Genomic DNA, 72,089 nt, shown 5'->3' on the forward strand with positions numbered 1-72,089 from the left:
GTGTTTTAAGGATAAAATACATAGTAGGGTGTTACGGTAATTTAATCCCTTTACTATGTAGATCATTCATATAGAGGATAATTGATCACATTAGGATTATAACAATGGATAACTAATGATGTGTCTATATGGTGGAACATATAGAGCATTCTATATACTGAGAGTGCAATTCTAAGTTCTATGCGTGGATTCAATGAAGAATTAATAAGTTAGTGAATTTTAGTCCTAAATTCTTGATCTACTTATTGGAAGCTCGGGTATATAGACCCATGGTCCCCGCACTAGTTGAGATAATATTGCTTGTAAGACTCATGTAATTGGTTTTGATTAATCAATTATAATTCTCAAATTAGACTATGTCTATTTGTGAATTTTTCACTAAGTAAGGGCGAAATTGTAAAGAAAGAGTTTATAGGGGCATATTTGTTAATTATGATACTTTGTATGGTTCAATTAATAAATATGATAAATGACAATATTATTTAATAATTATTTATAGTTATTAAATAGTTAGAATTGGCATTTAAATGGTTGAATTAGAAAATTGGCGTTTTTGAGAAAATCAGATGCAGAAAAGGTAAAACTGCGAAATTGCAAAAAGTGAGGCCCAAATCCACTAGTATAGGGCCAGCCACTTTTGTAGGCAATTTAAACTGATATTTTCATTATTTTAATGCCAAATAATTCAAACCTAACCCTAGTGGAATGCTATAAATAGATAGTGAAGGCTTCAGGAAAATTACACTTAAATTTTCTATTTTTCCTTCAGAGAAAAACCTGAGCCTTTCTCTCTCCCTATCTTTAGCTGCCACTTCTTCTTTTTCTTACCTCTTGAATTTCGAAATTCTTAGTGTAAGAGTAGTGCCCACACAGAGCAAGTGATACCTCGATCATAGTGAGGAAGATCGTGAAGAAAGACTTTCAGCAAGAAGGAGTTTCAGCATCAAAGATTCAGAGAAAGAGATCCAGGTTCAGATATCGATAATGCTCTGCTACAGAAAGGAATCAAGGGCTAGATATCTGAACGGAAGGAGTCACATTATTCCGCTGCACCCAATGTAAGGTTTCCTAAACTTTATATGTGTTTATTTCATCGTTTTAGAAAGTTCATATTTAGGGTGTTAATAAACATACTTGTGAGTAGATCTAAGATCCTGGTAAAATAATTTCCAACAAAAGCTTCAATTATGAAGTTGTTATTGCACAGCTTTTCAACTTCATCTTTCAGTGCTACTGCTCGTTCTTTATCCAGCAATCTTTGTTTTTGCTGAACTGGCTGGATGTTAGGATCGATATTCAGGACGTGGGAAATAATAGAAGGGTCGATTCCGACCATATCCGCATGTGACTAGGCAAAAAAATCTAGGTTTGCTCTCAGAAATTTTATCAATTCTGATTTTACTTCGAGCAATAAACCCTTTCCAATTTTTAGCTTTCTGGCCGAGATAGCTGGGCCGATCTCGATCTCTTTTAACTCTTCCACAGGTCCAACATTGCTGCTTGGGTCCCCAAGTCGAGGATCCACATCTTCATCCCCACCTTGGGAAGTTTCCTACTTGGGAATGTTTTTTCCCTTGTCTGGGCTATGGCTGGAGGATATTTCCTTCTTAGCCTTGGCCACTACAAGGTTGTAACATTCCCGAGAAGATTGTTGGTTCCCTTTAAGACACCCTACCCCATTCTTGGTTGGGAACTTCAGGCACGAGTGAAATATTGATGTGACAACTTTTAAGTCATACAGGGCTGGTCAGCCAAGCATTACGTTAAAAGCTGAAGGAACACCCAATATTAGGAACTAGGCCATGATAGTTATGCTCGTCGGAGCTTGTCAAACAGTGAGGGGTAGCCAGATTTTCCCTAGAGGTGCAACTCCTTGACCAGAGAAACCATAGACAGGATGGAGGCATGGAGTTAGATCCTTGAGTTGGAGCCCCATCTTCTCGTAAGCAGTCTTGAACAGAATGTTTGAAGAAGCTCCATTATCGATCATGGTTCTAGCAACCATTTTTTTTTGTAATCTGGCCTTCCACGACCAGCGGGTCATTGTGTGGAAATCTGATCTTGACAGCATCTTCATCGTTGAAAGTTATGGTTGGCTCTTCTGCTCGTGCAACTTTGGGCTTCCTTTCTTCCACGACCAAGATGACTTCTTCTTGCTCATACTGAGTTGTTCAGGCATATCTCTCTCGAGCTTTGCCCGTATCTCCAGCGATGTGCGAGCCTCCAATAATGACCTTGGTTTGTCTTGACATACTTCTGCAGGTGCGGGTTGTTTTTCTTGATCAGATATTCTATTTCCCGCTTCAAATTATAACATTCGTTGGTGTCGTGGGCGTAGTCTCCATGGAACTGACAAAATTTTTTCATGTCCCTTTTGTTGGCATCTTTCTTCATGGGCCCGGGCTTCTTGTACGGAATTAACGACTGAGTTGCCATATACACACTCTCATATCTTCAGTTAGAATAGTAAATGCAGTGTGTTTAGCATGGTCACGGGGAGTTTGTCCGGATTTCTCGGTGAACTTTCCTTTCTTCCCTTTTCCTTGCTTGTGGTTGTTGCTTGATCGCTTGCCACTTGAATTGTTGGAATAGTTGGGAAGTGTTGGGTTTTATGCCCTAAATAAAACTCATTTCAATATAATCCGATTTACTTATTAATATAGATCAGAAATAACATTTAATGTTGCATGGTTCACATGATTTATTTCATGATTATATGTACATAATGTATAAATTCATCTGAAACCCTTTTCACATACTTGATCCTGTTTATTGTGCTGTCAACACATTGGAAAGTAAACATGACTATGTGAATAAAGTTTCCTAGATTTATCAGACATAGGGTTTTACTAATATGATAATCTACAACAGAGTTTACTTGCATTTGGAGAAGTACTATGTTCTTTCCAGAGCATTGGTCAAAGTAAAGCTCAGGTTGGATGCATGGAGTATGCATCGGAAGGGACCGATATTGAACTTTGACTTAGATTTATTAAACTTACCATAATATCTATTCAAGTCAATATCGCCTAGTTGATCCTAGATCAAATGTTCTTAATCCTGTTATGATTAGGCTCAATCTTGAAAGGCTATTCGTGTTCTTTGATTTGTTAGTTAAGCCTACTTTTAGGTCAGGGTGATACGTACATTTTGGGAACACGGTAGTGCAATTTAGTGGGAGCGCTAGCATAAACATGGAATCTATAGCTTCTATCTCGCGAATAGTAAGCAAAGGATGATCTCCTTCGAGCTTGACCAAACGAACATAAATGATGGAGTACTCATTTCACATAAGCTGAAATATCATTTATACAGGGTCAAGTGTTTTAAGGATAAAATACATTGTAGGGTGTAACGGTAATCTAATCCCTTTACAGTGTAGATCATTCATATAGAGGATCATTGATCACATTAGGATTATAACAATGGATAACTAATGATGTGTCTATATGGTGGAACATATAGAGCATTCTATATACTGAGAGTGCAATTCTAAGTTCTATGCGTGGATTCAACGAAGAATTAATAAGTTGTGAATTTAAGTGCTAAATTCTTGATCTACTTATTAGAAGCTCGGTTATATAGACCCATGGTCCCCGCACTAGTTGAGATAATATTGCTTGTAAGACTCATATAATTTGTTTTGATTAATCAATTATAATTCTCAAATTAGACTATGTCTATTTGTGAATTTTTCACTAAGTAAGGGTGAAATTGTAAAGAAAGAGTTTTAGGGGCATATTTGTTAATTATGATACTTTGTATGGTTCAATTAATAAATATGATAAATGAAAATATTATTTAATAATTATTTATAGTTATTAAATAGTTAGAATTTGCATTTAAATGGTTGAATTAGAAAATTGGCGTTTTTGAGAAAATCAGATGCAGAAAAGATAAAACTGCAAAATTACAAAAAGTGAGGCCCAAATCCACTTGTATAGGGCCGGCCACTTTTGTAGGAAATTTAAACTGATATTTTCATTATTTTAATGCCAAATAATTCAAACCTAACCCTAGTGGAATAATATAAATAGATAGTGAAGGCTTCAAGAAAATTACACTTTTCTTCTGACACTTCTAATTCAGAAAAAACTGAGCCTTCTCTCTCCCTATCTTTGGCCGAACCCACTCTCTCTTTCTTCTTCCTTAAATTTCGAAATTACCTTAGTGTATGAGTAGTGCCCACACACAGCAAGTGATACCTCAATCATTGTGTGGAAGATCGTGAAGAAAGATCATCAACAAAGGAGTTTCAGCATCAAGGATTCAAAGAAAGAGATCCAGGTTCAGATCTTGATAATACTCTGCTACAGAAAGGATACAAGGGTTAGAGATCTGAACGGAAGGAGTCATTTAATTCCGCTGCACCCAATGTAAGGTTTTTTAAACTTTATACGTGTTTATTTCATCGTTTTAGAAAGTTCATATTTAGGGTGTTAATCAACATACTTGTGAGTAGATCTAAGATCCTGGTAAAATAATTTCCAACAGGAAGTTGGGTGGACGTTCCAGTGGAAGGAGCCTTCGTTTTTCCTGGCTTTTGTTCACCTTTTGCTCGTTGAATGGCTTCTTGGAGCTTGATGAAGCCTTCAGCTCGGTTGAGGAAATCACTCATTGAGTCAACCAGCCCGTTCTTCCTTATATCCTTCCATAGTTCACCAAGGACTTCAATGCCCCCTAGTATCATGGATAACTTTACATCTTCGGTTACCCGTGAGACTTTGGTCGCTTCCATCATGAATTTGCTGATGTATGCCCAGAGTGGCTCGCCTAGTCGTTGCTTTACTTCGATCAAATCTCCTAGATGCAATGGGAGTTGACGTGGGGAAGAGAATTGTGCATGGAATTCCGAAGAGAAGGTTTTCCACGAACTAAACTTTCCAGGAGCCAACTTGAAATACCATTGCTTTGCGGCTTCTGACAGAGTGGCGGGGAAGATTCTACAGTATACGTTCCGTAGTACTCCTTGTAAATCCATTTGCATCTCGAAGTACTTGAGATGGGAAAGAGGATCTTGTCTCCCAGTGTACATCTTCCACGTTGGCATTTTGAACTTGTGAGGTAGTGTCAGGAGATTGATCTCTGGTGAGAAGGGAGTTCCATGAGCACGATCCAACTCAAGATCATTGTTACGCTATCCAGCCATGCCATGAAACATATTCTTCAACCCGTCAAGCTGTGCCTGTACGACTTGGCTGACTTGTTCGGCATTTTGGTCGGTTTGGATTACGTCAGTGTCTTTCTCAGCGAGGATGTGAGTATGGACTCTGGGCTGCAAGATCGTTGCAATATTCTACTCGTCTGTTCCCCTTCTTCTGTTTAGATCGTCCCTTAGGTCATGGGTCGTTCCCAGCCTATCAAACACAGAAGAGCCTGGTTGTCTTAGCGGTTCATTGGCTTGGTTGGCAGGCGGAATAACTCCATTATTCTGATTGGATCCGTCAGGTATGGGTCCTCCTGATGAATTCCCGGACAAGGTCTGCCCGCCTACCTCTTGGCCCACGGGTGGAACTCGTGACCGGGGATTGGACGGCTGACCATTGGTTGTCTGGGAGGTATTCATCGTCGGGTCATCCTCAGTTTCTCCTAGGGGAATGACATTTGACGTTTGCTGACCTACAGTCTGGTAGGCTCTTCGTATCAGCACGGTCGCTTGCCGACTACGATCTTCGATCTCTGCATGGTGAGCCCTTAATGCCTCCATCTCTTTGTCTCTCCATTCAGCGAACATGCGCCCTATTCGTCAAACGTGAGATTCACTGCAGCACGTAGTTCATCTTGATCATGATGCAGAGTGTTGCTATGACTCTGCATGAGTCCGAGCGCAGCACGGAGATTTTACAATTCGGTTGCATCTCTGATGGTCGTCTGGGCATTGGTTCCAGGCGGAATAGTCGTGTTATGAATGCCCTGGCTGTGTGCGAAACTGTTATTCCCAGTCTCTTGCACACCAGGCGCAATTTCAGTAACAGGAGCTGTTTCACCATTCACCACACTTCTTGTCTGTCCAGGATTGACAGCAGACCCTTGAACTTCTTGGGTCTTGCAATGTCGGATCCAGCGTCTGTGAATTCGCTGGGTCAGACAGGCCTCTACGAGTTTGCACCATCGTGTTGAATGTCGACAAGAGCGATTTGTGATCCTTTTCTCAATGAAAGCACCAAAATATTGACTTCGCTTTTAGCCAACGACAATGAGTCTTTTTGATAAGCGATAAACGATATGTCGTAATGAATATATAATGGAGCAATTATAAGACACAGGAATTTTATAGAGATTCAGCCCCGAGCAGTTCGGTAATAGCCTAATCCTTGTTATTTGTATTGACTTAAGAACAAGGAAGAATATTCCTTTTCTTATAGCTCTTACAACAGTATCTCTGAATATATAATTCTTAGTTAATAATATAGTCTTAGCTTAGCTGCATATCGACTTTTAATCTCTCGGTCCTTTTACCCAGTGAACATTCCTCACTATTTATAGGGCTAGGAAACTTGAGGAGGAAGAGTTTCCTCTCTCGTTACAATGCGCATAAACAGAAAAATCGTGTGATCATTGCTGGATGCAAGGATTGTGGGATTGAGGCTGAGTACACTGATAGTGGGATCGTGTGTATGTCGTATCCACGTAAGTTGATCCCTGAGTTATAGGGATTGAGCTGATGACTCATAATGCGAAAGCTGAATTCGCTAAGTATTGAGTGCTCTACACGGACTGCTGGATATCTGATCCTGGATGTGCCAGCGAGGCATCCTGCTCGCTCTATTCTTCTGAGAAGATGCTCCAAGTGGACTCCACGTGTCACCATTCTCCTGATGCCACGTTAAAGTGCAAAATTTGGGATAACAAAGTGCAACCACCAGTTGCAAGCTTGGTACTTACAGGTTTACGATGATGGTGAGTGGGGACCCTATCAACATGAAAGATACTATGAGGACCCAAGTCAATGTTGGAAGTTAACTTTCACTTAAATTGTCTAAGGCAAAAGATTTGTCTACTTTATTTATCTGATTCATTCATATCTCTTTTTACAGGTTAGCCTAATGGCAAAGAGGAGTTGCACTTTGGTTAACAAGCTAGCCTATGAACTTGAACTGTTGAAGTTAGAACGCACCAATGCTGAACAGAGGAGAGAAGAGGCTATAAAAGCTTTAGCATATGCCAATGCCAAGATGGAGTCCATTATTAAGCAAAGAGTAAATGAATCTCTAGATAAAGTTGTTGTTTATAAAAAGAAGGCAACCAAGACTGAGAGAGAACATGGAGATAGATACAAAGTGAAATACACGCAGGCTCTCTCTCGAATTAGTGACTTGGAGGTAGATTTAAAGCAAGCTAAGCAGAACCTCAAACACGCAGAGCTAAGGCAACCCTTCTGTCTCAAGAGTATGACAAGAAATCTCAACTTCTAGATGACAAGATTATTTCTACCATCACTCTAGAGAGGAAGGTGAAACTTTATTCAAACTTGCAGCAGAAGGTAGGGGAAGTTGAGAAGGGTGCTCTTAAAAAGGTTGAGGAAATTGAAGTTGAATTAAGCTCTACCAAGAAAACCTTGGCTTAAGAACAATAGGCTCGTAAGGTATCTGAGAAAAAGACTTTAGAGTTAGAGGGCCAAATTCAGAAAATGACTTAGGAGAAGTAAGACCAGGAGGCTAGGACATCATGAGTGTTGAAGCAGTCTTTCGTGTATTCTCTATACGCATTTGGAAACTTAACAATTCTGTGATGGATTTTCTATATGATGAAGATTAAATACAATTGATGCCTCAAGTCCTTCAACTAGCTAAAGCCAAAGAAGCCAAGAAAGCAGCGAGGGGAATAAAGGTGGTCGATCTTGGAACTTTCCCCTGGAGGGAGAGAACTTAGAAGACCCAGCTCTTTCAGCAATTGACGCTCCTTCAATAGTCAATTCTTCAGTCCCAAAGGTCTCTACTCATGTTAAGCCAGTTGATACTCAACCACCAACTGGTCATGCCTTGACCGAATTCTATCCAACTCTTACTATTTTTTTTGTTATTAAGCTTTGGGGGATAGGGATCCCCCTTTTTGCGTATATAGAGACAATTTGTATGCCCTTACCATAGGGCTTTTAAGTATGTGATCACATTTTGGATATTTGTATACTTTACTAACTATATAGATATTTGTGGTTTCATCTATTGAATTTACTAAGTTTTAATCTTATTTCCAACTCCTTGAGGTTCTGGTTCTAAAAGCATGAACCTTTGGGCTTTCGATTAAATGCTTAGATTTGACTTTTCTTTTAAACAATTTTTTTAATTCCTTGGAACATGATTCCAATGGCCTGAACCTTTGTAATTTAACAGCATACTTTTAGAAAATTTTTGATATGTATCTTTTACTTAAGAATTTTGAAACTTAAATATTTAATTAACCTAAAGTAATTAATTACTCGAGAAAATCAAAACTTTTTAGTAAGTGTCCATTAGTTCTACGACTTTTTAAACTTAAATACTTAATTAACTTGAATATTAGTTATTTAAGAAACCTAAACAACTTAGTTAAATTAAGGTAAGTTAATTACAAGGCCTGAACTTCTAAGTTAAATTAACATGAGTTAATTATGAAACCTGAAGTACTAAGTTAAATTAACCTGAGTTAATCATGAAGCCTAAACTTCTAAATTAAATTAACTTGAGTTAATTATGAAGCCTAAAATTCTAAATTAAATTAACTTGAGTTAATTATGAAGTGCGCTAAATTAATTTTAAGTATAATAAGGCAGTGGCTTACTTCCAGTTCCTTGGAGCTCAAGTTTCAGAAGATACTTCCTACTCTTATACTTGTTGTTAATTTAGTTATTCTTATAGAAGAGGTATAACATCTAACAATATATTGTATCCTACCCCTAAGAGATTAAGAGTTTAGACTTTTCATCACTTGTTAGAAGACAAAACTTTTAAAAACTGAATATGAAATGGAAATCCCTTCTTGTTTTATTCAAATGGTTCATGCCCTGAGGAGTCCATGGAAATTAAACTTATAAAATAAAAATCAAAGAAAAGAAAAAGAAAAGTAATCTTGCCACCCTCAGTTTACTGATAGTATCGGAGTAGGTGGTCAGCATTCCATGCTCTTGGGATTTCTAATCTATCTAGCATTTTCAAGTGATAGGTTCCATCATCAATTCTATCTTGAACGTCATACAAACCTTCCTAGTTTGGTAAGCAGGTGGTCAGCATTCCATGCTCTTGGGATTTCTAATCCATCTAGCATTTTCAAGTGATAGGTTCCATCACCAATTCTATCTTGAACGTCATACAAACCTTCCTAGTTTGGTCCTAAGACCCCCAATCCTGGCTCCTGAGAGGCTGGAAATACACTTCTCCAAACTAGATCACCAATTTCAAATCTTTTGCTTTTGACTTTGGAATTGAAGTTTTTAGCGATCTTTTATTGGTACATTTTAAGTTGAACTTGTGACTAATCTCAAATTTCTTCAATTAGATCCAAAGATTCTTGAAGTAAAGCATGGTTTCGAGTAGTGTCGTGAGCTTCTCTCTTATGTGAAGGCATTATGGATTCAACTGGGATTACTGCTTCGCATCCATATTGTCATAGAGTACGGAGTGTGACCTATTGAAGTTCTTTCAATTATTCTACAAGCCCAAAGAACCCTTGGACGTTCTTCCAGAAACCATTCATAATAAGCTTGAAGCTTTTTTTTCATGGTTGTCATCAAAATCTTGTTGATAGCTTCCACTTGTCTGTTTGCTTGAGGTCATGCAATAGCTTAAAAGTTTTTGATGATTTCGTGCTTGATACAATAGTTAGTGAATTGATCACTGTCAAATTGCTTTTCGTTATCAGACACTATCTTGTGTAGAAGTCCATATCTGCACACGATGTTTTTGATTACGAAGTCCAAGGCCTTTTTGGAAGTTACTATGTTCATGGGTTCAGCTTCCACCCATTTGGTGAAGTAGTCAATAGCCACAATGGCGAATTTGACTCCTCCTTTTGGAAGTTACTATGTTCTAGTTGGAAGTGATCCCAGTAAGTCTACACCCCAAATAGAAAATAGCCAAGGACTGTTCATGAGGGTTAACTCTGTTGGTGGAGCTCCTAGGACCTTAGAATAACGTTACCATTGCTAACATTTGCGAACATATTCAGTGTAATCCTTCTTAATGTTTGGCCAAAAATAACTTTGGCAAATGATTTTCTTAGAAACACTAAGTCGAGATGTGTGATCTCTACAAAATCCTTCTTGTATCTCATGCATGACAACACTTACCTAGGTTCCAGCGCGCACAGGTTGACCTAGGGCTAGGCCCAGCGCCCAAGTTGACAATCAACCTAGGATGTTGCCTTCAATTTCTCAAAGGCCAAATCAGATGCAACCATTGAATTTAGGATTCTCAAAACAAGGTAGGAGACCTTCTCCTCAAGTTTAGAAGCCTTGGAAGTATCAAAAACAAAATCCTAGGAGCTCGGAAGTAAGTACCCAGCACCCAGGTTAACAAATGGCCTAGTGTGCTACGAATCTGATGTTGATTTTACCATCCGTCTAGTTTTTCACAATGACAATGATCTATGAAGTCAAAGGAATCAAATTCACAACTTTGAATTTCTCATTTCCAACTAACTCAGAAATAAAGAGTTTTGAGTCTCTCATTTCTGCAAAATAGCAACATCTTTAAGAACCGGTGACCCACTTTGCTAGAACATATAAATGAACATATTCAGTGCAATCCTTCTTCCTGGTTGGCCAAAAATAACCTTTGTGATGATTTTCTTAGAAAGACTGGGTCTAGATGTGTGATCTCTACAAAATCCTTCATGTATCTCATGCATGGCAACGATTATCTCGGTTCCAGCTATGCACCTTAAATACGACATCGATAATCCTCTTTAATATAGCTTTACATCCATGATCACTTATTTGGGGGCTTAATATTGGATATTCCACAAAGCAAGTCTATCTTTCGAGAGTGTGCCTGATTCTAGATTTTTCAATATTGTGGTCATCCAAGAAGTTAAGTGATCAATAACTAACACCCCCAGTGTCCCTGTGCTTGGAGTGAGTAGATGGGGGATGGGGACTAGTCCGTATTTCTCCATTTTTGGATCTATTTCCAATTTAGCTAGTATGTCGCAAAGGCATTTTTATCCTTACAGATTTGTTTCACAAACTAGTGCTTAAAATGTTGCAATAGCTCCCTGGTCTTTCCTACGTAACCAACCATATTTTTGACTTTTGTCTGGTATTCTCCAGACACTTGGTTAACAACCAGTTGCAAATCATCGTACAAGTCAATGTTCTTGGCGCCAACCTCTTTAGCCAATTGCAAGCCAACAATCATTGCTTCATGTTTATCGTTGTAGTTGGAGGCTTTGAATTCAAATTCGACTGCAATTTGAAGCTGAAGTTGTTGAGGAGAAATTAGAATGATTCTGGCTCTTGAACCCTTCTCATTTGATGCTCCATCTACATATATTTTCTAATGCTCTGGGATTGGCATTTTAGGATTGTAATTTATCCACATGCATTCCACAATGAAATTTGCTAAGGCTTGACCTTTAATTAAAATTCTTGGCTGATATTTGATATCAAACTCGCTAAGCTCCATTTCCCACTTTAGGAGTCTTCCTGATGACTTTGACTTCTGTAATACTTCACAAAGAGGATGGTTGGTCAGTACCCTGATGGTATGAGCTTGAAAGTATGGTCTTAACTTCCATGAAGCAATTAGCAAGCAAAAGGAAAGTTTTTCATTCATGGGACATCTGGACTCTGAGCCCAACAATTTTTTGCTCATGTAATATACAAGAAGTTGTACGTTTCCTTCTTCTCGCACTAATATGGCACTTATAGCATTTCTTTGGGCTTAGTTTCATTCCATACTCTCGAATAATGAAAAGATTCTTCTAAATCTTCATTATGGCTCATGGAAGTCTTTGATTTCACCAACATGTCATTGACATACACTTCCATGTTCTTCCCCAGTACATTTTTGAACATTTTATTAACCATTCACTGGTAGGTAGCTCCAGTGTTCTTCAATCCAAAGGGCATAACCTTGTAGCAATAAATGTCTTTGTTAGTTTGAAAACTTGTACGCTCTTAGTTAGCCATGTGCATTTTGATTTAATTGTAACTAGAGTATGAATCAATGAACCTTAAGAGTTCGTATCCCGAGGTCGCATCGACCATCTGATCCATGTGCGCAAGTGGAAAATAGTATTTTGGGCAAGCTTTGTTAAGGTTTGTAAAATATATACATATCCTCCATGTCCATTAGGCTTTGGGACTAAAACCAGATTGGCTAGTCATATGGGATATAGAGCTTCCTTGAGGAAGCCGATGTCGGTTAACTTTTCTACTTCCGATCTCACTGGATCTAGGGGTCTTCACTTTTGTCAAACTAGATTTGCCTTGGGATCTATGTTCAGTGCATGACAAATCACACGGGGACTGATTTCAGTCATGTCAGAATGACTCCAAGCCTATACATCATTATTTGCCTTGACTGTGGAGACAATCTTTTCTCTAACTGCTGGAGGTAGATTCTTTCCCACTTTGGTGACTTTAATGGGATATTCATCATCAATGCATACTTATTCTACCTCTTTAATAGGGTCAATTGTTCGTTCCAAACCTACCCATAGATTGTTGGGTTTTATGCCCTAAATAAAACTCTTTACAATCTGATTAGTTATCAATATAAGAAATTTGAAGTGATTGATGTTTGCATGAATTTTACATGCTAATGGTTTAATATGTTTAATATGTTTATTACATTCATACACACAAAATCAGTTAAATCCAGATCATATGTTTATTCACAATTACAGTATCGTCAACACAATGGAATGTGATTGTGATCATATGTATCAAAAGTTTTGGTCCCTGTTTCATCAGTGTTATTGGATTTACACTAATGTGATAATCAGCGATGATGTATACTTACACTTGGAGTAAGTGTTATGTTCTTTCCAGGACATTAGTAAAGTATACTAGTTTCGAATGTATGGAGTATACATTGGACTGGACCGATATTGCAACTAAGTTAAGATATTACAAACTTACCGTTATACATATCTTTCCAAGTCAATATCAGTACTTGATCTTAAGATTAAAAGAATCTAAATGCTGATATGCTTAGGCTCAACTCAGGAGTGCTATTCATGTTCTTAGATTTATTAGTTAAGCCTACTTTTGGGTCAGGGTGATACGTATATTTTGGGAACATGATAGTATGATTGAGTGGGAGTGCTGAACATAAATATGGAATCTATAGCTTCTACTGGTGTATAGAAGTCAAGTGATGATTCCCTTCGAGCTTAGCAAATAGAAGCAAATGGATGAGCTCTTGTTTAACTGACTAATTATTAGATCACTAAACACCATTTACAGGTAGCTAAGTGTTTTAAGGGGCAAAATACATTGAGGGGTGAGAACGGTAAAGAAATCCCATCTCGATGTAGATCATCTATATAGAGGATCTTTAAATCACAATAAGATTATAACAATGGTTAAATGAGATAGTATATTGATATCGTGGAACATACAATATGCTCTATATAAGTCTGAGAGTGCAATTCTAAGTTCTAAGAGTGGATTCAACGAAGAATTAATAAGTAGGAATTTACTTGGTAAATTTGGTTCACTTATTGGAAGCTCAGCATATAGATCCATGGTCCCCATTCTAGTTGAGAACATTCTGCTTGTAAGACTCATTATTTTATTCGTGATTGATCAATTATAATTCTAAAGTTAGACTATGTCTAATTTTATGAATTTTCACTATGCAGGGGTGAAATTGTAAAGAAAAGAGTTTTCTAGGTTTATTTATTTATTAATGGACTTTATATGTCTAATTAATAATTAAATTAAATGAAAATATTATTTAATAATCTATTTTAGTTATTAAATAATTAGTTTTGGCATTTCAAAGGTTAGAATTGGAAAAATTGGCGTTTTTGAGAAAATAGAGATAAAATTTGATAAAACTGCAAAATTAAGTGAGGCCCAATAACACACCATGGCCGGCCACTTAATATGCTTTTTCAAATTAATATTTTCATTATTTTAATGCCAAATAAATCCTAACCTAAACCTAGTAGTTGCCTATAAATAGAAAGTGATGGCTCAGTCAAATCACAAGTTTTCAGATCATCTTTCTGACAGAAATTTCTCTCTTCAGAAAAACTGAGCCTTCCCCACTTTCTATACCTGGCCGAAACCCTCTCTCCTCTTTTCTCCTTCATCTATTTCGACCCTAGTGAAAGAGTAAGTGCCCACACACAGCAAGCAGTAACTCAATCATAGATTGGAAGACTGTGAAGGATCAAACTTGAAGAAGAAGGACATTCGGGCTCAGATCTTGATTATACTCTGCTACAGAAAGGATTCGAGGGTTAGAGATCTGAGTGGAAGGAGACATTAATTCCGCTGCATCAATGTAAGGTTTTCTTAACTTTATATGTGTTTAATTTATCGTTTTAGAAAGTTCATATTTAGGATGTTTAAACAACATACTTGTGAGTAGATCTAAGATCCTGGTAAAATAATTTCCAACATAGATCTAGTTCATCCTCTTCGCGAATCACCCCTAGTACTGGTTGAGAAGATGTTTTGACTTCTGTTATATTTCCTTCTTGGAGCATAAGGACCGTCTTGGTTGAAATGTTATAGCAGCTTCTTACACTCTTTTGGTTTCCTCTAATCGTTCCAACACTTTTGGTGTAATGCCCTAAGAATGAAGCACGCTACGACAACCAATAATATAACCTAATCCCACTAAACTGGGATTACTAGAAAATAAGAGCATGAACATTTAAACTTTGATTAACTTACGTAATTAAATATAACTTGTAATAATTTGAACTTTACAAATCATTCCATAATATTAAACATGTTTCGAGATCTCATAAAAATTTTCACAAAATATTACAAGTTACTCTTACATGCCAACCTAGACGGCAAAATCCAAGAATACAAAATGCAGCAGCTGGTAGACCTTACCCGATTCATCTACAATTTCCTGAACATGTACGATCCATCGCCAATCCTCGCACTCATGGCTGATTACAGACAGATTTATCCTTTCTTGCACAGTAGAGCACCCATGAGCCAAGCCCAGCAAGACAGTATAAATATCGATATACATAATAAACAAATGTCACATAATTATTGATGCCACTGCAATTATTGTGACATAGATTTGCATGTTACGCTCACACGCCTATTTATTTCTATGTAGCATACACCCATGTGTTACGCTCACACGTCTATTTACAATAAGGCCTTAGAATGGTTTATCTCAGTTCTAATTATCGAGTCTAACCTAATTATGCCTGGAACACATTTCAACATTATAAGCATAGCATTATATACAAAACTTTTTAATCACTAGGGTAATAACCCTAGACTATGTAACCGCTAACTTTAGGGTAATAACCCTAATCACGGTTCCTCATTAAATCACAATTATAATATCAAACATGATTGCCACCGCGCTTAACACTACGTGCTAACTACTGTATTACTTGGTGTCCCAAGTATGTAAAGATTCCAAATCCACGGGTGCTGAACAAGTGACAGTAATCCTAGTCACAATTCTCGAGATTTCATATATAGGGTTAATCCCCAAAATTCACTTTCACATAATCATATAATTGGCATTTCAATACACATTAACATGTAGAGCTCAGAACGAGCTTTCCAACGATATACAGAATGTTATAGTGAGATTTTTCTCACCTAGAAACTCGAGACCAGATTCTTGTTTAGAGGGCACGTATACTCAATTTCCCCGAGGAAAGCTGAGATGTCAATGAAAGATTCCTCGAGATTAAACCTCGCCTGAACTAAACTCAGTGAGATGATGCGGATATGACCAAGTCTAGGCGCATTTGTACGAATCTCATTATGCAGGACCAAGGAACGGATTTAACTCGCATATACCAGGGTATATGCGAGTATCCCCTCGATCCTCCTGCAATAACACGGAGATCGACTCTCTATGATGCGAGCTGGCCCCGATGACCCAACAGCCTAGATAAACCAATATAGACTCGCATGTCTTGGTTCTATCAGCTCGTTATACGATGTCCGTAAATGCGAGGTTACAAGAACGCAAACATCTTAGACTCAACTAAGTGTTGAATGTATTCTAAGTCCACGAGCTTACGCAAGAATATGAACAACCAACTCGCACATTATCAGTCGCATACATTGTTGTATTTAGTGAATAGAAACTGTTCTTCATTTATTAATGTTTACGTTTTTTAAATTAATTATTGTAAATCAATGTACGAACGGATTGACAATGAATGCAATCCTTGTGTAAATGATAGGACACTTGCTTTGTATATAAAGGAGTGATCCACCGTGAAATGGGACATACTGAATCCTGGCAACAGTTGACTAAGCAGATCGTGATTTGATTGAATCACTATACCCCCTCGTGTTCTTTGTATTTCTAGTTTTTGTTGACTGTTCGTGTTCCCTGTTCGAGTACTCACCATTCTAGGTTGAATACTCGCACTTGTTCCTTACTTTATTATTATTGTTATTTTTTATTTTGGTGTTGTAAAATTCCATCAACAACATTTGGCGCCGTCTGTGGGAACGAGAAATACTTTATTGCTGATTTAGAAGGAGAATCATAATGGCTGGAAACCAAGCAAACAGAGGTCTTAACAACGAATCCATCAATATTGGGATTATGAAAGTCCCACTGTCAGGAGGCAGAGTGCCTCCCGTAGACGTGATCAACGACAGAGTAGGTCGGGGCACTGTGAGAGACCAGCTACGCGCTCTGGAGGCCGAGGTTGACGGACAAAACATGACTTGACGTCCTCCCCGAGTACCTACTACTCGCACAGAAAACCCCCAGGAACTAACTCTAGACGTCGTAATAATCGTACTCGCAGGGAACGTAGGGCCAATCAGGAGGAACTTGATTTGAACCAACCCACATCGAGGGACCAGTCTACGAGAAACCTTAATAAGGAGGCCCAGATGGAGGAGGATGCAGAACGACATAATACTCGCAGCACACCCCAATCGCGAGACAACGACGTTGAATCCGCCTCCTCGTCCTCTCATGGCCGCACATCTAGCAGGTACACTAGATCGAGTATGGTGGAAACACCAGAAGGAGGGCAGTATCAGGTTCACAGGGGAGATCTCCACGATCACCTTAATGCTATCTTCAGGGCGCGTTCCCAGACGCCTCGGGATGTCGAAAAGCCCCATGATCCCCGAGCGGGCGATCAGGTCATAAACAATCATATCAACCTGCCTACCGCACCAGCTGCGACTACTGGGGTTAATATCCGAGAAAACATCGCCGCAGTAGTAACGACGCCTGCGGCAACACAAGCCAATACTCCCTTAACTGGGAATATCGATCAAGGTATGCTTCTGCAAGCTTTAAAAATGCTCGAGCAGTAGAGAAAGCCCATATAAAAGCTGCATGGGACTTCTCCTTTCACTGCAGAAGTGCGACAAACTCGACTGCCCAAGGGATTCCGGTTATCCGAATCCCTAAAGTATAAAGCTACTACTAATCCCATAGATTATTTAGAAAAATTTGATACTATTATTGAAGTAGATCAGGTACCTCAACTTGCGAAGTGTCGCATTCTTGCGACAACGTTGGAAGAGAATGCCCACAATTGGTTCAACGAATTACCTGAGGCATCTATCTTAACATGGGAGACCTTTGTCGACCTGTTCCTCACACATTTTCAAGCCACGATGACCTATAGGCCACCCTATACCACTCTGGCTAATATCAAGCAAGAACCCGGTGAGTCTTTACAAGACTATTTTAAACAATTTAATGCTGAGGTAACAAAAGTAGAGAAGGCTCCCGAGTCTTCGCTATTATGTATGTTGATAACAGGTGTCCTGCCAAGAACCGATTTCTAGAAAGAACTGCAAGCTCGATGACCTGAATCGTTGGTCGAGTTCTTCGCTATGGCGGAGCCGTATAAGAGGATTGAAAATTCTCTGGTTGAGTTAGAGAAGGGCAAAGACAAAATAAGTCACCAGTGTCGCAGTCACGATTTCATAGTCCTAGAGGGAAGAATTCCAGAGGAAGGACTCTGAGAAGACGCAGTACGCAGAGACAGCGAAGTCCAAAATTAGCCAAGTCCCCTCCAAAGAAGGAGTCCTCCCCGAAGAGTAAAGGTGGTCCGCGCTTTGTAAATTATACAGAGTTTGCAGTCCCTCGGGACCATATCTACGCCATCGAAGAAAAGAACGGGGTCTTCAAAAAGCCTCCCCCAATCAGGGGAAACCGCGATAAAAGAGACCCTACGAAATTGTGTAAATACCACAAAGATATTGGTCACACTACTCTGGAATGTTGGTTTTTGCAGGACAAAATTGAAGAACTAATCAGGCGGGGAAAGTTCAACAAATACAAGAAAAATGAGGAAAGTCATCCCCAAGCGGATGACAAAGAAGAAAATCAAAATGCGAGTGGTTCGAGGGCTACTCGCAATATCCTGACTATTATTGGCAGACCCCATATCGCAGGAGATTCCAGGAAATCGCAAGAGCGATATGCGAGAGAAGCCAAAGATAAGCCACTCACCAATGTGAACAACTTGAGTGAACGGCCGGAAAAGCTATTCAAAAGGGAATGTGACGATATCACATTCATGGAAAGTGATGCGAGGTGGGTCCCCGACACACATTCTGACGCGCTGGTCATCGTCGCGAACATTGAGGGAGATAATGTCCACGGCATACTCGTGGACAATGGAAGTTTCGTGAATGTCTTGAATTTCTAGGCCTTCAAGCAAATGGGTTACATGAGAAGGATCTGCGACCTGTGGTATCAATTATTTGCGGTTTTACTGGAGACGTCATCGCATTAAAGAGAATGATAAAACTCCCAATCACTTTGGGAACCGCACCCGTGGTAGCCAAGTCAATGGCTCACTTCGCAGTAATTGACCAACACTCGGCATAGAATGCTGTGATTGGTCGACCTATCCTGAAGGAGATGAAGATCGTGACATCCATCTACCATCTCACCATGAAGTTCCCTAATCCCGCTGGAGTAGGATCTGTGCGAGGAGTCCAATCGGACTCGCGGGAATGCTACAACACAGCAGTAAAACTCGCAGAAAAGAAGTCAGTTAACGTCATTTACTTACTAGAGGCACCGCCTCCTCAATAGGAGGTATTCAGAATAGAAGAAATATCGCATAAAGACGAACCAGATTTGGATCCTAGGATCCTCGACTACCCCGCAACCGCCCAGGCCGCAGAAGACACTATCGAGGTACCTACTGATCCAATAGATAATAATAAAGTTTTGAAAATTGGTTGTAAGCTAACTTTTCAACAGTGAGAAAAGCTTATCACTTTTCTCAAGCAAAACCGGGATGTTTTCGTCTGGAAACATTCAGACATGGTCGGAATATCTCCGCAGGACATGTGTCACCAATTGAACATTGACCCCAAAGTGCGAGGTGTCCAACAAAAGCGCCGCAAAATGGACCCCGCGAGGTACCAAGCGCTGAAGGAAGAAGTAGACCGCCTTTTGGCATGCGGCTTCATAAGGGAGTCATTCTACAAAAACTGGTTAGCAAATCCCGTACTCGTGCCCAAGCCTAATGGCTCATGGCGCACATGCGTTGATTTCACTAATTTGAATAAAGCTTGTCCCAAGGACAGTTTCCCACTTCCTAGCATTGACCAACTTGTCGATGCCACTGCAGGTCATGAACTTCTATGTTTCATGGATGCATACTCGGGATATAACCAAATCCCGATGTATGAACCAAATCAGGAACATACCTCGTTCATTGCAGATCGAGGTTTGTATTGTTATAAGGAAATGCCTTTTGGTTTGATAAACGCACGTGCGACGTATCAGAGGCTGGTAAATATGATGTTTGCAGATTTGATTGGGGACACCATGGAAGTGTATGTTAATGATATGCTCGTAAAATCTAAACATGCCGAAGACCATGTCAACCCTCTCTTAAGTGTGTCTTTGGGGTCGGCTCAGGGAAATTCCTCGGGTTTATGGCAAATCAGCGAGGAATTGAGGCAAACCCTACGAAGATTAAAGCATCAGTAGAAATGCGATCTCTAACTAAGCCAAAAGAAGTCCAAAGTCTGACAGGTAAAGTCGCCGCTCTAAATCGTTTCATATCACGATCCTCTAATAAATGCAAATATTTTTCTCAAATCTTAAAAGGCAATAAGAAGTTCCAATGGATCGAAAAATGCGAAGAAGCTTTTCAAGCACTAAAAACGCATTTGGGGCAGCCCCCAATCCTGTCAAAACCAATGCTTGGAGAAGTTTTATCCATTTACCTGGCGGTGTCTGAATATGCAATTAGCTCAGTACTAATCCACGAAGACCAAGGTAGGCAATACCCGGTGTACTATGTCAGTAAATGTTTGCTAGACGCTAAGACTCGTTACCCTCAAATGGAGAAATTGGCGTTTGCCCTGGTAATAGCGTCAAGAAAATTGCGACCTTATTTCCAGGCCCATAGCATTGAAGTTTTAACGAATTACCCTTTGAGACAAGTTTTAGCAAAACCAGAAGCATCGTGAAGGTTGTTGAAATGGTCAATAGAGCTAAGCCAGTTCGACATCAAGTACAAACCAAGATCTGCGATTAAGGGACAGGCCTTGACAGATTTCATTCTCGAGTTCCCAAGTATTGAAGTGGCACTCATAGAAGAAAAAATTGATATTGATGTACCAAATGGCGAAGGATGGACTTTATACGTCGATGGAGCCTCTAACAGCAAAGGCTCCGGCGGGGGCATAATACTCATTAGCCCCAGCAATTTTAAGGTACACGCTGCCTTACGATTTGAATTTTCTGCATCTAACAATGAAGTCGAATATGAGGCTTTGATCGCAGGAATAAAGCTCGCCCTAGAGATGAAGATCGAGTACTTATAGGCTTTTAGCGACTCCCAAATCGTCGTATGTCAGATAAATGGAGAATATCTGGTCAGAGGCAGGCGTTTGGCTAAGTACCTCGCCATAACATGGGAGTTGTTGTAGAAATTCAAAAAAGTGATTGTCTCTCGAGTACCGCGTGCTCATAACTCACGAGCAGACGCTTTGGCCCGCTTGGCCTCAAGAAGAGAAGCTGAATTGCTCGATGTAAATCCTGTCGATGTATTAACTCATCCAACGGTGAGTCGAGATGAAGTAATGGAGATAGACATTGCCAGAGGAGTTACATGGATGACTCCGATATTGAATTACTTGGAAAAGGAGGTCTTGCCTGAAGACAAAATAAAAGCAAGAAAACTGCGATATCGAGCTGCTCGATATGTCATTTATGATGGAAGACTTTATCGCAGAAGCTTCAACTAACCGCTACTCAAATGCATTAATGGGGAGGAGTGCGATTATATCCTCCGTGAAGTGCACAGTGGTATTTGCAGAAACCATACTGGAGGTAATTCTCTTGCCTTAAAAATCATGCGGCAAGGTATTTCTGGTCGACGCTGCGACAAGACGCTTTCAACTTCGCCAAGAAATGTGATAAGTGTCAGCGTATAACCATGTATGTCAACCAACCTCCGAGCCACTTGCACTCCATCACAAGTCCTTGGCCCTTTGCAATGTGGGGCATCAACTTATTCGAAGAATTACCCAAAGGGAAAGGTGGAGTCAAGTATGCCGTAGTCGCGGTCAACTACTTCACCAAGTGGGCTGAGGCAAAGGCACTTGCAACTATTACAGTAGCCAAACTACGCAAGTTTGTCTATAATTCAATAATCTGTCGATTTGGCATCCCTTACAAATTTATCTCGAATAATGTAAAGAAATTCGATTGTAAGGAAATGGGACAATTGTGGAATGAATTTGGCATTAAAAAGGCGTTTTCAACAGTCACCTATCCACAGAGCAATGGGCAGACAAAGGTCGTCAATAAGATAATCAAGCATACCATCAAAGGAAAACTCGAAGAGCGTAAGGGGGTATGGCCAGTAGAACTCTCGCAAGTTTTATGGTCATATAACACAACCCCCCGATCCACGACTGGTGAATCTCCTTTCTCGCTCTCGTATGGATGCGACGCTATGATACCAGTCGAGGTTGGGGCAGGTTCCCTACGAAGAGATGTTTTCAACATTTTCCAGAATGAAGAAAAACAATTGCTCCACCTTGACCTTTTAGAAGAAAAACACAACCAGGCTCACCTGAAAAGTGCGGCTTATCAGCAGCGTACTGCGCGATATTTTAACTCTAAGGTCAAGAAAGAATTTTGCAAGTAGGGGATTTTGTTCTTCAAAAAGTCATGCCAAACACGAAAAACCCAGCGCATGGGGTTTTCGGAGAAAACTGGGAAGGACCACACCTCATCGGTGAAGAAATTGGTAACGCAACATATCAACTTGCAGAACTCGATGGAACTGCAATTCGAAGAGTCTGGAATGGCGAAAGCTTGAATTTTTATTATCAATAGTACTCGCAGTGTATCATTTGTACTAGTTATGAATTTATACTTAGTCAATTTATCTACATAAATATTCTAAATGTAGGGGGTATATAACCCACTAACTTTGTACTATTGATTAATTTGTTTCTTATAATAAGAGTTATGAACTTTCTCGCACTTTCAAAGTTTTCCTACCTTAGTATTTTTTACACCAAGCTGTAATTAAACCGCAATCGAGATGATAAACAAAAGACACCAGTACCCGTGTATTGTGAAAAGAGTATATAATAACATAAGTAAATATCCCTGAAGGGATATATGTTGTTCAAAAGGCAATAATAATAAATTTGTCTAAGTACAAAACGCGAGTCCGTGTACTGCTTAAAAAGTTTGGCAAAAGTAATATTAAAGTAAAAAGCTAAACATTGGGAGCAGTAGAGGCAGTTGGAGTAGTGGATTCATCTGCGACTTTACTGGCAGCCTCGTCAGCGACTTCTTCAGTATTTGCAACATCACCGTCGTTGGGAAAAAGATTTCCCCCACCTCCTTGGGTCTGCGTGGGTGACATAGCTCGAAAAGCCTCAGCCATCTCAGCCGCCTCTGCCCCAAGGATCGAGAAGTCGAAGTCTAGAATCTTGGAATGAGTTGTGTATATGTAGTCAGAGACCTCTTGGTTGTACTACTTCTTTCCATTCTCCTTCTCGGCCTCCAAGTCGCGAGATATCTCCTCAATCTTTGCCTGAGAGTTTTTGGCGTCAAGTTCAACTTGCTCCTTAGACTTATGGAGTTCCTCGAGCTCTTTGTCCTTGGTAGTCGCATCCTGCTTTAGCTTCTTGACGTTCTCCTAAAGCTACACATTCTGCTTTTTTAAAAGCTCGACATCCTTGGAACCAGCAACGAACACCCTCAAAAACATAGTAATGAACTGCGAAGCCAACTCTGCAGAACGAGGCATCAATCCTCAGAAGGAGTCCTCTCAACCTTTGACATGAACTCCTCGCCCATGAACTTCTCTTGAAGAGTTAGGATATCGCTAGCTCGAACAGCCAGATCGATCACAACTTTCTTCGCCTTGTCTTGCGAGAACCTCGCCAACTTCTTAGACGTATCAACAACTGGAGTAATCACGACGTACTTTTCCTTTTATGGGGAATGACAGGAGATGTCGCTGCTGTTCCAGTCTTTGGCTTGCGATTGAGAACAGGTGCTTGCTTCAAGAAAGTCATCTCTGCGAGGACAAGAAAAGATAAGTTAAAATAACAATGAATTCAAATGCATAAGTCTATATATATGCAATATGTTACCTGATGTCGGTCAAGAATTCTGCTAAGAAAGACGCTTGTCTATCCTCTCCTTTTGCTTCTCAGACGGCTCCTTGTACACTGGCTCCCGATGAAGGCTGACGTTCTCTGGAATTAACTTGTGTTCCCGCAACTTCAAGGTCATGCATAGTAGTCGTCAATCGCGATCTTGAACAGGGAGGCTTCCAAGAATTTCAGCGGCTTCTCTGCGAGTCGGGTCCAGTACGGGTCGAGCCGATCTATCTACAAAAAATAAGGAAGAGCGTGTTTGACCATACCACAAGGTAACATGAAAATTAACTAAGTGTTAAAGTGTCTGACGTACTAGGTCGACGATTAAAATCAATCTTGATTCCTGGTACTTTAAACATGTAAAACCACTTAGATTTCCAATCTCCTATATTTGAGACCATGCCTTCCACCACGTTGATTTTAGAAGTGGCCCACTTGCTGAAGCAATAGAAATCGTTGTGAAGGCCCACGTTCTTTATATTGTAAAATTAGCTAAAGTCCTCCATTGAAGGTTCCCTATGCACGTACTCCATGTACATCGCATGAAACCCTAAGGCTATGCGATAATTGTTTAGAGTCAATTGAAAAGGGGACACATCCTATCGCTTGAGAATAGCGGAGATGAATGGATGGAAAGGAATCAATACTCCACATCAAAGAATAGGAATGGAGACTACAACGTCCTCTGAGGGTATCATTGCGGGGTTAGTAAAAGGAAGGTGCGGTCTTTGGGTAGGGTGAGGACACATGGTACCGAGTCGCAATAAATTTAATCTTGAAAAGGTGGTCAAGTCGAATTTGGTAACTCTTGAAACCAAGTCCTCGCAGGAGAAAGGCTCATTCAGTTGCGTGTTGTCCATTGAATCAGTCCCGCTTCCTTCGGCATCTCCTTCCTCATCTGACTCACAGTCAGGAATCTCCCAGTTCTTGCCCATCTCCTCAGTTTCGACATCAGGAGCGTGCCTAGAATGAACAAGGTGTTCACAAGCTGACACCGTAGACTCGCTATCACAGATCTCGATTGTCCCCAGCTCAGCGAGCTCCTGAACCATCCTTTCTTTATTCGTGGAAGACAATGGGCCTGGTTCCGCAGCTCAGCAATTGGAGTCTCCATTTCTGAGATTGAGGTCGAGATGAAGCTATCCTCCTGATCTTGGTCGCCATCGAAAGCATTACCTCTGGAGTCGAGCATCTAGCTGTCCGATAAGTCGCTCATCTGAAAGATAGAAGATCTTTTCAGTGTGGTGAATATGCGAAAAACAATACAAGTGACCTCACCTGCATAAAAAAAATTTAAGATTTCCTTGGAAGGCTATTTCGGAATCTCGCAAAAATCCAATCAGCCCACCAAGGCATAAAATCGCAAGTGTGCGATTAGAAGAATATCTAAAAAAACGGCTGGGAGTTACCTAGTGACCCAAGGGGCATGCATCCTCAAGCATGACCCTGAAGTTAGTGGGGAACACCCACCGTTTTGAGCAATCTAACCAATCACAACCTGCGAGTATATCACGCATATCCAACTAGCAGTTCATATCAAGAAACAGCTAAGGAATCTCCTATATCTGAAGGGGCATGCCTTCTTCGGATAACCATTGGGCTAACGGAAACACCTCACTGTTTCGAGCAACCCTACTAGTTGAAATATACGGTTGTATGGAAAAAGGGAACGCTGGCATATGTCGCAAATGGTTGGGTGTACCGCGGTACCTTAACGAACATGCGATCGCACGCATGAGCATTGGAATACGCCGACACACCCACCATTTGAAAGACTTAACCAGTATTCCCACAACAAAATACACAGAGAATATAAAGAAAACCCTAAGTTCTAAACAACGAGTAAAAGTGATAAAGTCTCCAGAATTCCTAAAGGAAGTACATACGCGAGTATTCGAGATGCTCATCCAAATACTCGCGAGTATTCAAAAGATAAGCAATCAAAAAAGTGCGAATATTCAAAATATTGTTCCTAAAATTTGCGGTTATGCCAATTACAGGTCTGTTTTCTTCTGGGGATTACCTAGTTCCAACAAAGGAGTAAAACTCTATGTGTATCCCCTACAACAAAACATGCATTTTTAACCTCTCCAAATTTCAAAAACATTCAGAAATGCAAGGCTTTTCTCGAACCCAGAAACCAAATTCAAAAGAAAATTCGAAAAACTAACCTTGAGATTCGATGCTCCTCTCTGTGAATAGCCTCGATTGTTTTGAGAAGCTTTCAAATGGGGCAGAACAAAAATTTGTTTGAAAATCGGTTTTTTTGCCTTTGAGAGCTTTGGGTGAATGGAGAAAGTAAAAAATAGAGGGAAAGCAAAAAAAATCATTTCGTATCATGAGGCTTAATTACTGATAACCCTCATAAATTGGGATATGACAAAGTTTTTGTTGGGTTTTATGCCCTAAATAAAACTCATTTCAATATAATCAGATTTACTTATTAATATAGATCAGAAATAACATTTAATGTTGCATGGTTCACATGATTTATTTCATGATTATATGTACATAATGTATAAATTCATCTGAAACCCTTTTCACATACTTGATCCTGTTTATTGTGCCGTCAACACATTGGAAAGTAAACATGACTATGTGAATAAAATTTCCTAGATTTATCAAACACAGGGTTTTACTGATATGATAATCTACAACAAGAGTTTACTTGTATTTGGAGAAATACTATGTTCTTTCCAGAACATTGGTTAAAGTAAAGCTCAGGTTGGATGCATGGAGTATGCATCGGAATTGACCGATATTGAACTTTGACTTAGATTTAATTAAACTTACCGTAAAAATCTATTCAAGTCAATATCCCCTAGTTGATCCTAGATCAAATGATCTTAATCCTGTTATGATTAGGCTCAATCTTGAAAGGCTATTCGTGTTCCTTGAATTGTTAGTTGAGCCTACTTTTAGGTCAGGGTGATACGTACTTTTTGGGAACACGGTAGTGCAATTGAGTGGGAGCGGTAGCATAAACATGGAATCTATAGCTTCTATCTGGCGAATAGTAAGCAAAGGATGATCACCTTCGAGCTTGACCAAACGAAAATAAATGGTGGAGATCTCATTTCACATAAGCTGAAATATCATTTATACAGGGTCAAGTGTTTTAAGGATAAAATACATAGTAGGGTGTTACGGTAATTTAATCCCTTTACTGTGTAGATCATTCATATAGAGGATAATTGATCAAATTAGGATTATAACAATGGATAACTAATGATGTGTCTATATGGTGGAACATATAGAGCATTCTATATACTGAGAGTGCAATTCTAAGTTCTATGCGTGGATTCAACGAAGAATTAATAAGTTAGTGAATTTTAGTGCTAAATTCTTGATCTACTTATCGGAAGCTCAGTTATATAGACCCATGGTCCCCCCACTAGTTGAGATAATATTGCTTGTAAGACTCATGTAATTGGTTTTGATTAATCAATTATAATTCACAAGTTAGACTATGTCTATTTGTGAAATTTTCACTAAGTAAGGGCGAAATTGTAAAGAAAGAGTTTATAGGGGCATATTTGTTAATTATGATACTTTGTATTGTTCAATTAATAAATATGATAAATGACAATATTATTTAATAATTATTTATAGTTATTAAATAGTTAGAATTGGCATTTAAATGGTTGAATTAGGAAATTGGCATTTTTGAGAAAATCAAATACAAAAGGTGTTAAAATTGCAAAATTGCAAAAACAAGGCCCAATCCACTAAGTGTATGGCCGGCCACCTTTGTAGGTATTTTAAATTGATTTTTTCATTATTTTAATGCCATATAATTCAAATATAACCCTAGTGGAATGCTATAAATAGATAGTGAAGGCTTCAGGAAAAACACTTCTTCTCATTCAAAAAACCTGAGCTTTCTCTCTCCCTATCTTTAGCTGCCACTTCTTCTTTCTCTTCCTTTGAATTTCGAAATTACGTTAGTGATTAGAGTAGTGCCCACACACATCAAGCAATACCTCAATCATAGTGAGAAAGATCGTGAAGAAAGATCATCAGCAAAGGAGATTCAGCATCAAGGATTCAGAGAAAGAGATCCAGGTTCAGATATTGATAATGCTCTGCTACAGAAAGGAATCAAGGGCTAGATATCTGAACGGAAGGAGTCATATTATTCCGCTGCACCCAATGTAAGGTTTCTTAAACTTTATATGTGTTTAATTTATCGTTTTAGAAAGTTCTTATTTAGGATGTTAATAAACATACTTGTGAGTAGATCTAAGATCCTGGTAAAATAATTTCCAACAGTTTTGTCGGTTCCACGGAGACTACGGCCACAACACTAACGAATACAACAACTTGAAGCAGGAAATTGAATTTTATAATAAGGAAAAATAATCCACACATGCAGAAGTATGTGAAGACCAATCAAGGTCAAAGAGACAACAATAACCAAGATTTGCTGCCTCCACCGGTAGATGGGCATCTGCAAGTTAATGTTGGAGGCCCACACATTGTTGGAGATTCAGGCAAAGCTCGGGAGAGGTATACCCGAACAGTGCAGCACGAGCAAGAAGAGGTTATCCTGGCCGTGGAAGAAAGGAGGCCCAAAGTTCCACGGGAAGGAGAGCCGACCATAACCTTCAACGATGAAGACGCTATCAAAATTAGATTTTCGCACAACGACCCGCTGGTCGTGGAATTCCAGATGGCCAACAAAATGGTGGCCAGAACCATGATCGATAATGGAGCCTCTTCCAACATCTTGTTCAAAACTGCTTATGAAAAGATGGGACTACAACTCAAGGATCTAACCCCATGCCTCCAGCCTGTTTATGGTTTCTCCAGTCCAGGAGTCGCACCTCTAGGAAAAATTCGTCTACCCCTCACTATTGGACAAGCTCCGACGAGCATGACTGTAATGGCATAGTTCCTAATGTTAGATGTTCCTTCAGCTTTTAACATAATGCTAGGTCAACCAGCCTTGTATGACTTAAAGGCTGTCACATCAATATTTCACTCATGCCTGAAGTTCCCAACAAAGAATGGGGTAGGGTGTCTAAGAGGAAACCAGCAGTCCGCTCGAGAATGTTACAACCTTGCAGTGACCAAGGCTAAGAAGGAAGTATCCTCCAACCAGAGCACAGACAAGGGGAAAAAACATTTCCATGTAGGGAACTTCCCAAGGCGGGGATGAAGATGTGAATCCTCGACTTAGGGACCCAAGCAGCAATGTTGGACCTGTAGAAGAATTAGAAGAGATCGAGATCGATCGAGATATCCCGACCAGAAAACTAAAAATTGGAAAAGGTTTTTTGCTCGAAGTAAAATCAGAATTGATAAAATTTCTGAGAGCAAACCTAGACGTTTTTGCTTGCTCACATGCGAATATGGTTGGAATTAATCCTTCTATTATTTCACATGTTCTGAATATCGATCCCAACGTCCGGCCAGTTCAACAAAAACAAAGGTTGTTGGACAAAGAACGAGTAGTAGCCCTGAAGGAAGAAGTTGAAAAACTACGCAACAACAACTTCATAATTGAAGCTTTCTACCCGGCTTGGGTCGCGAATCCCATATTAGTGCCCAAGCTGAACATGAAATGGTGAGTCTGTATTGATTTCACAGACTTCAACAAAGCATGCCCCAAAGACTATTTTCCACTTCCAAGAATCGATCAGCTAGTAGATGCAACAGCAGGACACGAAATATTAAGCTTCATGGACACTTACTCAGGCTACAATCAAATCAAAAACCATCCACCAGACTAAGAACATACAAGTTTTCGAACAGATATGGGTCTATATTGCTACAAAGTAATGTTGTTTGGTCTAAAAAATGCTGGAGCTACGTATCAAAGATTGGTAAACAAAATGTTTAAAGACCAGATCAAGCAAAATATGGAAGTGTACGTGGATGATATGCTCGTCAAATCCAGAAAGGCTGGGGGGCACATAGACAATCTGAACGATTGCTTCAAAGTCCTCAGAATGTACAATATGAAACTAAATCCCTTAAAGTGTTCCTTTGGAGTTAACTCGGGAAAGTTTCTAGGCTTCATCGTCAATGCTCGAGGAATTGAAGCTAATCCAGAGAAGATGCAAGCCCTCCTGGATATGAACTCGCCAACAAAAACCAAAGAAGTGCAAAGCTTAACTGTTCGGATCGCCGCACTCAGCAGATTCGTTTCAAAATCAAAAGACAAGTGTGTCCCATTCTTCAACATCCTGCAAGGAAACAAGCAGTTCGATTGGACATAGGAGTGCAAAAAAGCTTTCCAAGAGCTAAAAGCACAACTTGCAAAACCTCCCGTACTCTCAAAACCTCTAGACAGAGAAGAACTAGGAATATACTTAGCTGTCACAAAACATGTCGTGAGTGCCGTACTAATCAGAGAAGAGAACAGCGTACAGCACCCAGTCTATTACATCAGTAAAAGACTCATTGAGGCCGAGGGCCGATATCCGTTGATAGAAAAACTCGCTTGCTGCCTTATTCTAGCAACAAGGAAATTGAGGCCTTATTTTAAAGCTCATCCTATTCGGGTATACACTGACCAACCACTCTGCCAAATACTGTAAAAACCAGATGATTCTGGACGACTACTCAAGTGGGCGGTAGAGTTGGGCTAGTACGAAATCACTTTCCAACCCCGAACAGCAATCAAAGGCCAAGCCTTGGCAGACTTTGTGGTAGAATGTACAGGCAAAAAAGAAAGCATACCAGAAAGCAACCCCGAGCCGGTACAAACACCTCAGCCAAGTCACAATGAAGACAAGCCGACCTTGAAACTACATGCAGATGGGTCGGCTAAAGATCAACTATCTGGTGCAGGAGTTGCCCTTGTCACGCGTGGGGGAAAAACATGCATGCTGCAGTCAAGTTCAGATTCAAAGCATCTAACAACAAAGCCAAGTACGAAGCTCTAATCGGTGGGCTAAGACTAGTCTAGGAGATGAAGGCCGAACACATTGAAATCTGCAGTGATTCACAGCTGGTGGTAAATCATGTATCCAGAGAATACGAGGCTCGGGGAGAAAAGTGTTGGGTTTTATGCCCTAAATAAAACTCATTTCAATATAATCAGATTTACTTATTAATATAGGTCAGAAATAACATTTAATGTTGCATGGTTCACATGATTTATTTCATGATTATATGTACATAATGTATAAATTCATCTGAAACCCTTTTCACATACTTGATCCTGTTTATTGTGCCGTCAACACATTGGAAAGTAAACATGACTATGTGAATAAAGTTTCCTAGATTTATCAGACATAGGGTTTTACTGATATGATAATCTACAACAGAGTTTACTTGCATTTGGAGAAGTGCTATGTTCTTTCCAGAGCATTGGTCAAAGTAAAGCTCAGGTTGGATGCATGGAGTATGCATCGGAAGGGACCGATATTGAACTTTGACTTAGATTTATTAAACTTACCATAATATCTATTCAAGTCAATATCGCCTAGTTGATCCTAGATCAAATGTTCTTAATCCTGTTATGATTAGGCTCAATCTTGAAAGGCTATTCGTGTTCTTTGATTTGTTAGTTAAGCCTACTTTTAGGTCAGGGTGATACGTACATTTTGGGAACACGGTAGTGCAATTGAGTGGGAGCGCTAGCATAAACATGGAATCTATAGCTTCTATCTGGCGAATAGTAAGCAAAGGATGATCTCCTTCGAGCTTGACCAAACGAACATAAATGGTGGAGTACTCATTTCACATAAGCTGAAATATCATTTATACGGGGTCAAGTATTTTAAGGATAAAATACATAGTAGGGTGTTACGGTAATCTAATACCTTTACGGTGTAGATCATTCATATAGAGGATCATTAATCACATAAGGATTATAACAATGGATAATTGATGATGCATCTATATGGTGGAACATATAGAGCATTCTATATACTGAGAGTGCAATTCTGAGTTCTATGCGTGGATTCAACGAAGAATTAATAAGTTTGTGAATTTTAGTGCTAAATTCTTGATCTACTTATTGGAAGCTCGGTTATATAGACCCATGGTCCCCGCACTAGTTGAGACAATATTATTTGTAAGACTCATGTAATTGGTTTTGATTAATCAATTATAATTCACAAATTAGACTATGTCTATTTGTGAAATTTTCACTAAGTAAGGGCGAAATTGTAAAGAAAGAGTTAATAGGGGCATATTTGTTAATTATGATACTTTGTATGTGTAAAGCCCGCTTAGTTAATTTGGAAATTATCAGTTAATTGTGATTAATTATGAAAATTATTTATAGCTATTTAAATAATTTATGATACTGTTATTTATGTCATCAGTAATTTTTATATTTTGCTTTTCCGGTGTCCGGTATTTTGGAACTCGGCGTTTGGCTCAGTAGAAATCACAACTTAGTATGTTAGAAATTTGGGGACGGGTTTTAGACATTGGGAATGTCGGGAATGGCCGGGAATTTAGAATGTCCCAAAAATACCCCTTTAGTATGTTTTATGTGATTTTAGTGTGGAGGGGCAAAATGGTCTTTTTGCCCCAATGACTTTTTGTCTTTTAGTGAATTTTTATTAAATGGATTAAATGTTATTTTAAATAATTATCTTGGCTGAAATGAATATTGCATGTGGTTTATTTCATTTCTCTTTTTATCAAAAATCACTAAGTTTAGAAAAAAAAAAAGAAAGAAAAGTTCGAAAATTTCACTCAAAGCTCTCTCTCTTTTCCTCTCTCTCTCGGCTGTGCATGTGGGTGATTAAGGGTGGATTTTTGCTTTGATTTTCTAGTGGATTCTCATCCAAAGCTAAGCAATCTTCAAGCTAGGTTAGCTTCTTTAGTTTTCTCTTGAATTTTGATGAAATATGATGATTCTTGCATGATTTTTAGTTGATTTTGCTGCTGTGATTTAGTTGTTAATTTATGTGGTTTAAAGCATGTTAATTGATGTTAATTGAGCTGTGTTGAAAGCATGTTGGATAGATTGTTTAAAGTTTGAGTTTTCTTTACAAAAATGTGATTTTTGGAGGAAAATATTGTGAATATGTTTCTGTGTTGTTGCTGTAGTTTCTGTTAGTTTTCAGAGATGATTTTATGCTAGTTTAAGTAGAAATAAGCTTGTGGAATGCATGTTTAGGTGGATTTGCTCAAGCTTGAGTTTAGAACTCAAAGCTTGAGCTTTAATGGTGAATTTTGTTTCTGTGGTTTCTGGGTTAGTTTGAGGCCTTAGAAATGTTCTAGGGATAGTTTAGAACAGGTCTGGAAAGTTTGGAACCAATTGGGATTGAATTGGTCGAGTTATGAAAATTTGGTTTGCTGCCTGCGAGGAACCGGAATTCCGGTTGTTCATCCGGAATTCCGGATGAGGGTTCTGAATTTTCCAGAACCGGAATTCCGGTTGGGCAACCGGTCTACCGGTTGGGGAAAATTCAGGGACCCTAGTTTTCCTCGTTTTTATGTTTTAGGGGGTATTGCCATGCTTTTTATCGATAGGGAAACTTTTAGTTCCTAGTTTTAGTCCCCGGGAAGTGATTTAGCGTGTCACTTATAGCGTTGTGATTTTTATGGTTTAGGAGCCGATGTCCGCGCTCGGCTTCGGTTCCGGTCGGGTTGGCCAAGCACACTGAAATCGGAATCCAGGTAAGATTAGTATAACAGTATGCATATGTAGATTACATGTTTAGCGTGCATGTAGGAAGCCTGCTAGATTACATTAGTTATGTATTTAGGCTTCGAACCATCCAACCCTGTCACGTCGGTACAGGCTGGAGTATGACCGACGGCGGAGTATGACCGGCTCGGCCGATCAGTGACATTTGGTTGGTGGTTCGGTGCTATTGACCTATCCCGTCGGTACAGGGTGGAGTATGACCAGCAGCCGGAGTATGACCGGTTCGACCGATCAGGAGGATACTTGTCAATAGTACCGTCCCTATGAACGTTCAAAACTCAGTACCATGTTGGACATGGCAGTAGTGGCTCAGTACCATGTTGGACATGGCAGTAGCGGGACTCAGTATCGTGTTGGACACGGCAGTTAGAATTATGTATGATATTATTATGCTTTTCTTACTGAGTCTGTCGACTCACAGTTTATGTTCATGTGTAGGTAAAGGCAAGGCTATAGCTGATGGACCGTGAGCGAGCTTATGAGATTGTACATGTCGGGGCGGTTAGGCCTGGAGCGTACGATCCTCGGGACAGCAAGGCTGAATTTTTGTAACTGGTCGTTAGACGACTTTTAATTTTATGTAATAGTTAAACAGTTAAAATTTTTGTAAATGATTTTATAAATCGGGATCCCGAGTCTTTTGTAATATGGTTTATAAGTTTAATTAAAAAAGCAAAATTTTAATTAATCACGTTTTTCCATAAACCTCGTTGATTAGCAACGAGCTGCACAGTACGTTTAAAAATCACGTAATACGCCTAAGGTAGTTAGGGTGTTACAGTATGGTTCAATTAATAAATATGATAAATGACAATATTATTTAATAGTTATTTATAGTTATTAAATAGTTACAATTGACATTTAAATGGTTGAATTAGAAAATTGGCGTTTCGAAAAAAATCAGATGCAGAAAAGATAAAACTGCAAAATTGCAAAAAGTGAGGCCCAAATCCACTAGTATAGGGCCGGCCAGTTTTATAGGAATTTACCTCTGATATTTTCATTATTTTAATGCCAAATAATTCAAACCTAACCCTAGTGGAATGCTGTAAATAGATAGTGAAGGCTTCAGGAAAATTACACTTTTCTTCTGACACTTCTGATTGAGAAAAAACTGAGCCTCTCACTCTCCCTATCTTTGGTCGAACCCACTCTCTCTTTCTTCTTCCTTAAATTTCGAAATTCTTAGTGTAAGAGTAGTGCCCACACACAGCAAGTGATACCTCAACCATAGTGAGGAAGATCGTGAAGAAAGACTTTCAGCAAGAAGGAGTTTCAGCATCAAAGATTCAGAGAAAGAGATCTAGGTTCAGATATTGATAATGCTCTGCTACAGAAAGGAATCAAGGGCTTGATATCTGAATGGAAGGAGTCATCTAATTCCGCTGCACCCAATGTAAGGTTTCCTAAACTTTATATGTGTTTATTTCATCTTTTTAGATAGTTCATATTTAGGGTGTTAATCAACATACTTGTGAGTACATCTAAGATCCTGGTAAAATAAATTCCAACAACTGGTATCAGAGACATGGTAATTGATTTACTTGCAAGAAATTTGGACTTTAAAACGATTGTTTGATGTTTTTGGATGGTATCATGTTGTATTGAGTGTTATTTGATGATTCATTGATGTTTGTGAATTTTTGTGAAAAATAATTGAATATCTGTTTCTGGAATTATTTTTATTGGATAGTATGGAAAAATTAAGCAAGTTACTCTTTTACAGAACTCAATTTCGATTTAATTTGAATTAGTTATGATTTTTTGAAGTTTCGAAAAAATTGGGTTGTGTCGCTGCACCACGTGCGCGCGCGGAGAGGCTGCAAGCAGCCCCCTGCGCCTACGTTTCATGCCCACGCAGCCCCAAGTGCGCCCATGCTTGGCATACTGTCCGTACAGCTCACAATTTTTTCGTTTTTCTTCATTTTTTCATGCTTTTTCATGGAATTAACTTCCGATTTTATGTGTAGTTCTGTATTTATACTATTACTATTCCTAATTCAATTCTAATTATCATAATGAATTAATTTAATATTTTTTAAATTTAATTCAAGATATTAGTGTAATTTGAATTTAAAAATAGTTAGTATCTATCTTTTTTTGCTTAATAATCTATCTTATTTTAAATTTGATTATATCTTATCTTATTTTTAAATTTAAGGTCAGATTTTAAATTTTTAAATTAAACTTTTTTTTTAAATAATTTGACCTTATTTAAATTTAAAAATAAGATAACTATAATGATGTAATTTTAAATAGATGTAAGATATTTTGCTAACTTTTAAATTTTGTTATTTTATTTATTTAAATTACATTTAAATTTTGAAAAAGATATTCATTTATCTTTTTTTAATTTTTTATTTAATTTTTATTTATAAAATAACATTTAATTTTTAAAAGTAGTTAGCAAATTTTGAAATAATATTTAGGTTGGTTGAAACCTAATTTTTCAAAATTGTAGGTTTAATTTTAAATTTAAATTTTTTTTAAAAAAATTTCGAAATTTTTTATTTCATATTTAATATTCGAAAATAAATATTTTATTTATTTAATTAATTATTTCGACATTATTTATTTATTTAAAATTAAATAAATCCTACATCCAACTATCCAGCTAACCTTGTTGCAGGAGTATGTGTTTTAGCTTGTTTGTAAGTTTTCAAAACCTATTATTACTTGATTGCAAATAGCCATGGTTACTTTTTGCCAGATCTAATGATCTAATGGCTCTCTTGGTCAAGTAAATAATTTGTAACAGGTATATTTACAATCTTCTTTCATCTGTGTATGACCTAGCAACATGATAGGACCCATCCAAAGTGTGCCTGTGTGAGCCTATGTGCTTAATTTCATTATAGATGCATATAGGTTGTTGTTGCTAAATAAATTATCATAGTTCTTGATAGATTTTATTTAGGCCCATTTAGTTTTTGGGCTTATTCAATTAATAACAGTTGTTCATTTTAAGGTTAAATTCCTCTCTTTTGAGCCTTGTGTGAGAGTTGGGAGCCATAGAAGTGGGTACGACATACTGAACCCAGCACCCCCTCACATGAACCACCCCAATTGTGAAGGCCCATTTGCCTGATTTGAATAACTGTACTAGGTTAATTAAACTAGTTTAACCTAATAAAATTGATTAGCAACATAATTAATTTCATTTATTTTGTAATTAATTTAGAAAATTATAGTTTATAGAATTTCTTATTCTATGCTAAACTATATGTATTTTCTTGTATTTAACTAAATATAGAATTATAACCATCTAGATTCTTTCTGAAGCTTAATTCAAATTTTTCATTAGATATTCCTATTTAAGTTTATATTTTGTTATCTATAACTAACCAGCTTAAATCTGAATATCTTTTGGATTTAAAATTTCAAAATTAAGTTGAAGAATTTTAGGCATTGGTTATTAAGATTCTTTAGATATTTTTTAAGTTAATATCTTTTCGAATATTAACTTAAAATGGAATATTTTAGATATTTTTTAAGTTAATATCTTTTCGAATATTAACTTAAAATGGAATATTTTCAAATTAAGTGGTTACAACTTAATTTTTGATATTTAATTAAATTTAAATTTGAAAATATTTAAGCTCTAGATTTTTCTAATACAACTTAAATTAGATATTTTTTCAAATTTTGTGGAAAAGATACTTAGTCAAATAAGATATTTTCTAGATAGTTATTTCTAGACTACTTATAATTTCTAATATTAAATAGGAAAATATCATATAGATTGTGAAATTAATTATTTATATAATTAATTTTTGTAAAATTTATTTTAAGTATATTTTTCCTATTATTAAACTAGAGATTAATAATTAAGCCTTCTCTACACTTAATTATTTATTTCTTCAATTTAATACATTTAATTAACTTGAAAATTAAATATATAAGTTGATTTTCATCATCATACTTAAATATTTCTTTTTTGATGACACTTAATTAAATAGAAAATTATTTTTAGTTGAAATTTATTTTTTCAACTAAATTTAAATAATTTTCAAAATGTATTTTTTTCTTTATTAATCAAATTTCGAAATTGCATTTCTTAAATGCTGGAATTTCGAATTTTATTTGAAAAATAGATTAAAGTTGTAAATTATTTATTTTAATTTTGGATCAACTTAAATGAATGATTTTTTCATTTATTGATTAATTTAAAATAAATTGAATTAAAGTATATTATTAGAAATTGAATTAATTAGTCAAAGGAAAATCTAGATAGATGATATTTTTGATTTTAAGTATTTTTCTAGTGTATTTAATTAAATAGAAAATTAATATTTAAGTTTTCATCATCATACTTAAATATTTGAAATTTTTCTTATATATATTTAATTAAATAGGAAAATTATATTTTTTGTTGTAAATTAATTCTATTAATTAATTTTGGGCCAACATTAAATTAGAATAATTTTTCCAGGATTTATTTTTTTTATTTTTAACATGCATTTTTCGAAAATTATATTCTTAAATACTTTAATTTTTCGAAATGCAATATATATTTATAGAAAATAAAAGTTGAGTTGTAAATTAATTTAAATTAATTTTGTAACAACTTAAATTGAATATTTTTCTAAATATTTATTGGAAATTATTACTAAGATGGAAATAATTCATGTTATTTTCATATCCATCTAAGTAAAATTTATAAATATTAAATTAAAATTTATATTTAGAATTTTTCATTCTAAATTGGAAATTTTAATTATATAAATATATATTTAAATTAAATAGAATAAATAAAGAGAATCAAAGAAAATACAACTCTTTTTAAATAATGAGCTTTTAATCAAAAGACATTCGATCTCCATTGTGGGTTTTACACCGCGTTTGTTTTAGTGAGTAATCCTCCTTAATGGAGGAACGTTCATTAGCAATTTCGCACCGTTTAATCTCGAATGATAAGTAGTTTGTAAGTGTTTTGTATGGTATAGATCACCCTAATGGTGGCGACCATACTTGACTTGCAAATTATGAAACAATGGTGGAAGCTCATAAGATAGAATTGCCTTGACTCTCGCCTAAACGGGACAACGCTAAATTCCAATCTTGATCGAATAAAAGGTTGCTAGAATGGTTATCATTTTAGATGAGCTGACAACTCTATTCAATGGATGATGCTTTGACTCTCGCCTAAACGGGACACTGTATCAGTTTGTTGAAAAATCTTGGAAATTATTTAGGATTGTACGTTTTAGTATTTTCACTTGTCATTCCTACTTGCTATATGTTTAATAATTTCTGAATTGTGTATGAATTTATATTAAACCATGTTATTTTCTGTTATTAAGTTGTAGTTTAATTTCGAATCTTCATTGTTGGTCTAACTTGGTTTGTTTATCTAATGAGATAAATCCCTAATGGATTTTCACCATTAGACATACATAATAGTGTTAGATCTCGAAAGATAAATATTGTATATGCGACATCTAGCTGTTCATCAATTGATGACACCTTACACTAGTATTTTTACGATATGAAACAAGAAGATTGTATAAATAAGATTACTTTGACTTTCGCTAATCGAAGCATCGTTGGATTCTTATTTAAACGAAATTATCCCAATTCCTCTTAGCTTATTCATTTTGAATTAGCTCAATAATATATCATTGGATGATATGGTCTATAAATCATTTCATGTCATTCTATATTTTCTCTTAAGAAATTTAAATGACGCATATGATTATAATCCCGAAATTCTATTCCCAATTGATATAAATCCTCAATCTTAGAAATCTCCTACTTGTATGGGCAAATCAGACTTAGAATTAAATTAGTAGTGGTGGTCCAAGATAGAATTACTCATTATATTTGGTATAAATTTAAGTCTTTGACTTTAATTTTAGATTCAAAACAGAAATTTTCTTATATTTCTAATTCCAGAATACAATACAGTTACACTTTCTCAAGTGTTTAATATCCATCTTCTATTAATGGATTAAAACTGTATGGAATATGGGTTAGGTATTCTGTGACCAGGATCCACTTGCAGTATTCTTAAAACTCTTTGATGTAACTAAATCTATGTCATCAAAAGACACTACGACTTTTTTTTAATCCATGGCATTTGTATCTTGTTCATAGTGGATTTGACAAGATCAATCTCTGCAAAGAGTTAATATGCCTATATCCACTGAAAGTAGTTCATCTCATTCGCAGATGGATGTACATTCAGGGGTGGATATGAGTTTTTTGTTGTATTCTTAAAACGATAACTCTAGATTATACCTTTTAGCAAGAAATTTGAAATGTTTGAAAAATTTCATTAATTTCTAGCAATGGTTAAAACCATTAAGGTATACCACACGGACAGACAAAAAACAAACTAAGTAAAATATCCTGAGCTAAAGGGCAGGTCAAAATATCCTGACCAAAAGGGCAGGTCAAAATATCCTGACCCAAAGGGCATGTCAAAATATCCTGACCCAAAGGGCAGGTCAAAATATCCTGACCCAAAGGACAGGTAAAAAAAAAAAGAGTATGCACAAAAAAAAAGAAAAATAAAAAGCATATGTGTAAACATCCTGACCCAAAGGGCAGGTCCAAAAGAAAGATATGTGCATCAAAAAAGATCATATATATATTTAGAAATCCTAGCCCTAAAGGGAGGTGAAAAATATATACAAATGGCCCGGGGACAGGCCTTAAATATTGTCTCCCCTTTTAAAAAAACAGCTATGTAAATAGAAATTGTCTTAAATACAAGATAATTAGCAGTAAATAAAAAAAAAGAGAAAAAGAGAGTGAAATCTTGGTTGTACTTGGTAGAACTCAGAGTGGCCTAGTCGATACGAGGAGGAAGGCGAGGACCAATGCACGCCTCCTGCATGGCATCCAGCTTCTTCTTCTTCTCCCGGAATTTTGCAATCATCTCCGCGGGCTTGGGATAGAAGTTAAGCTTGATATTCTGGTCATTTGTAGACCAGGCCATGTAGACGCCATCGTCGAAACGCTTGACGCACCGACTGCAGGAAGTGGGAGAAAGGAGCTCATCTTTCTTTGCCTTCTTCAAGGCTTGGTCTTTGAAGTCCTTGAGCTCCTTTAGCTCCACGGCCAGGTTGGCCCTGGACTCTAGGTTTTCCTGGTGAATTTCCTCTAAGGACTTCACTTTGGCAGCCATTTCATCCTAAGCTTCCCTAGCCTCCCGAAGCTCACGCCTGGCCTTAGCAGCAGCTTCGCCCTCCGCCCTCAGCTCCTCTTGGTGCCTGGCCTCCAGCCTATCCCTCCGAAGGGCCTCCTCCCGGATCATCGCCTCCGCTTGTGCCTCCCTCCGCCTGGCCTCTTCCTCACTGGCCTTGGGAAGGACCTCCCGGCGCTCGGCGTCCTCTTGGTAAAGCTGCCTTTCAGCAGTCAGATCCTGAAGGATCTTCTTAACTTCCTCCATGCCCCCAAAGTCGGACAGGACGAAGCCATGATTAATTAAGTTCTTGGAAAGGCGGCTGGCCTCAGCAGAAAGCTGGGAAAGGATACAAGTATGAGTAAAAATCCTTAAGAAAAAATAATGAGAAAAGTAAACTACGAAATACTTACCACGGTGAGGGAGTGGCTGAGATCCTGGACCTGGAAGATGGAGTTCAAGGATGCGCAAGGAGCGAACCACCTGGGTGCACACCGAGTAAGCTGAGACGCAAACTTGCCGGTCATCTCCACGGCAAAGGGAGCTAGTGTGGGCCCGAGGAAACGACCGAACCAATCCAACAGGGGATCCAAGTTCAGATCCCACGGATTCTGGTAGTTTGGGTCGTCAAGAGTATTTTGCATTTCAACTCGCAAAACTGTCTTCAGAGCCTCCATGTCACCATACCCTCGAGAGTACTCATCCATGGCATAGTTATGCTTAGCTATCCGGAGTTCCTGCCTCGCCTCATCTCCAGGAACTGGAGTCAGCACGATGTTGGGAGGGGCTGTGTGTTCCTTCACCTCGGGAGAGATCCTGCCATCAAGACCAGGGGCCGGAGTATCAGCTCTCCGCTGCCGTTTGGGCTCTTCCTGGGCAACCATCTTGCCCTTACGCTTGCGAATCAGAGCAACTTCTTGCTCTTCTTCACTTTCTTCAACTTCCTCAGGAAGAGCCCGTTGCTCTTCTTTACCTTCTTCAACTTCCTCAGAAAAGCCCCATTGCTTTTCTTGACCTTCTCTTGGAAGCACCTCCTCCTCATCCACTAAGTCAATAGTGTCTGGAGGGGCACTGGAAGAGGCCTTCAAGGGGGTGGCCGTCTGGGAGGAAGTTAAAGGAAGGGGGGCATCAGGAGTGTGAGCCCCGGCAAGTTCGGCCAAAATGGCATCCATGGAAGTACCTGCTACAACAAAAAGAAAAAAGGCAAGTGTTAGAACATCCATGGAAAGCAATAAGCACTCAGATATAGCAATCAAGCTAGTCCTACCCTGACTCTCTAATTCGGCCCTAGCAAAGTTCTGAATCTTAACGCTGGCAGCATCGTCTCTGAGATAGCTGTCCGAAGGTCGGAACCAGCTAGAAGAAATGTAAGCCGAATGGTCTAAGGGAACGGGCTCCGGAGGACCAGAACCCATCCGGGACCAACATAGGAAATCTCCTAAGTGGGAAAAATAATATTCCTTCATATGGTCTCCCCACCGGGTCGAGGGCATCCTAACCTATGGAGACGCTCATCGAAACCTACAGGCCTAAGACTGGCATATTCGCCAACAGGAGGAACGTAATGTACTGCTAAAGGAGACTTACCGGAGCCGGAAGTGCTGGCGCCAGGAGCCCCAGTGTTCGGCTCTTGAACCGAAGGCTTTGGCCTGGGAGCCCTCCTCTCAGCCGAGTCCCCAATGCGAAGGGGCTTCCCAACGATCGCCTGGCTTCTCCTCTCAACCGGGCTCCCCACGCGAAGGGGCCTCCCGGAAGCTGCCTGGCCTTGGAATAAGCCTTCTCCTGGGCCTTCCGGTAGTGATATTCCTGGTACTTCTTCTCGGCGATGGCAATGATTTCGTCCTGGAAAGTCTTCTCCGCGGCAGGCACCCTCACATTCGGACAAATAACCTTAGAAAGGTTAGAGTCCTCCACTGATTGGTGCGGCAGGATGAGCTTGGCCTTTCGGCAATTCTCCGTCGTGACCAAGCGCCCGACGTCAAGTTTCGCCCGGTCATAAGTTGGAAAGACCTGGGCCCTCTGGAGAAAGACCTGAGTAGGTGCGGTCCGCTCATAGGGGGAATCCTGACCCACTCTGTGAGAAGCTCCAGGTGCTCCACTGCTCGGAACCCGGAGGAGAAGAAGAAGCGGTGGCGATACTCCTTGACGTGAGTTTGCCTATTATAAGGGACCACCCCATCATTGGCAGGGTGGGCCCGGAATCCGTAAAAACCATCTTTAAATTTGCCCCCCTTCTTGGGGACAGAAGCAAGTTCATAAAAATACAAAATCTCCGCCAGACTGGGAGAGCCCCATCCCCGGGCGGAGTAAAAAATAAATAAGCCTGAGAGCAGGCGGTATGCTTGAGGAATCAGTTGGTATGGCGCAAGGCCAACAAAAACTAAAAAATTAACAAAGTAGTCTTGAAGAGGAAGCATGGCCCCAGCCATCAAGTGCGTCTGGCTCCAAGCTCCGAAGCCGCCATAGTTATGGTTGGGCGTCTCCGTATCTCGGGGCGGCCAGTGATACGTCCCGGATGTCGAGGGTTTGATTCCAGCCACCTCCACGATCTTCTCTAGCTTGTGGGGGCAGGTTAGGGTGGAGTGAAGCTCTGCCGCCTCCCATCCTGTGGCCCGAGACTTATACCGCTCCTGGGCAACGGGACCCAGTGAGACATCCTCAAGGGTAGCCAGACGCTTACCACTCTTTTTGGACGACTTTGAACCGGATGCAGACATGTTTTGATTTTGAAAAAAGAGTTAAGATTCCAGCAGTTAGGCCCCATACCAAACCCTAAACCAAGAAAAAGGGAACGGGGGTCCCCTAACCGCTAGAAAGATGCCCCCTCCGGACATCTGTCAAACAGAAAACCCTAGAAGGATTTCCTGGACAAAAGTAGGGTGCAATAAACTCGTAGAAGACAACATTGCGCATAAAAGAAAAAGAAAGGGCACAAAATCGAGAAAAAACAAAGTCTCCTCTATGCCCTAGACGACCAGTAGACGAAGAATGTGTTGTCCTTTACAAAAAATAATAACAAATACGTGACAAGAGTAGCCCTAACACCAGAAATGGTGAATCTAGACCTGCTACGTGAAAAATCCAAAAGAATACGTTCCCAGAAACTTCAAATACCAAACCCAGAAAAAACGAACAGATAAGTAAAGCATGCCATGTACATTAACAGTAAAGCAAGGAATGCGAGAAACTTACAGTGAAGTGTTGAAACTGGGGGTTCTGTTGTAGATCAAACAAAGATAAGGTGGATTGACAGTAGTGAACGAAGGTGGACTTGGAAATTTGCAAAGTGTTCGAAGGTGTTCTCTTGGTCTGAGGATTGTTTCTCTCTTGGAAACTCGAGCAAAGTTGGCAAGAAATGGGAAGTAACCGAAATGAAGGAAAGGTGGTGGCTTTTATAGGCAAAAATGCATGAGGAACAGGCACTATCACCTACCAATCGAACGGTTGGGGAGACGCACGATTCGAATTCCCAAAGATCAACGGATTGGATTGATTCGTAATTAAGGCGGTGGAAACGTTTGAGTATCCATCTGACACCATTAATGCGCCGTATCAATCAATGGGCGTGAAACGAATCGACCTCTGCGAAAAGTGAATCGCTGCATTAAAGGCCATCATTAAATACACCCTCACGCGCTCAAAGCTCGTGCCAAGAAACCGAGGAGTCGACCGGAGGCACTTGAACAAGCCTTGTTTTATTTTTAAAATAAACAAGGCTTGGGGGTAAATGTTGCCCCTGATTTTTCCCAATATACGTGGACCAATCAGACAAGGACACGTGGATCAAACAGCTTAACATTCAAATTATTTGCTAAGTCTTTATGTAATAAGGCAGCATCCGGGACATGCCTCCCGGAGAAGACATAGGGAACCACATACGCTCCCGAAAGCCCAAGTAATATTAAGACGTCTCCACGAGGTGTCAGGCTTCCCTTGAGCAATCAAGTCGCATTTAATGTCGCATGGGAGGAAACGTGTTGGGACTGCTACACGCAATAAAGTCTGACAGCACAACCCCCAATCTGCAGCTACAGAGTAATGATCATTTAAGTCTATCGACGGCTACACTGTGAAGAGTCACATCAGTCAAAAGGCAATAAGGACATTCCACATAAAAGCCCTACAGCACCTAGGGATTTGAGCATGCATTACTCATGGTATATTTATTGGGAATGCCCAACTTTATGGATACTTACAGATACATTTGTACAATAATTCTGGGGATCACCCCACCAAAAACACTATAAGTACCCCCTTAAAAGCTCATTAAATGGGGTCGAGAATCTTCGGTTGCATAAGAGCAAGAAGAGTAAATACTCACCAAGAACATTCTCTGTATTTATAAGAGTGAAACACTCACCAAATACATTCTCTGTATTAAATACATCCATAAATAATATAGACTCGTGGACTAAGGCTCATTAACGCCCCAACCACGTAAAAATCCTTCTCTAATTTTCTTGCAGTTCTATAATCTTATAATATTTTATTGGTTGCCGAAAACCTCGGTCAACAATTTCTAATATAGGAAAATATCATTGATTGTGAAATTAATTGTTTAATAGTTAATTTTGGTACAATTCAATTAAGGATATTTTTTCTTGTATTAAATTGGAAATTATGATTAAGCCTTCTCTATACTTAATTATTTATTTCCTGAATTTAATACATTTAATAAAGTTGAGAATTAAATATCTAAGTTGATTTTCATAATGATACTCAGATATTGTTTAATAGTGGTTAAAGATCTTGCGAACTGATAGGGGTGGAGAAATAGTTAGTAGATATGCAGTTCAAAGATCATTAAATTGATTTTTGAATTATATCCAAACTTACCTCCCCAGAAATTTCGAGTTGCATATTGATGATTAGTTACTAGTCGTTGCCTAAATCCTTCTATGGTAATAAAATTTCAGAATGATGTAATGGTTGGGTACTTAATGTAAATCATTACTAGATTCATGGATGACCTAATCAAAATCTTAAGAAAAGCTAGAACTGTTAACCATAGTTTGTTAGCTATTGTAAGTGATTATGGGTGGACCATCCCATAGTCAATAGATAAGAAAGTGTTTGTTCAAACAAATACTACTTTTCTAAGATAATGACTAAGTCTGAAAAAATAAAGTAGCAAATAAAGGAGATATTTATTTCTTGATTCCAAAAGTATTCTATCATCTTATTTGACATATGATGATCCCACTGCCTCTATTGTCTTGTCACAACCAAAGAGGTTAAATACCTTTTAGTTTTCTTAGACATAATTCACGGTACCTTGTCGTAGTGGGAGAGTTTCTAGGAACTCACCTTCTAATGACTTGGGAGACACTAGTGATTAAAATCCATTGTGAGTTTAAACAAGTAATGGATTGTCAAGATAAGAAACTAAGAAGAAAAGCCAATAGAACTATGGTTTAATCCATTCACGCGGAATAACCTAATGTTTTCTATTACAAGATAAAAGGAAATTTTAGTTAACAAGTCTATTCTATGGACTTAACAAACTTCCTGTTCCTAGTATTATAGGTTTGAGTTTATCTAAACCTATGGCTTATGCTATACCTGGTAATTACTTACTCTAATGCAAGCAACTTACTTTAGTAAGATGCTGAAGCATTTTCTTTCAAATGGCAATCTATAGAAGCTTCACAACTTCTTTGGCAAAGATTTTATTTATCTAAGGAAAAGTCTCAACTATTCCAGAAAAGATAAAGCCATGAAAGAATTTCTTAAATCAACAGTGAGAGGTCTTAGACATGCTTTAGTATGCCTTAGACCAGACACCTGCTGTTGAGTGGGAGTAATGAGTAGGTATCAGATTAATTCAGGAGAAGAACATTGGAAGACAATCAAGTAAATCTTAAGATTAAGAAGAGGAACCATATGTTATTCTATAAGTGTGTGTTTAAAACTCTTAGACTTACACCATATCAGATTTCGAAATTCACCTTTGCGCTAGAAAATCTTTCTGATAAGATGGTGATTACTCTGGGGGTGGAATAGTGATTTTGGAGAAGTGTAAAAACCTATCTGAAGTCTCTAGGTCTACCAGAGAGGGACTGAATGTTAAAGTTACAAGAAAAGGAACTTATTCAGTCTACGGAAAGTTCTATACATTTTTGGCATCATTCCAAATTGCCTAAACTACTAGTGTTAATTTCCTGATTAACCAAAAGTAGTTGCCAAAGCTATAGAATCCAGTATCCCAAGAGAGTAGACATATAGAGAGGAATTTCACAATATCAATAATTTTGTGATTAAGCAAGAGTAATGGTGGAGAAAAGGTTGTGGTTAATTCAACCTTTCAGATCCTATTACAAGGAGTTTACTACTACTACACTTGATTTGTATATCGAGGTGTTGAGATTATTTGAAACACACTTTTTTGTTTTCTATTAGTGCAAGTGGGAGTTTGTTGGGTTTTATGCCCTAAATAAAACTCATTTCAATATAATCAGATTTACTTATTAATATAGATCAGAAATAACATTTAATGTTGCATGGTTCACATGATTTATTTCATGATTATATGTACATAATGTATAAATTCATTTGAAACCCTTTTCACATACTTGATCCTGTTTATTGTGCCGTCAACACATTGGAAAGTAAACATGACTATGTGAATAAAGTTTCCTAGATTTATCAAACACATGGTTTTACTGATATGATAATCTACAACATAGTTTACTTGCATTTGGAGAAGTGCTATGTTCTTTCTAGAGCATTGGTTAAAGTAAAGCTCAGGTTGGATGCATGGAGTATGCATCGGAAGGGACCGATATTGAACTTTGACTTAGATTTATTAAACTTACCGTAATATCTATTCAAGTCAATATCGCCTAGTTGATCCTAGATAAAATGTTCTTAATCCTGTTATGATTAGGCTCAATCTTGAAAGGCTATTTGTGTTCTTTGATTTGTTAGTTAAGCCTACTTTTAGGTCAGGGTGATACGTACATTTTGGGAACACGATAGTGCAATTGAGTGGGAGCGCTAGCATAAACATGGAATCTATAGAACACGGTAGTGCAATTGAGTGGGAGCGCTAGCATAAACATGGAATCTATAGCTTTTACCTGGCGAATAGTAAGCAAAGGATGATCTCCTTCGAGCTTGACCAAACGAATATAAATGGTGGAGTACTCATTTCACATAAGCTGAAATATCATTTATACGGGGTCAAGTTTTTAAGGATTAAATACATATTAGGGTGTTACGGTAATCTAATCCCTTTACGGTGTAGATCATTCATATAGAGGATCATTGATCACATTAGCATTATAACAATGGATAATTGATGATGCATCTATATGGTGGAACATATAGAGCATTCTATATACTGAGAGTGCAATTCTGAGTTCTATGCGTGGATTCAACGAAGAATTAATAAGTTAGTGAATTTTAGTCCTAAATTCTTAATCTACTTATTGGAAGCTCGGTTATATAGACCCATGGTCCCCGCACTAGTTGAGATAATATTGTTTGTAAGACTCATGTAATTGGTTTTGATTAATCAATTATAATTCACAAATTAGACTATGTCTATTTGTGAAATTTTCACTAAGTAAGGGCGAAATTATAAAGAAAGAGTTAATAGGGGCATATTTGTTAATTATGATACTTTGTATGGTTCAATTAATAAATATGATAAATGACAATATTATTTAATAATTATTTATAGTTATTAAATAGTTAGAATTGACATTTAAATAGTTGATTAGAAAATTGGCGTTTTTGAGAAAATCAGATGCAGAAAAGATAAAATTGCAAAAAGTGAGGCCCAAATCCACTAGTATAGGGCCGGCCACTTTTATAGGAATTTACCTCTGATATTTTCATTATTTTAATGCCAAATAATTCAAACCTAACCCTAGTGGAATGCTATAAATAGATAGTGAAGGCTTCAGGAAAATTACACTTTTCTTCTGACACTTCTAATTCAGAAAAAACTGAGCCTCTCTCTCTCCCTATCTTTGGCCGAACCCACTCTCTCTTTCTTCTTCCTTAAATTTCGAAATTCTTAAATTAAGAGTAGTGCCCACACACAGCAAGTGATACCTCAACCATAGTGAGGAAGATCGTGAAGAAAGACTTTCAGCAAGAAGGAGTTTCATCATCAAAGATTCAGAGAAAGAGATCTAGGTTCAGATATTGATAATACTTTGCTACAGAAAGGACTCAAGGGCTAGATATCTGAACGGAAGGAGTCATTTAATTCCGCTGCACCTAATGTAAGGTTTCCTAAACTTTATATGTGTTTATTTCATCGTTTTAGAAAGTTCATATTTAGGGTGTTAATCAACATACTTGTGAGTAGATCTAAGATCCTGGTAAAATAAATTCCAACAAAAAGATGATAGCATATCTGAGCAAAATACATGATGTGCTCGCACAATTCAAAAGCTACGGTCTCAGACAAATTCCAAGAGAAGAAAATACAGTTGTCGACACATTTGCTCGATTGGCAAGCAGCAATGTAAGTGACAAGGCAAACTTGGTTCCTATCCAGTTCTTCGAAGAGCCTAGCATCATTGGCACGGAAGAAATCGAAATGCTTGATACATCCCCAAACTTGATGACACCAATAGCAGCCTACCTCGACTCTGGGAAACTCCCAGATAACTGAAATGAAGTTCGAAAAATGAGAAGGAAAGTCGCACGGTATATCATAGTAGAGGGAGTTATGTACAGAAGAGGATTCTCGATGCCATTGGTCAGATGTTTCACTCAAGAAGAAGTTGCACGGCTCCTATCTGAGGTTCACGACGGATTCTGTGGAAATCATGCTGCCGGGCAGAGCTTATCCAAGAAAATTCTAAGGCAAGGTTACTTCTAGCCAACGATGATTGAAGATTCAAAAGCCTATGGTAAGAAGTGTGACAAATGCTAGAGATTTTCAAAGATACCACGAGCTCCACCCAACGAGTTAACACAGATGCAAAGTCCGTGGCCCTTTGCCATTTGGGGGATTGACCTGATCGGACAATTACCCAAAGGTAAAGGCAGAGTGCAGTATGCAATGGTAGCGGTTGATTACTTTACTCAGTGGACTGAAGTCGAACCACTCGCAACAATTACATCAAAGAAAGTTCAAGACTTTATTGTGAATAACATAATATGTCGGTTTGGACTACCGTACAAAATAGTCTCAGATAATGGCAAGCAGTTCGACAGCCAATCCTTCACTGATTTTTGTGCGAACCATGGTATCATCAAAAGTTTCTCCGCAGTGGCGTATCCTCAAGCAAATGGTCAAGTTGAAGCAGTCAATAAAACCTTGAGGGATACACTGAAGAAAAAATTTGAAGATGCCAAAGGAAACTGGCCAAAAGAGCTTCCTGAAGTTCTATGGTCATATCGCACAACTATGAAAATGGCAACCGGACAGACACCATTTGCAATGGCGTACGGTTATGAAGCTATGCTGCCCGTCAAACTCGAGCCACCTTCCCACAAAAGATTGACGTACGATCAAGGTACCAATCACATACTCCTAGCAGAATCACTTGATGAAATCGAAGAAAGACGAGCCACTACAAACTTAATGTTGATGGCCCATCAACAAAAAGTAGCTCGATATTTCAACAAACAAGTGAAGGCTCAGAAATTCATCGTGGGAGACATGGTCCTGAGAAGGGTATTCCTAAACACCAAAGACAGTACGGCAGGTGTACTTGGACCTAACTGGGAAGGACCATATCAAGTGGTTGAAGTTCTTGACTCCAGAACATACAAATTAGGTAAGTATGACGAAAAAATGCAACTCATTCTAGTACCACGGTATTGGAATGGGGAACATTTAAGAAAATACTACCAATAAAGTACCAGGTCGGATGACCACTTTAAGTACTGAATGAACATTTACTTTTAAGTAAATGGCCTGCTGGGCGGCCTACGCTCAAAGGTTTCGATAAAAGAAACAAAGTACTCAGGTCGGGTCACCATTTTAAAGTACAGTTTCTTATGTCTGCAATTTGTTTTATCTCATGTTAAGGTAAAAGATCAGATTGGATCAAATAGCTCTGATGTAAGTTACTACGGTAACAAATACACTTTTCGATCAATAAATGAATAAAGATAGTTATTTCAAAATTCAGATTGAGTCAAAATTATCAGCATGTTTCTAATTTACCATACAGTGCGTACAAAAGGTTTTGTCAAACCCAAAATACCGAACAGATGAACAATATACTTGTAAAAGACAAGTGACCAAGAGTCATACGTCTGCTCGGTCACTTGGGGGGCACCTATACCTGTACAAAGCACTTGGTAAAAATAAAACTATCACAATTGCACCACAATTATAAACAGAGAATGAAATTCATTAAGGATAACAAAAGCATGTAATACCGGGAATAAAGCTGTCTGGTCAGCCTGTTCTCCGAAAAATGAAAAATAATTCCTAGTTTAAAGACCCCTTGGTGGGTCATGATGTCTTAGAAAAGGCCCTGAGGCCGAATAAGATATATAAAAATAAAGAGATAAAAGGAGAAATGTTTAAACAGTTGGAGTCCCAGGCTCTTGGTTCGGTTCTTCTGGGCCAATTGGAGGCTGAGGATCTGTTGTTTGAATAGGAGGTACATCAGTAGTCTGATCAGAGGTTGAAGCAGCCGCCTCAGTTTTGTCATATGCCACTTGGGACGCACATTACTCAAGGTACATGTCCTTAGCATCACCCAAGTAGTCAAAGTTGGCCTGAGGATTAGCCGTCCAAAAGTCAAAGAAGAGCTCAAGATCGGCTGTCTTCAAGGCATTAACCTTCTCTTTCAGCTTTGTCACCTCGGCCGTAAGCTCCTCCTCCTTAGCTTACTTCTCCTCCTTCAGCCGATGAAGAACTGCTCGAAGAGAAGTGCTCTCATTCTGAAGACTATTCACTTCAGCAGATAAGGTCTTGTTGGCCTCCTCAAGACGGTCAGAAACCTCGAGATCCTTAGTCAGCTCAGTTATCTTCTTCTGGGCGGCAACAGCTTCTTGTTGGCTTCACCCAATTCCAACCAAACAACTCCGAGTTCCGCCCTGGCATCTTCAGCATCCTTCCTCGCCAAGTCCACCTCCGCCCTCATGGTGTCGGACAGAGTCGTGTTCCTAGAAGCGGCAGACTTATCCCAGGAGTAAGTGTAGGCCAACTTCAGACTGGCCTGCACAAAAAAAAAAACTTTAGCATTCAAGCTAAGTATAGAAGATTAAAGGGAAGTGTCCAGAAAGACTTACCTTGGTGAACTCCTTCAAGACTCCGCCCACCAGCAACTCCAAAGAAGAGTCATTGTCAGCACCATCCACTTGCTCACTGACCTCAGGAATCAGCCGGTTCATGTAATGGGCCAGCATCTCCTTGCCCTTCTTGGCCTCTGGAAGCACCAGCAAAGGTGGAGTAGGTGCTCGCACCGGTTTCGGTTCACTCCTGACCGGCTCAGACCCAACCTTTGGTGGTCCAGACCTCTCCAAGCTTCCTCCCCGAGACTCTTCGGACTTAGTAGCTTTTGGAGTAGAGGGGTTTGCAGCAGTTAGCTCCTCAGAAAGATCAATGACCTCCCCAGCAGGCCTCTTTTCCTTAGAAGAGGACCCCACACTGCCTTTAGACTTCTTGGTCGGAGGAGATGCGCTAGAGCTTCCGCCCATTCTCTTCTTCAAAGCATTAAGCATCTACCGAGACATGTATGTACAAAACAAAAAACAACATGGTTAGAAAAAACAAACATCAGAAACATAAGGCATAAAAGTCAAGAAGCTCAAAAACAAGACAAAGTAGTATGCAAGGTGACTGCTCAAACAAGACTCGAAAGTCCATCATCACCTAACATCGATCTTATTTCAGACATAACAACTTTTTCTTTACCGTACATGGGAGGGGATGGCCGAGCAGGTTAAATGGGCTCCCTTATGCGAATGGCATGTTCAACAGGCCTGGGCGGGGCCGGAAGTTTCTTCTTCCTCTTTAGTGGAGTCACTTGCTCTTCCTCAGCCTCTTCTTCAAGATTCAAGGGCTCTTGAGCATACTGCTTGGCCCTTGCACCTCCCTTTAACTTAGCCTCACGCTTCAGTTGAATCAACTCATTCTCCGAATGAGCTAGTTCGGTCTGTCCAGCACCAGATTTCCTCTTCTTCCCCGTCACGGACTTAGGAATGAAGTCCTTGGGATAGAGCCCATACTTCACAAAATTATTCTTTGAGGTCAACTGGATAATATTCTGGTCTTCCCCCGGTAGTCGAGCAAGCTTTTGAGCTCTATCCCTAAGAGCAAGAGTGAGGGGAAGTACTAATCAGAAAAACGCCCAATCTTGCTGATGGCCGAGTCATTCGTGCCCGTCAACCACTTGAAGCCTGGTTGAGAGAAATAGAAGTACCCTAACCTGCCTTGCTTGGGGTGGACTTCAAATCAAAGAACCAGGAAACTTCGTGAGGAGAAGGCATACCCCATTTCTGGGAAGCGTAGAGAACAAAGAGGACAGACAGATATTTAATGCCCTTAGAAGTGAACTGGGCCGGGCAGAGGCTGGAGAAGTCCGCCACATTCTTGAAGTATCGATGCAAAGGCATCAATGCCCCTTGCTGACCATGGGCACCCGACCTGGCGCACATCCCCTTTCCAGGGTTTGTGGCACGATTGTTGTGAGCGGGAATGTAGTAATCCAGTTTGCCCAGGAATCTGTCCTGGTCGAGAGTCCGAAGGCACGCCTTAGTAACCCTGGATGGAGGGCTTACCCACCTGGCGCCCAAGGCACCTTGCCTTCTATGAGGAACCGCAGCAGCAAGGTCCTCACTGACGTAATCCATGCTTTCTACCAAGACATCTCCGTCAGCATCGACTGGCTCCCCAGCCTCATTGTACTCCCCGTAGTTTGGGGGTTCAACCTCTACCTCTTCCTCCGCCTTGGAGGAACTTTCAGGACGTATATCGTCTTGCTCCTCGATATGCTGGACCTCAGCGTCCCCTTCATGATCCCCCTCCATCTGGACAGCTGGATCTTGTTCGGCACTGGGCAAAGTGGCATGCCGAGCCACTTGAGGGTCAGATGCGTCAGCCAGACGCGTTGTTTTCTTTGTACGAGCCATCATTCTATGGCTGGGTACAGGGTTTGGATAATGTCCTTCACTAGAGGAAGGTGGGATAAAACAAAGACGAGGATGATCCTCGTGCAAAAGTTGAAGCAAGTCCTGGTCGATCCGATGTCCGTTCTCCCAAGACTCACCTGAGTTCATCTACAAAAGACAACACACAAGATGAGTGTTTGGTCAGAATATCGAACGATAAACAAGCAAATATGTTGACCAGGAGTACTCAACAGATTAAAGAACGAGAATGTTCAAAGACAAGTCAGAACTCAAGAAGTCAGAAATTTTCTCGAGTTAGGGGAAAAAAGTTCATGAAGCTTAGAATAAGCAAGATGAAAGACAGACGTTATGCAGTTCAGAAAACAAGCATTATGGACTGTAAAATCGCATGAAGACATGACAAAGAAGAATCACAGAAGTTTCTGGACCTACGGTTTCCTGGATATTTTCTACAGCAAAGTCGAAGGTGCATTTGAAATGTAAACATGCAAAGATAAGCATAAAGGAAATTAGAAACTTACTCAAGAGTCAGATGTCTGGGTTCAAGCAACGTCAATCCAACAAGCAACTTTGATGAAGGCACTTCAGCAACTTTGAAGCCAAGAACTTCTCTTTTCGCTCTGAAGCTTTATTAGCAAAGAAGGGTGATGGAAATGAGTTTATGTGCCAATGTTGTTTGATATTTATAGGGAAGTCACGAAAATAGGCAATCATCTCAAAGGAACCTCAGACGCCTCAGTTTCCCTCCTTAAGCGAATATGGGAAATCAAAGATAATCAAGTGCAGCCGTCAGCCGTGGAGAGAGAAAATCGGATTTCGAAATATTAATTTTCAGAGCATTTATTAGTCGAAAACTGAAGGGACACCCAGTCAGCCTCACATCGAGTCTCGGACGGTCGCGCTTGACACATGTCCTATCCAAAGGTAGAAGCAACTCGGATGAAGTCTACACGCGACTTCGGAAGTCCCGTACAGACTTGGGGACGAATGTTATCCCAATTTTTGCACTCTGATGTGGCATCGCATGAATGGTGACACGTGGAATCTACCCAGAGCATTTGCTCAGGAAGCATAGTCGGAGCAGGATGCCTCGATGGCATGCCCAGAGTAAAGCAATCAGCAATCCGCGCAGAGCAACCAATACTTAGCGAATTCAGCTTTCGCATTGTGAGTCATCAACGAAATCCCTATAACTCAGGGATTAGATTACAGAGATATGGCATACATACGATCCCACTATCAGTGTATTCAGCATCAATGCCAGGATCTTTGTATTCAGCATTAATCCCACGATCTTTCTGTTTATACGCATTGTGACGAGAGGGGAAACTCTTCCTCTCCAAGCTTACTAGCCCTATAAATAGTGATGCATGTTCACTGGGCAATCGGTCGTAAACAGTTTAGCTGAGACTATACCCTAAATATATTATCTAAGAATTTTACATTTAGAGATACTGTTGTAAGAGCTATAAGAAAAGGAACCTTTCTCCTAGTTCTTAAGTCAATACAAATAACGAGGATTAAGCTATTATCGAACTGCTCGGGGCTGAACCTCTATAAAATTCCTGTGTCTTTATATTGCTTCATTATATATCGATTACTATAAATCACTTATCGCTTACTAAATTCGACTCGTTGTCGTTGGCTAAAAGCGAGGTCAACAGCTGGAAAATCCTTTGGGAAAATAATGAGTATAAGTTTTCTATTTTTCCTGAACAAGTATCACAATAGAATTCAATCCTTAATTTGAAGGATTCATTGGATATTTATATTGTTAAGAGAAATATACTTAGTTTCCCGCTTTCCCTCTAATAGAGAGTTTACATTTAATTACATAATTTGGGTTGTTCTCGTGAAGTCCAACCGACAAAAGAGTCGATTTGCTGACTAGGCAAATTGGATACCATTGAATTACTCAAACCATGTCCTAAATTGTGGGCAATTATTAATTTCCTAATTTCCATTTTAGGTAGTTTGCCCTTTTAGCTTGATACGATCTTTTGTCGAGATCTGAGGAGCCTTTACTTCATTATTTTGGGTGCTTAAATAAAAAGGGAAACTAGACTGATCTTCCAGGAACACACTATCTGACCTTCTAGCATCAAGGTACTGAAGCTCCTTTCGGATACGGACCACCAGTGGAGAAAGACCATTTTGCCATAGAGCTAAGGTGCGAAGCTACTCTGGCTTGGCCCAAATTGTGTTCTTTGGGACCCACTGGTAGGCCTTTGGTGCTGACTTAGATTCCATGTGTCCCTTGCCTGAAATAGGATAATAGATAGAAAGAGGAGAACATTAGCACTTTCTCAAGCAACTTATATAGATAAGGTACTAGAAAGATTCTCAATGGGGAACTCTAAGAAAGGGCAGTTACTGTCAAGACATGGAACTTCTCAATGCAATGATCAATGTCCAAAGACTCCCCAAGAAATGGAGGACATGAGAAAGTATCATTATGCATCAACAGTTGGGAGCTTAATATGTATAATATTCTGTACAAGCCCTGGCATATGCTATGTTGTAGGGATTGTTAGAGGTTACAATCGAATCTTTGTTTGGGACACTAGATAGTTGTGAAGCACATTATCAAGTCTCTTTAGAGAACGAGAGATCTCATGCTTGTATATATTGGAGGAGAGTTAAATCCAATTAGATATACTGATTATGATTTTTAATCAGACAAAGATAGTCGAAAGTAGACATCAGGATCAGTATTCACTCTTTGGGGTGGAGGTGTAGTCTGGAGAAGCATTAAGCAAACCAATATTGCATATTCAACCATGGAAGCAAATATATACCAGCTTGTGAAGTAGCTAAGGAAGTAGTTTGGTTGAAGAAATTCTACACTGATTTGGAAGTAGTTCGAAAAGTAGAAAAACCATTAGTACTCTACTATCACAATAGTGGAGCAGTGGCCAACTCGAGGGAACCAAGAAGCCACAAGAGAGGAAATCATATTAAGAGGAAGTACCATCTACTAAGAGATATAGTAGAAAGAGGTTATGTGACGGTCTTGAAGATTGCATCAGAACATAACTTGGAAGATCCATTCACAAAGACGCTCATAGCAAAATCTTTTATAGGTCATATAACTAATATGGGACTTAGGGAGATGCCAAATTTTCTTTTAGGGAAAGTGAAAAAAATTTTGGGATTTATAAATAAGAGTTGAACATTTTTACATATACTTGAATGTTAAATTATTAATATTTAATATTGTATAATTTATATATAAATATCAAAAAAATTTAGGTTGTGACTTGTATTGTACAAAGAATTAAGATCACTTTGCCATGAATAAAACCGTCAACAACATATTAAAGTTATGGAATATTTAATCAACGATTGCTAGTGCGATTCACTGATGCATGTTATTTGGTGCAAGCAATCATAATTTGGATTGATGATGTAGTATGACATCTAAGTGAAGTTGTTGTATATAATAGAGATTATACATGACCAGAATCGATATGTAATTAAGCTTTCTATATCAAACATGTCTTTTACTATAAAGACTTAATTCATATCATAAAGATGATCAATAGTAGATCAGCCCAAAACCTGAAAATCATGAACTCATGCTCATGTCATTAGTTTCTTTGATTCACTCGTTAAAATTTCTCAGAGAAGATAGTCTTAATGGAGGAAATGAAGACCAACCACTTACTCAAGTGGAGAAACCAATTGAAGGTGATGAAGACAAACGACTTGCTCAGGTGGAGCAACCCATAGAGGTTTTTGAAATGGCCACACAAGTGGAGTTAGATAACTTACGCAAATTGGTGAAGGACCTTTCTACTTCGAGGTGTCGTTGACAATAGTCTCAACAAAGACAGACTATCTTCACTCTCAATAAGGGTAATGGCCTTTGCCATCCCAATCAAAATTTAGGATGCCAAAATGGAGTATGTATACAAGAAAGGGAGACCCTTTCTCTCACATACATAGTTTCAAATTGTAGATCAATCGGCAAGATATTTGAGACATTTTTTGATGCCAGATCTTTCTAGCCATGCTGCAAGAAAAATTCAGTATTGGTATCTCGAGCTTTCTCCAAGATTTATTGATTCTTGGGAAGTGCTTGCAAAGGCATTTTATGACCAATTATCACCATCAAGGCACAGACCAATCGAGCCTAATGATTTGGTCTACATCAAGCAAGAGGAGGATGAACATTTAAAGAATTACCTACAACAATTCTTAGAGGCATCCATTCAGACAAGGGTACTTAACAAAGATTCCAAAGTCATGGCAATGGCAGCATGACTTACTGTTATAAGTCCATTCTGGCAAGACTTGAAACTCAAAGAAGTGTACACTATTTGAGAGTTTCTAGATAGAGCTAATGGATTTATCAAGCTTTAAGACCACCAAAAAGGTTGGTGGTTTTGATCCACAAGCAATAGCATATTATACTACTTATCTGATTCATGAGTCTTGAATTGACAGTGGTCTAGAAGAAGAGGAAGGATCGACACCTAGGACCTCCACTAAATTACATTCCCCCCATGTCTCCCTTGATCACCTTGGGTAGGTGGACAGCGATGAAGAATCACCCTCTACTTCCCAAGACAGCTCAAAGTAGGGGGACGGTATAGAAGATACTCCCTCTATTTCCCACGATGACCAAAAACAAGGGTAGTGACAAAGATGTTTCCTATAAGTCCCAAGGAGATATTGAGCAAGGAAGCAACACTGAAGACTTTTAATGACAAAAGGGAGAACCTCATGTCATCGCAAAAGTGTTAGTACTCAAAACATGCAAAGTTGGCAAGTTAATTGCCCCAACTTGATTCTCGTACCAGTACAAATGCACTGGGCCAAGGAGCATTTGAGACGATAAATAAAATCACATTTTTCTTCAACTGTGGTCCACTTTCCACTTTACAAATGGATGAGAAGTTACCTATTGATTTGAAGAGATCTAGTACAATCTCTCTCTATCGATTGATAGGATTCACATCATTAATATGCGATAGTCCCTACACTAGTGTAGCATATAAGGTTTTTTGAAAAAAAAGACTTGTGATTGTTGTCTCATTTTATTTTTTTAGATTATCTAGAGACCTGTGATTGTCGTCTCATAGCACTTGATTGTTAATATAATGAATAAAGCACTAGATTATCTCTTTTTGGTGCTTCATTTTTAATCAATCATTTTCACCTCACAGGCCAGCCTGGATATGTGATCTTGAAATAACCTTGGATGTCTCTATAGTGAGTTTAACACTGCCAAGTCACAAGTCTCTGAACGAGTGACATTAATGTTCAGTATGTTGACAAATGCCAATAAGGCTCATGATCGGAAATTCAAATTGTACTTTGGTATGGCAGGCAACCAAAGAAAAGGATTTCTTTGATCACTTAGGGCATGCAGGCACCATCGTATATGAACATGAATTTTGCACAACTCAGTGGTACTTCGATGGTTTAATGAATGTTAAAGGTTACCCGCGATTATGGTAACTGAGTTCATAAATCTAAAGTGCTAGTGCATGTGTTGGTGAGTTAATTGAGTTGATCACACTGCATTACAGATTATATCTACACCTAGAAAATTGTTAGAGGTCACCATGGCTAAGGGAATATAAGCCACCCAAATTAGGTCAACTAACAAAAAACTATGGCAAGAAAATTGATAACAACCAAGTCCTAAGAAGCTATCAACTATCTATGTCAAAAATGCCATCGATTGTAGCTTCAGTCTCTCCTAGTTCTTTTTGCACACCTGAGTTAGCACTTTTATGATTTCATAAATACTTGAGGTCACTTGTGATTGTTGTAACTAAGTTTATAAATCTAAAGTGCTACTTTCTTCTTGATTGAAGGAAACCCTCTGGGAGTGGGACGTTGCCCCTATTGTGATCTTCCTTTGGCTACTAAGTTCCTCCTAAGTACAGGACATTGTACTTACACTCCAATCTTTCTTTTTTCCTTTTTCCTCCTTTAGAGTTTTTTAAGCCTCATAACGAGGTTCTATGAGTTGAAATCATTGAGAAAGGTCCTCCAATAACCTTTGATTTCACTCTTCTGGCTAGTTTTTCAAAACTACTTTTTAGTAGTGATTCATCATGCTTTTGCTATGGATTGGACTTATGCTTGAATGCCATAGGCACAAGCTATAACACATTGCACCTCGGCAATGGTCTATCTCGCTGCTAGAAGATAGCTTTAGTATAGAAGTTTTAGCGCTTATCCCCCAATTACTAAGAGACTAACACTTGCGAAAAGAGCAAAAGCAGACCGCCAGGATCCTTGCCAACCATGTCTAGTCAGCCAAAGGAAGGATGTTTGGTCGACCAAAGGAAAGTTATAGGTCGGTTAGGTCTTGAGAATAAGTTGGCTAGCCAAAGAGTGACAATTAGAACAAAAAGGCCTATTTGACTAAGGAAGCTTGACCTTTGCAAGGAAAGCTATACAAAGAAGATAGAAAGGCTGGTAGGCACATACCAAGGCTGGCTGGCACATAAAAAGCTAGCAGGCATATACCGAGACTACAATAAAAATAGCTGGTCAGCCATAGGAGAGCATAGGCTGGCCAGACCCTAAAAATAGGGCTGGTCGACCAACTTCTACAGACAACTCTGAACAACTGAGAAAAATTGTGAGATGCCCAACAGCCCACAAAAATAGGGATTTTCCCTTGAGATATTAGTCCTATTTTCTAGGGATTTAGTTATCCTTTTTTTTAACTTAAATAATAGATTAAAAGATGTAAATATCCCTATTTTAAAAGGATATCATTACATACTGAGGCTGCAAGAACAATACCTAGCCGGCCATAGGAGAACATACGCTAGCCAAGCCCTAAAAATAGGGTTGGTCGGCCAACTTTTGCAGACAACTCTGAACAGCTAAGCAAATTTGCGAGACAGGCCCAACAGCCCATGAAAATATAGATTTTCCATCGAGATATTAGTCCTATTTTCTAGGAATTTAGTTATCCTTTTTTGTAACTTAAATAATAGATAAAAAAGATGTAAATATCTCTATTTTAAAGGGATATCTTTGCCTATGTATTAGGATCTTTTGTAAGCCCTACACTATATAGAAGGCTTTAGTTCACTCTCGAAGCCTAAGTCATTCCACAAGCACTAAAGGGTCTCTACAAAGTCTTCTATCATGCTCCCTTAAGCCTCATACACGTGTGAAGCATCTCCCTCTCAAGTCTCATATTCCATCTATGCCTCCTAGAGACTAAGTCAAGTATCATCTTACGTCCTTCACAAGATCTTATCAGTATTTATCTATAACACATTGTTCTCAAAATTGTAGTACTGAAGAGAGCCATAGCTAGAAATCATAAAGTTTTAACTTATGATTTGCATAGTATTATCTCAAGAATGAATACAGCTAAAAGGGGAGTATGTCATTACTGTTGGAATTATTTTATCAGCATCTAGATTTACTACCAAGTATGTTTCATTAACATCCTAATATGAATTCTAAATGAATGAAATAAACACATAAGAGTTTAAGAGAACCTTACATTGGGTGCAGCGGAATATAATGACTCCTTCCGTTCAGATCTCTAGCCCTTGATTCCTTTCTGTAGCAGAGCATAATCAAGATCTGAACCTGGATCTCTTTCTCTACTTCCTTGATGCTGATTCTCCTTCTTGTTGATTGGACTCTCCTACAGTCTTACACACTGTGATTGAGATACCACTTGATGTGTGTGGGCACTACTCTATCACTCAAGGATTTCGAAATTTGAAGAGAAGAAAAGAGAGAGAGGGGGCGGCAATGGCTTTCTCTGAAGGAAACAATGTGTAAGTCATAAGTTTCCTAAAGCCAACACTTTCTATTTATAGAATGCCATCTAGGTTTAGGTTAGCATTGTATGGAAATAAAATAATAGAAAAATAAAATGGTAAACCTTTTTGCATAGTGGGCGGCCATATAAGGAAATTGGGCCTCACTTTGCAACTTTCCCATTTTGTTATTTTTCATTCCCATTTTCTCAAAAATGCCAGTTTAACCATTTAAATGCCAATTCTAATTATTTAATAACTTAAAAAATAATTATTAAATAATATTGTCATTTAATATATTTATTAATTTAGACATATACAGTCTCTTAATTAATAAATAAACCTAGAATCTCTTTTCTTTACAATTTCGCCCTTGCTTAGTGAAAATTCATAAAGTACACATAGTCTAACTTTAGAATTATAATTGATTAATTAAAATCAATTAACTGAGTCTTACAAGCAGTATGGTCTCAACTAGTATGGGGACCATGGGCCTATATGAACCGAGCTTCCAATAAGTCGAACCAAATTTACCAAGTAAATTCCCTAACTTATTAATTCCTTATTGAATCCACACTTAGAACTTGGAATTCCACTCTTAGTCATATAGAACGCTCTATATGTTCCACAATATAGATATGTCATTAGTTATCCATTGTTATAATCCTAATTTGATCAATGACCCTCTAATAGATGATCTACATTGAATAGGCACTAAGTTACCGTTACACCTTCAATGTATTTTATCCTTAAAACACTTAGCTCCATATAAATGATATTTCAGCGAAGTGAAATGAGATCTCCACCATTTATCTCTGTTTAGCCAAGCTCGAAGGATATCATCGTTTCACTTCTAAATTCCTATAGTAGTTATAGATTCCATATTTATGTTAGCGCTCCCACTCAATTATACTATCATGTTCCCAAAATGTACGTATCACCCTGACCCAAAAGTAGGCTTAACTAACAAATCAAAGAACATGTATAATACTCTTGAGATCGAACCTAACCATATCAGGATTAAGATCATTTGATCTAGGATCAACGGGTGATATTGAACTGAATAGATGTTTACGGTAAGTTTCAAAATCTAATTCAAAGTTCAATATCGGTCCATTCCAATGCATACTCCATGCATCCGATACTGGTAAACTTTGCCAATGTCCTGGAAAGGACATAACACTTTTCCAAGGTGTAAGAATACCTATCGCTGATTATACCATGTCAGTCTAAATCCAGTGTTCTGACAAATCAGGGAATCAACTTTTGAACATATAATAAAGATTATATTCCACTGTGCTAACAACACTATAATCCTTAACCAACTCATATGTTCTGGACTTAAAAAGAATTCAAACATTATATACATATAATCATGAAATAAATCATGTGAACCATGCAACATAAAATGTTATTTCTGATCTTTATTAATAAGTAAATCTGATTATATTGAAATGGGTTTTATGTAGGGCACAAAACCAAACAAACTTCCACTTGCACTAATATAAAACAAAATATGCATTTCAAATAATCTCAACACCTTGATATACAAATCAAGTGTAGTAGTAGTAGTATACTCCTTGTAATAGGATCTGACAGGTTTAATTAAACTCAACCTTCTCTCCACCATTACTCTTCCTTAATGACAAAATCCTTGATATTGTGAAATTCCTCTCTATATATCTACGCTCTTGGGATACTGGATTCTATACTTTTGGGCAACTACTCTTTTGTTATTCAGGAAATAACCCTAGTAGTTAAGGCAAGTTGGAACACTGCCACAAATGTATAGAACTTTCCTTAGACTGAAAAAGTATCTTTCCTGCAACTTTTAACATTCAGTCTCTCTCTGGTAGATAAGAGACTTTAGATAGGTTTTACACTTCTCCAAAATCACTACTCCACCCCCAGAGTAATCACCGTCTTATCAGCAGACTTTCTAGCACAAAGGCAAGTCTCGAAATCTGATGTGGTGTAGTCTAAGAGTTTTAAACACACCCTTATTGACTAACATATAGTTCTTCTTCTTAATCTTAAGATTTACTTGATTGTCTTCCAATGTTCTTCTCCTGGATTAATCTAATACCTACTCATTACTCCCACTCAACAGCAGGTGTCTGGTCTAAGGCATACTAAAGCATATCTGAGACTTCTCACTGTTGATTTAAGAAATTCTTTCATGGCTTTATCTTTTCTGGAATAGTTGAGACTTTTCCTTAGATAAATAAAATCTATGTCTAGAAGTTGAGACGCTTCTATAGATTGCCATTAAAAAGAAAATGCTTCAGCATCTTACTAAAGTAAGTTGCTTGTATTAGAGTAAGTAATTACTAGGTATACCATAAGCCATAGGTTTAGATAAACTCAAACCTATAATACTAGGAACAGGAAGTTTTGTTAAGTCCATTGAATAGACTTATTAACGAAAATTTCCTTTTATGTCCTTGTAATAGAAAATTTTAGGTTACTCCATGTGAATGGATTAAACCATAGTTCTCTTGGCTTTTCTTCTTAGTTTCTTATCTTGACAATCCATTACTTGTTTAAACTTACAATGGATTTTAATCACTAGTGTCTTCCAAGTCATAATAAGGTGAGTTCCTAGAAACCCTCCCACTACGACAAGGTACCATGAATTATGTCTAGGAAAACTAAATGGTATTAACCTCTTCGGTTGTGTCAAGACAGCAGAGGCAATGGATTATCATATGGAATAAGATGATAGAACACTTTTGGAATCAAGAAAAAAATTATCTCCTTTATTTACTACTTTATTTTCAGACTTAGTCATTTTCTTAGAAAAGTTGTATTTGTTTAAACAAACACTTTCTTATCTAATGACTATAGGATGGTCCACCCCTAATCACTTAGAATAGCTAACAAACATGCAAACCATGGTTAACAGTTCTAGCTTTTCTTAAGATTTTGATTAGGTCATCCATGAATCTAGTAATGATTGACACTAAGTACACAACCATTCCATCATTCTGAAATTTTCCTTTCACTAGGGTATTACCTTAGAAGGACTTAGGCAACGACTAGTAACTAATCATCAATATGCAAATTAAATTTCTGGGGAGGTAAGTTTGGATATACTTCAAAAAACAAATTAGTGATCTTTGAACTGCATATCTACAAACTATTTCTCCACCCCTATCAGTTCGCAAGATCTTTAACAACTTACCTTAATGGTTTTTCACCATTGCTATAAATTCATGAAATTTTTCAAACATTTCAAATTTCTTTTGCTTAAGGTAAAATCTAGAGTGATCGTTTTAAGAATACAACGAAAAACTCATATCCACCCCTGAATGTACATCCATCTGCGAATGAGATGAACTTACTTTCAGTGGATATAGGCATATTAACTCTTTGCAGAGAATGATCTTGTCGAAACCACTATGAACATGATACAAATGCCATAGATAAAAAAATGTGGTTGTAGTCTTTTGATGACTTACTGTTACACCTTCAATGTATTTTATTGTTAAAACACTTAGCTTCGTATAAATAATATTTCAGCGAAGTGAAATGAGATCTCCACCATTTATCTCTGTTTAGCCAAGCTCGAAGGATATCATCGTTTCACTTCTAAATTTCTATAGAAGTTATAGATTCCATATTTATGTTAGCGCTCCCACTCAATTATACTATCATGTTCACAAAATGTACGTATCACCCTAACCCAAAAGTAGGGTTAACTAACAAATCAAAGAACATGTATAATACTCTTGAGATGGAACCTAACCATATCAGGATTAAGATCATTTGATCTAGGATCAACGGGTGATATTGAATTGAATAGATATTACGGTAAATTTTAATATATCTAATCAAAGTTCAATATCGGTCCCTTCCGATGTATACTCCATACATCCGATACTGGTAAACTTTGCCAATGCCCTGGAAAGGACATAACACTTATCCAAGGTGTAAGAATACCTATCGCTGATTATCATGTCGGTCTAAATCCAGTGAACTGAAAAATCAGGGAATAAACTTTCGAACATATAATTAAGATTATATTCCACTGTGCTAACAACACTATAATTATTAACAAATTCATATGTTCTGGACTTAACTAGAATTCATACATTATATACATATAATCATGAAATAAATCATGTGAACCATGCAACATAAAATGTTATTTCTGATCTTTATTAATAAGTAAATCTGATTATATTGAAATGGGTTTTATTTAGGGCACAAAATCCAACAATTACCTGCTAAACAAGGGGGTGAAACCTCTATTAATATTTGTATCACCTTTACTATTATCGTTCTTATTTACAGGTTACGACCTTTACTATTTGCCAAGTTACCACCATAACTTGGATGTAGGCATGCAGCTTGAGGTTGGCTTAGTCTCTTCTTTCTTTTATTTTGTCAAGGGATTCTGCCAACAAGGTGTTGTTTACTTCTTGGTCATAGGTTATCCTCCTATATGATGACATCTCCAATTCAACATGCAACATTGCTTCCTAGCCATAGGCCAATGAAAATGGTGTTTTCCCAGTGGTCATCTTCTCGGTGGTCCTATGTGACCAGAGTACCTCTGGGAGTAATTGAGGCCAATTGTATTTTGCCTCTTCTAGACACTTTTTCAAAGTGTCCTTGAGGGTCTTGTTTACAGCTTCCACCTGCCCATTCGTTTGAGGATGAGCAACGCCGTAAGAGCTTTTGATGATATTGTGTCTGTTGCAGAAGTCAGTGAACATGTCACTCTCAAACTATTTCCTGTTGTCTAACACAATCTTCTATGGCAGTCCAAACTGACATATGATGTTCTTGACAACAAAGTCGAGGACTTTCTTAAAAGTTATTGTTACCAGGGGTTCAACTTCTGTCCACTTAGTGAAGCAGTCGACTGCGACTATAGTATATTGTACACCTCCTTTACCCTTGGGGAGTTGATTGATGAGGTCTATTCCCAACACAACGAAGGGCCAATGAGACTGCATCAATGTGAGCTCGTTTGGTGGAGCTCTTGGGATGTTTGAGAATCTTTGGAACTTATCATATTTTTTGACATAGTCCATTGATTCTTTTATCATAGTAGGCCAAAAATACCCTTGTTTGAGTATTTTTTTGGATAGACTTTGCCCCCGACATGATTGTCGTAGAAGCCTTCATGCACTTCTATCAATAACCGTTCGTCTTCTGTCTTAGTGACATACCTTAGGAGAGGCATTGAAAAGCCTCGTCTATACATTACTCCATATAGGATTAGGTACCAAGCAGCTTTTCTCCTCATTTTTCTTGCCTCATTTTTGTTCTCAGACAAGACTCCAGTTTGGAGGTATGCTGCTATGGGCGTCATCTAGGTTGGACTATCATCCAACATGTCAACCTCTTGTGGAATGGTAATGCTTGGTTCTTTATAGAACTGTATGGGCACAAAATTTCCCTTGTCAGTTATGGTGTTGCTTGCTAGGCAAGCGAGTGCATTGGTTATTGCATTATCTTCTCTAGGGACTTGCCTTATGGTATAGCCTTTGAGCCAACTTAATAAGTCTTAGATTTTGCTCAAATAGGCTATCATTCTTTCACCTCTGGCTGTATACTCACCTAGGACTTGCTTTACAACTAGTTGAAAATCATTGTACATATCTAAGTGGTCGACCCGTACTTCATGTGCTAGCCTAAGGCCAACAATCAGAGATTTGTATCAAGTCTCATTGTTGGAGGCCTTAAAACCAAACTTGATTGCCTCGTGCAGTTGTTGCCCCTAAGTGTAATAAGGGCAATGCCTGCACTGGATATCTTTTGATTCAAAAATTGTTTTTCATTGAAACAAAATTCAAATTTTGGTAGAATTTTGTGTAGAATCCAAATTTTCAATTAAAAGTCTAATTATCAGAATAAAATTAATTTTTATTTTTTTAATTAATTAAAATTAGTTTTAGATGTTAGTAGGCTTTGATTTTTGAAATTTTGATTTTTCACAAAAATAGCCTTATGGTTAATTTTGAAATTTTAGATTATTTTATTTATTTTAATTATAAGATCAGATATTATACTTTTTTATTATTAAAATTTGAATGATCTTATTTTAATATTAAAATATTATTTTTAAAAATAATATTGTTAAATTCAAAATTTGCTAACCATATTATATTTTTTTTTCAAATTTGTTATTTTTGAAATATATTTTACTAATCAAAATTATAAGATTTGATAAATGTTAGTTTTAACATTTTATCTTATTAGATATTTTTTTTAATAAAATTAATTTTTGGCAAAAAAAACATGAAATTTGAAAAATTGGTAAGTTTAGGTTTGAATAGAAATTTTAGGTTCTCTAACCATAAAATTTTTCAAACTTATTTTATTTTTGTTTCAATAAAATTGGTAATATTCTAACCATAAAATATCTTATTTTTTCAAATTGTTTATTTTGTAATATTTAATTTATTAAATTATAAGATTAAGAATGTAATATTAGGAATATCTAAATTTTAAAATTCAAGATATTATATTATATTATATTATTAGAAATTTAATTAATTTAAATTTTTTGAATAAACTTGAAATTTAAAAAATTGGTTAGATATTTGAATTTAAGTTAGAATTTAGGATATTTAGGAAATTTGTTAGGTTTTTGAATTTTTTCAAATATTCTCTAACAACCTAAATTTTAAATTCTAGTTAAGATATATTTTAAATTTTAAATTTTAAAATAGAGATATCTTAGCCTACTTTCCAGTTATCTGTTACTTGTTTGGTTTGTAATGTTTTGATTATTTATTTATTTATTCAAAAAAAATTACAAACCTATTATTTATTTGATCTAAATTGCTATGATTAACTTGTTGACAGATCCAACGATCTGATTTTAATCATAGTTCAATTGTCAATAGATCTTATGAATAATTTGTAACAGGTAATTTTTGTAATTTCTTTCATCTATGTAAACCTAGTAACATGATAGGGCCCATCCAAATCATTTGACCTGTGTGAGCCTATATGTTTGCTTTTGGGCTTGGTTGCATATAGGAAGCCCATTTAAGTTTTATTAATTAAATGGACTAGGTTGCTAAAATAAAATTTCAGTTAAGTAATTTTATTTAGGCCCAATTAGAATTGGACTTATTCAATTAATAACAGTTATTTATTTAATGGTTAAATTCCTCTCCTTTGGGCCTTATGTGAGAGTTAGGGGACCAATAGTAGTGGGTACGACATACTGAACCCAGCCCTCTCTCACATGAACCACCCCAATTGTGAAGGCCCATCTGCCTTATTTAAATAATTGTATTAAGTTAATTATATTAGTCTAACCTAATTAAAATTGAATTAGCAACATAATTAACTTTAAAATATAAGAAATTTATTTTTCATTGAATAGTTTAAAGTTACTTTTAAAAAAACACTTAGTTAATGATATATATTCTAGATAGCTATTTCTAGTACTAACTATCTTTTCTAATATTTAATTAGGAAAATATTTTGAGTTGAAAATTAATTATTTATTAATTAATTTTGACCAACTTAAATTAGAATATTTTTTCTAGTATTAAATTAGAATTAATAATTAAGTTGATTTTATACTTGATTATTTAATTCTTATATTTAATACATTTAATTAAATTGAATATTAAATATTTAAGTTGATTTTATTCTTGACACTTAAATATTATTATTTTCAGAATATTTAATTAAATAGAAAATTATTTTAAGTTGGAAATTTTAATTTCAGAACAACTTAAATTTGAATAATTTTCAAAATATATTTTATTTTATTTTATTAATCATTTTTTTTAATAAATTCAAAATTGCAGATAATTTTGAATTTTTTTTTAAATATATATTAAAGTGGAAAATTAATTTTAGATCAACTTAAATCAAATAAATATATTTCATTAATGATTAATTAAATAATTAAACTAAAATATATTTTAATTAGAAAATAAAGTAATTAGTTAGTGAAAGTCTAGATAGTTATTTTCTGTTTGCTTAAAGTATTTTTCTAGTTATATTTAATTAAATAAAAAATTAATATTTAAGTTGATTTTAAATCATAAAACTTAAATATTTGATCATTTTCTTAATATTTAATTAATAGGAAAATTATATTTATGTTGAAAATTAATTTATTAATTTGGATCAACATAAATTAGAATAATTTTTTCAGGATTTATTTTATTTTATTGTAAGCAATTTCAAAAATGTATTTATTTTCATACATTGGATTTTTGAATTTTGCTATATATTTATAGAAAATTAAATTTGAGTTGTAAATTAATTTCAATTAATTTTGATACAACTTAAATTGAATAAATTTTTAAATATTTATTGAAAATTATTACTAAGATGAAAATAGTTCATTTTATTTTCATATCCATCTAAGTATAATTTTATAAATATTAAATTAAAATTTACATTTAGAATTTTTCTTCTAAATTGGAAATTTTAATTAAATAAATATATATTTAAAATAAATAGCTTAAAATAAATATTAGAATGAAAATACTGTTGGAAATTATTTTACCAGGATCTTAGATCTAGTCACAAGTATGTTGATTAACACCCTAAATATGAACTTTCTAAAACGATGAAATAAACACATATAAAGTTTAGTAAACCTTACATTGGGTGCAGCGGAATATAATGACTCCTTCCGTTCAGATATCTAGCCCTTGATTCCTTTCTGTAGCAGAGCATTATCAATATCTGAACCTGGATCTCTTTCTCTGATTCTTTAGTGCTGAAACTCCTTCTTGCTGAAAGTCTTTCTTCACGATCTTCCTCACTATGATTGAAGTATTACTTGCTGTGTGTGGGCACTACTCTAACACTAAGTATTTCGAAATCTTTAGGAAGAAGAGAGAGAGGGAGTGGTCGGCCAAAGATAGGGAGAGAGAGTGGCTCAGTTTTTCTGAATGAAAAGTCAGAAGAAAAGTGTAGAAATTTAGTGTAAATTTTTTGAAGCCTTCACTATCTATTTATAGCATTCCACTAGGGTTAGGTTTGAATTATTTGGCATTAAAATAATTAAAATTTCAGTTTAAATTCCCTACAAAAGTGGCCAGCCAAGCATAGTGGATTTGGGCCTCACTTTTTGCAATTTTGCAGTTTTATCTTTTTGCATCTGATTTTCTCAAAAACGCCAATTTTCTAATTCAACCATTGAAATGCCAATTCTAACTATTTAATAACTATAAATAATTATTAAATAATATTTTCATTTATCATATTTATTAATTGAACCATACAAAGTATCATAATTAACAAATATGCCCGTAAAACTCTTTCTTTACAATTTCGCCCTTACTTAGTGAAAAATTCACAAATAGACATAGTCTAATTTGAGAATTATAATTGATTAATCAAAACAAATTATATGAGTCTTACAAGCAATATTATCTCAACTAGTGCGAGGACCATGGGTCTATATAACCAAGCTTCCAATAAGTAGATCAAGAATTTATTACTAAGATTCACTAACTTATTAATTCTTCGTTGAATTCACGCATAGAACTTAGAATTGCACTCTCAGTATATAGAATCCTCTATATGTTCCACCATATAGACACATCATTAGTTATCCATTGTTATAATCCTAATTTGATCAATGATCCTCTATACGAATGATCTACACTGTAAAGGGATTAGATTACCGTTACACCCTACAATGAATTTAATCCTTAAAACACTTAACCCCGTATAAATGATATTTCAGCTTATGTAAAATGAGATCTCCACCATTTATTTTCGTTTGGTCAAGCTCAAAGCAGATCATCCTTTACTTACTATTCGCCAGATAGAAGCTATAGATTTCATGTTTATGTTAGCGCTCCCACTCAATTGCACTACCGTGTTCCCAAAATGTACGTATCACCCTGACCTAAAAGTAGGCTTAACTAACAAATCAAAGAACACGAATAGCCTCCTGAGATTGAGCCTAATCATAACAGGATTAAGATCATTTGATCTAGGATCAACGAGGCGATATTGACTTGAATAGATATTACGGTAAGTTTAATAAATCTAAGTCAAAGTTCAATATCGGTCCCTTCCGATGCATACTCCATGCATCCAACCTGAGCTTTACTTTAACCAATGCTCTGGAAAGAACATAGCATTTCTCCAAATGCAAGTAAACTCTGTTGTAGATTATCATATCAGTAAAACCCTATGTCTGATAAATCTAGGAATCTTTATTCACATAGTCATGTTTACTTTCCAATGTGTTGACAGCACAATAAACAGGATCAAGTATGTGAAAAGGGTTTCAGATGAATTTATACATTATGTACATATAATCATGAAATAAATCATGTGAACCATGCAACATTAAATGATATTTCTGATCTATATTAATAAGTAAATCTGATTATATTGAAATGAGTTTTATTTAGGGCATAAAACCCAACAAACTCCCACTTGCACTAATATAAAACAAAATGTGCATTTCAAATAATCTCAACACCTTGATATACAAATCAAGTGTAGTAGTAGTAAACTCCTCGTAATATGATCTGAAAGGTTAAATTAAACACAACCTTTTCTCCACCATTACTCTTCCTTAATCACAAAATCATTGATAATGTGAAATTCCTCTCTATATGTCTACTCTCTTGGGATACTGGATTCTATACCTTTGGCAACTACTTCTTGGTTATTCAGGAAGTAACACTAGTAGTTAAGGCAATTTGGAATGGTGCCAAAAATGTATAGAACTTTCCTTAGACTGAATAAATACCTTTCCTGCAACTTTAACATTTAGTCCCTTCCTGGTAGACCTAGAGACTTCAGATAGGTTTTTACACTTCTCCAAAATCACTATTC

The 72,089-nt window shown here is 37.5% G+C and overlaps 1 protein-coding gene across 1 annotated transcript; it reads left to right on the forward strand.

Annotated features, from left to right (window-relative positions):
• Positions 1-16,999: 16,999 nt before the first annotated feature.
• On the forward strand, positions 17,000-18,783 carry LOC115717912 (uncharacterized). Its single transcript, XM_061113664.1, has 3 exons — positions 17,000-17,396; positions 17,481-17,873; positions 18,014-18,783. Exons 1-3 carry the CDS (start codon positions 17,000-17,002, stop codon positions 18,781-18,783), a joined length of 1,560 nt encoding a protein of 519 aa, XP_060969647.1.
• Positions 18,784-72,089: the final 53,306 nt, after the last annotated feature.

This window comes from Cannabis sativa, chromosome 4 (genome assembly GCF_029168945.1).
Source record: "Cannabis sativa cultivar Pink pepper isolate KNU-18-1 chromosome 4, ASM2916894v1, whole genome shotgun sequence".
NCBI lineage: Eukaryota > Viridiplantae > Streptophyta > Magnoliopsida > Rosales > Cannabaceae > Cannabis > Cannabis sativa.

Bases quoted from the DNA above. Each gene is read 5' to 3' on its own strand.
- LOC115717912 (XM_061113664.1), top strand. From the start codon at position 17,000: ATGGAGGAGGATGCAGAACGACATAATACTCGCAGCACACCCCAATCG. The intron at 17,397-17,480 runs GTATGCTTCTGC...CTTTCACTGCAG, and splicing joins AACTGGGAATATCGATCAAG to AAGTGCGACAAACTCGACTG. The intron at 17,874-18,013 runs GTATGTTGATAA...GAGTTAGAGAAG, and splicing joins TCCCGAGTCTTCGCTATTAT to GGCAAAGACAAAATAAGTCA.